The sequence below is a fragment of the Hyperolius riggenbachi genome, chromosome 8 (assembly GCF_040937935.1).
Source record: "Hyperolius riggenbachi isolate aHypRig1 chromosome 8, aHypRig1.pri, whole genome shotgun sequence".
In the NCBI taxonomy this organism is placed as follows: Eukaryota; Metazoa; Chordata; class Amphibia; order Anura; family Hyperoliidae; genus Hyperolius; species Hyperolius riggenbachi.
The window spans coordinates 28,856,438-28,928,526 of NC_090653.1; the positions used below are offsets into that span (position 1 = coordinate 28,856,438).

At 44.4% G+C, this 72,089-nt stretch overlaps 2 protein-coding genes across 5 annotated transcripts; one reads left to right on the plus strand and one right to left on the minus strand.

Annotated features, from left to right (window-relative positions):
* The first annotated feature begins 1,389 nt into the window (after positions 1–1,389).
* On the plus strand, positions 1,390–39,172 carry TAF7 (TATA-box binding protein associated factor 7). Of its 4 annotated transcripts, none has more exons than XM_068250145.1 (13): positions 1,390–1,563; positions 6,205–6,246; positions 10,563–10,636; positions 14,735–14,813; positions 18,305–18,438; positions 21,330–21,450; positions 23,849–23,907; positions 25,821–25,893; positions 28,713–28,802; positions 31,754–31,906; positions 32,883–32,995; positions 35,770–35,829; positions 38,544–39,172. In XM_068250145.1, exons 2-13 carry the CDS (start codon positions 6,234–6,236, stop codon positions 38,586–38,588), a joined length of 1,014 nt encoding a protein of 337 aa, XP_068106246.1. In that variant the 5' UTR covers positions 1,390–1,563; positions 6,205–6,233; the 3' UTR covers positions 38,589–39,172. The 4 variants fall into 4 exon arrangements, with proteins under 4 accessions (XP_068106246.1, XP_068106243.1, XP_068106245.1 ...); XM_068250142.1 differs by having other exon boundaries at positions 1,390–1,531; XM_068250144.1 differs by having other exon boundaries at positions 1,390–1,522.
* A 28,804-nt stretch (positions 39,173–67,976) lies between these two features.
* Positions 67,977–68,942, minus strand: LOC137527233 (olfactory receptor 6C74-like). The gene has a single exon (XM_068247739.1). The coding sequence runs from the start codon at positions 68,940–68,942 to the stop codon at positions 67,977–67,979; it is 966 nt and encodes a 321-aa protein (XP_068103840.1).
* Between the last annotated feature and the right edge of the window lie 3,147 nt (positions 68,943–72,089).

Consider the following 72,089-nt stretch of genomic DNA (forward strand, 5'->3'; position numbering starts at 1 on the left):
ATGTAAAGTGCTCCATAAGATGTCAGTGCTATAAAGATACACAATAGGGTAGTACATTAGACTGTGACTATGGTGGGATTAGACTGTGAGCTTCTCTGAGGACAGTCGGTGATATGACTATGTACTCTGTAAAGTGCTGCAGAAGATGTCACTGTTATATAAATAGATCATAACAATATGGTAGGACATTATACTATGACTATGATAGGAATTAGATTGTGAGCTCCTCTGGAGACAGTCAGTGACATGACTGTGTACTATAAAGGGCTGCAGAAGATGTCAGTGCTATATAAAAACACAATCATATGGTAGGATATTAGACTATGACTATAGTAGGATTAGATTGTGAGCCCCTCTGAGAGCAGTCAGTAACATGAGTATGTACTCTGTAACGTGAGGCAGAAGATGTCACTGTTATGTAAATACATAATAATAATATGGTAGGACATTACACTAGGTCTATGGAAGGATTAAATTGTGAGCTTCTCTGAGGGCAGCCAGTGACATGACTATGTACTCTGTAAAGTGCTGCAGAAGAGATCAGTGCTATATAAATACATAATAATAATGTGGTAGGACATTAGGCTGTGACTATGGTAGGATTAGATTGTGAGCTCCTCTGAGGACAGTCAGTGACATGACTATGTACTCTGTAAAGTGCTGCAGAAGAGATCAGTGCTATATAAATACATAATAATAATATGGTAGGACATTAGACTATAGTAGTATTAGATAGTGAGCTCCTCTGAAGACACTCAGCGACATCCCCATGTACTCTGTAAGGCGCTGTGGAAGATGTCGACATTATATACATACTAAATAAATGTATTGGTGTGGCATGTTGGATTGGTATCTGTAACATCATTAGTGGCTTGTTACAAGAGCTTAATCTAGCAGAAGGGGCTCTTATGAATTTTAACGTTGGCTGTCCCTCTGCTTGCATTTTTAGGTCGTAGTCCTCCATACATCACATATACTACTAATATTTACACTGCTCAGAGCGTCCTCTATTGTGTATATTATGTGCTAGCTCACACCAGGGACAGCTGCCCTGTACCACTGACAGTCTAACAGTGACGCTATAACAGTTCCCATGCTGCGGCAGGAGCACATCTCTCCCCTGTGACGTGTGATAATGACACGGTACAGCCGCAGCCCCTCGCATTGCCCGTCACTGAGGCTGGACTGAGCCCTGCCTGGCTGATAACGCAGGCTGCTTATATCCCCCCACCGCCATGAGAACCCCCCTCATCACAGCAGCACCATCTCCCGCTCCCAACCACCCTCTGCCTGCTCTGCCTCCCGCGTATGACGTAAGCTCGTCTGCGACGACGGCAGTACGGCTTGTTGCCGAGCGACTGACGTCATCTCTGCGCGCCCTATCCAGCTCTGGTTGCCTGACGTCATCCTTGCGCGCCGTTTCCTCTGTGTTTATGCGTTTCAAGGAGCTGCGGTACTGGACCGTGTACCCAGCGAGGCTGCTGTGATCAGGCGACAACTGCCCCTTCCTCCAGTACCGTCTGTGAGTCCGGTGTGTATGCGGAGCTGCCCAGTGACTGCCCTGTGTGTATACAGCTCCTACAGTGTGTGTATATACTGTCTGCATATACTGTGTGCTTGTGCTGCTCTCCCCATTGCATAGCTCCCAACTGTCCCTCTTTGGGAGCCTGTTCCTTTTTCCTCCTCATTTGTCCCTCTTTCAGGACTTTGTCCTTCTTTCTATGTAAATATATATATTTCTCTACTAAAATATGTGTTTGGTTGACTCTAAACTTCATTCCCATTCTTTTTAATTGATATATTACAAATTTTTGAAATGTTAGTGGGAAGGAAAATAAACCAGGATAGAAAGAACCAGTGTGGGTTGAATGAGAAAACAACATATTTTTCTTTACGCTATGCGTGACTAATAGTGTGATGGGGCGTTATTAGGGTTGTGGATTAAGTGTCCCTCTTTCTCATCTCAAAAAGTTAGGAGGTATGCCACTGTTTGTGCACTGCTGGCTGTGTGTGGGGATCCACCACTCATGTATGTGTATAACTGCATTCCACCACCTATATGTACAGTGTGCTGCTCTCCCCACTGTCTGTATAATGCTGACTGTATGCGGGGATCCACCACTCATGTATGTGTATAACTGTGTATAACTGCATTCCACCACCTATATGTACAGTGTGCTGCTCTCCCCACTGTCTGTATAATGCTGACTGTATGCGGGGATCCACCACTCATGTATGTGTATAACTGTATTCCACCACCTGTATGTACAGTGTGCTGCTCTCCCCACTGCCTGTCTGTACGCTGCTGGCTGTATGTGGGGATCCACCCCTCATGTATGTGTATGGCTGTATTACACCACCTGTGTGTACAGTGTGTCTGTGCTGCTCTCCCCACTCACTGTCAGTACACTGCTGGCTGTATGCAAGGATCCACCCCTCATGTATGTGTATGGCTGTATTCCACCACCTGTGTGTACAATGTGCTGCTCTCCCCACTGCCTGTACACTGCAGGCTGTGTGTGGGGATCTACCACTCATGTATGTGTATGGCTGTATTCCACCACCTGTGTGTACAGTGCGCTGCTCTCCCCACTGCCTGTCTGTACGCTGATGGCTGTATGTGGGGATCTACCCCTCATGTATGTGTATGGCTGTATTACACCACCTGTGTGTACAGTGTGTCTGTGCTGCTCTCCCCACTCACTGTCAGTACACTGCTGGCTGTATGCAAGGATCCACCCCTCATGTATGTGTATGGCTGTATTCCACCACCTGTGTGTACAGTGTGCTGCTCTCCCCACTGCCTGTACACTGCAGGCTGTGTGTGGGGATCCACCCCTCATGTATGTGTATGGCTGTATTCCACCACCTGTGTGTACAGTGCTGCTCTCCCTCACTGACTGTGTGTTTGTGTCTCCACCATTCTGTCGATATATATACAGCTTGTATGGGCTTTCTTTATCATCTGTATATGTGTGGGCATTCTCTACTGACTGTATGTGTATGTATATGTATTGCATTTGTGCATGTGCAGCGCTCCTGTGTGCTATGTCTAGTACACTGTCGTGTGTACATATGGGGCTCTTCTTCGTCATCAGTGTTTATAATCTTATTAGTAGCAGTAAACAGGCAGCGTCTGTGGTGCTCGTCTAATTTAGGGGACCCGGCAGGAAACCTCATAAGGAAAATACGCTAATGTTGTTGGATGGACAGCACCGTCTTGAACTGCTATGCTTCAGATAGGTTATTGTAAAATACCCCCACACTATTCAGCCACTCACAACCCTTTGGGCTGTAGAGGGGTGATGTGATTCGAGAACTGCTCTTTAAAGAGAACCCGAGGTGTGTTTAAAGAATGTTATCTGCATACAGAGGCTGGATCTGCCTATACAGCCCAGCCTCTGTTGCTATCCCAAACCCCACTAAGGTCCCCCTGCACTCTGCAATCCCTCATAAATCACAGCTGTGCTGTGAGGCTCTGTTTACATCTGTAGTGTCAGTCTCAGCTGCTCCCCCGCCTCCTGCATAGCCCTGGTCCCTGCCCCCGTCCCTTCCCTCCAATCAGCAGGGAGGGAAGGGATGCAGGCGGGGACTGGAGTTCTGCAGGAGGCGGGGAGAGCAGCAGACTGACACTACAGAGATAAACACAGCCAGCTCTGACAAGCTGTTTGTCAGCAGCATGGCTGTGATTTATGAGGGATTGCAGAGTGCAGGGGGACCTTAGGGGGGTTTGGGATAGCAACAGAGGCTGGGCTGTATAGGCAGATCCAGCCTCTGTATGCAGATAATATTCTTCAAACCCACCTCGGGTTCTCTTTAAAAGGTTTCCTCCTCAGTGTTCTCCCCAGAATTTTTTTTTCCAGCCGGGTGGCATGAAAAAGTAGCCGGGTGGGGCAAGATGAGAGAATGCAGGGCCGGTGCTTCTGTGCACAACTCTGCTTACAGTATAGTAGGAGGTGAGCTGATGGCAGCCGGGTGCTCACCAAAACTAGCCAGGTGGAGCAGCCGGCTAAAAGAGCCTGGGGAAAATACTGCTCCTGGGTCCCCTAAAGTAGACTACTCCATATTTCTCCCATTCTGTTCTCCGTTTATACTACAGAATTGTGGAGTTTTCAGTGTTAAATACCTGATACTGACGTACTTGGGACACGCTTACCTGATCTGACATACTTGGGACACAGGTGACGCTCCACCCCCTCCTCAGGGACACAGTCATGGCCATGTTTCTGAAATTCGGCCTAAGCTCTTCTGCAGCTCGGCATCCACCAATTAGGCTGTGAGTGCCGAGCTGGGGGAGAGCCACAGCAATGCAGTCTGGGGTTGCCAGAGCCTCGACAGAAGTTAGGAGAAGAAATAAAAACTGCCATGGCCGCAATTCTGAACGTGGTGTAGTGATCAGCTACCTGAAGGATTTACGACTGATCGGTTAAAGGGGCACTACAGCGAAAAACTGGAAAATTTAAAATATGTGCAAACATATACAAATAAGAAGTATTTTTTTTTCCAGAGTAAAATGAGCCATGCATTACTTTTCTCCTATGTTGCTGTCACTTACAGTAGGTAGTAGAAATCTGACAGAAGTGACAGGATTTGGACTAGTCCATCTCTTTATAGGGGATTCTCAGGGATATATTTATTTTCAAAAGCACTTAGTGAATGGCAGTTGCTCTGTCCAACTGCCAAGCTGTGTAGGGAGCAGGGAAGCTGGCCAGCATCATTGTTTAATTCCTTTTTTCAGGAATATCTTTATAAAGAATAAAAGCCTTGCTGAGAATCCCCTATGAAGACATGGACTAGTCCAAATCCTGTCACTTCTGTCAGATTTCTACTACCTACTGTAAGTGACAGCAACATAGGAGAAAAGTAATTTATGGCTCATTTTACTCTGGAAAAAAATGAACTTTTTATTTGTATATGTTTGCACATATTTTAAATTTTACAGTTTTTCGCTGTAGTGCCCCTTTAGGTATTTCACCCTGAGATCCTGAAACCCCTGCACCCCACCTCCTGTATCATAAAACAGAGCCTGGCATGGCAGTCTCTGTCTTTTTTACTTTAGCTAAGATTATGTTCAGGATTATTACTGACAAACTGCATATTTGCTGGATTTTAGTTTGGGTCAGATAATGTTATGCACTTGAATTCATTAGTTTGCATAAGATGAATTTGTAAAAGGGAAACCTATGCTGGGTCCTTTTTAGAAGTAACGATCTATTTTACAGTTACTTGCTTTACACCGCAAAGCGGTATAGCAGAGTTTTACTTAAAGAGAGTCTGAAGCGAGAATAGATCTCGCTTCAGACCTCATAGCTAGCAGGGGCATGTGTGCCCCTGCTAAAACGCCGCTATAGCGCGGCTTAACGGGGGTCCCTGTCCCCCCAAACCCCCTCCGAGCAGCGGGGGAGCGCTTCCTGGTTGGGGCAGGGCTAACCGCCGCAGCCCTGCCCCATGCGCGTCTGTCAGACGCGTACCTCCGCCTCTCCCCCGCCCCTCTCAGTCTTCCTTCACTGAAAGGGGCGGGGGAGAGGCGGCGATGCGCGTCTGATAGACGCGACTGGAGGCAGGGCTGCAGCCGTTAGCCCTGCCCCAACCAGGAAGATCAGCTCCAGTGACCTTTTTCCGACCCAGGTTTGCGGGGGGTGGGTTGGGGGTGAAGGGACCGCCGTTAAGCCGCGGGATAGCGGCGTTTTAGCAGGGGCACACGTGCCCCTGCTATATATAAGACCTGAAGCGAGATTTAGTCTCGCTTCAGTGTCTCTTTAAATGCAGGGGCGTAGCAATAGGGGGTGCAGCGGTAGCGACCGCATCGGGGCCCTTGGGCCAGAGGGGCCCCGAATGGCCCTCCCTCAACTACAGTATTAGCTCTATATTGGTCCTGTGCTCATAATAATCATTTATATATATACTTTGAATAGTGGTAATCATTAACAAACTATTCCCCATCCCCTTCTTGCACCTCTGACATTGTAGTTGCCATTGGCAGCTTTTAGTGCGCCGTTTCAATTGCTATGTATAGAGTGCATGGGGGGCCCCATTGTAAAACTTGCATCGGGGCCCACAGCTCCTTAGCTACGCCACTGCTTAAATGATAAACGTGCATAACCTTCTACGTTGTTTTGCAAGAACAAACCATTCCTTAGTAAATGTGATAAGCATTGATATATAACATTATACATTATTAACTTCATTTACTATTTTTTACAGAAATAAGACAAATCAACGCGGGACCCTAAATGACGTCAACAAGTAATGCATTTACATTCTTAAAGACCTTTTTTTACATGAGTAGACCTAGCATAAGAAATGCAGATACAAAAACGTCAGACAAGTCTTAGGTTCTCTCGATTGCTTGTTCTAGGGCCTGAACACCCTAAACTGCATCCTCTACCAACCCCCCAAATCTTGACGTGAACTTTGACTTTTACTTGACTAGGACCACTGGCTGCTCCTGTTCCCTTCCTTTGTTAGAAGGATAATTAAGTTCAATGGAAACCACAGAGAATTTGTTCCAGCCCCCCCAAAAAATGTTTAACTTTTATTACAGAAATATTCAAAAAGTTTTAGTAATATTTAATCATTAATAGGTCTTCACGAACACATATTGTAAACTTTTTATGCTGGTACATCAATCATTTAGCAAATTAGGTAATTTATAATAATAATAATAATAATAATAATAATAATAATAATAATAATAATAATCCGAACATTTATATAGCGCTTTTCTCCTGTCGGACTCAAAGCGCTCAAGAGCTGCAGCCACTGGGACGCGCTCAGGAGGCCACCCTGCAGTGTTAGGGAGTCTTGCCTTGAACTCCCTACTGAATAGGTACTTGACCTAGCCAGGATTCGAACCCTGGTCTCCCATGTCAAAGGCAGAGCCCTTAACCAGTACTCTATTCAGCCACGCCAATTTAAATAGTATTCACTTAAATTCCTTCAAGCCATCTTTGTATTGCATGGGATATTTATGTAAGCCTAACGTGCTAAATGGTATAAGATTACAATACGTGTTATCTTCATGAACATACATTGATGAACACAATTTTCTGATAGTTTTTGTATTATGATGTTAAAACAGTTTTTTGGGACTGAAACAAATTCTCTGTGGTTTTTATTGAACTTTATTGTCCTAACAAAAACAATTGTTCAATTTGGGTGTGACCGATTACCTTATTAACCCTTTAGCAGCCAATTTATTTGAAGGCTTGCTAGTGCTTTAGGCCAATTTTATTTTAGCACATTTTATTTCTTGTTACATTTCCCTGCTTCTAATTAGTACTGCTGTAATGTGCATTCATGGCCACTTGTCAATAGGGGGCAGTTTGAGACAATAACGGAGAACTTATGCTTTCAGTTTCTATTTTTTTCTGCTAGTAAAGAGAGATCAAATCATTCCAAGAATTTACAGCACGAGTTCTGCTGGCTGAGGTCAAAAGCACTCCACTTATCTCAAACAAGATAACACTCTATTGAGGCTGCTATTGGGTTAAGGATATGTTTCTTTCTCATTTGTTGAAAAAGAATCTCCCAAATACGCTATACCTCGTTCCTTTCCTGGCATGTTCACCATGCTGGAGCAAAGCTGATGTCTCCACCCCTGGAGCATAGTGAGCTGGATGGATAGGTTTTACGGGGCTCTTGAACAGCATCATTGGCAGGTGGTCATGCATTCATACCACTTGCAGTCTCCATTCATTGCACTGAATGAGTCGGCATGCAGGATTGGGCAGAGATTCATACAGCAGCACATTTAGGGAACGGACTGCAAAGCACAAGCAATGCTTACTACATAATGTCCGACACATTTATCAAACGCATGCGATGCAGACCCGTACTGGAGAGCGCTGGTGAGAGTGAGACCTAAGCTATGCAAATATTACAAACTACTCTGGTTTGAAATTCCTTATATATATATATATATATATATATATATATATATATATATATATATATATATATATATATATATATATATATATATATATATATATATATATATATATATATATGATTTTATTTATTTATTTTTTGTCTTGAAAGGAATACTGGGGAAAAAAAAAAAAAAAAAAAGAGCCCTTGGGAGGGTGAAGCCTCTGGATCCTAATGAGGCGTCCCCTGTTGTCCTAAGTCTCGGGACCCAGTGCTGGCAGCCCCCGAAAACTTGTCATCTGTGGCGCTTGTACAGAAGCAGCTGCAATATTTACCTTCTGTGCTCCTGCACAGGCGCTGTAGCCCGGTTCACATTAGCGTTTTGGTTTTTTTTGCGAATCGGAACCGGAACGTATACTGTACAAACGGAACGGATGTGAAAGGATCCAATGTTAACCTATGGATCCATTCACATGCATCTGTTGGTACGGATACGTTGCCCAGCGGAACGGATTTGGACAAAAAATACTGCAGCATTGGAGCAATGGGAAACACTAGTGAAGAAACAGACCATTCCACTGGGGATGGGGGCATGTGCCGATGTGAATCTAGCGACGGGAGGGTGGGGAAGGGTGCAGCAGCCGGGCGGGTGGGCTAGGAAGGGTTTATACGTACCTAATTTTCAGTAGTAGCCAGCGGTAGAGGCTTCCGTCTTCTTCTGTGACTAGTCACATGATGCGCTGTGTAGTCACAGCGGAGGAAGAGGAAGCCTCTACCGCCGGCTACTACAGAAGATTAGGGATGTATTTACTGAGCGAAAACTGATCCGATCAATGATTGATCAGATCCGTTTTCATTATGTGAACCGGGCCACAGACTGAGCCATCCAGATCCGGTGAAGCGGAGACCAGCTCTGCTCACCGGATCCTTTTGGCTAAGAACGCTAATGTGAACCGGACCTTTCCGATGGGCTCCGATGGAAATAGCTGAATTGGGTTCGGTCTACTGCATAGGGACGAGTCTGCTGCCCGCGCAGTAAAGCACACCTAATCAGGCTCGGCTACTTCCGCCGGAGCCCATCGGAAAGCCGCTATTGCGTCTGCACAGGAGCAGAAAAGGTAGATAGTGACATGTCTTCTATTCGAGGGCTGCCGGCACTGGATCTCCAAGGCTGAAGAGGATGGGGGGGGTCTCATTAGGATCCAGGGCTTCCCCTCCCAATATAAGTACCACCCCAGGGGAAGCTTTCTTTATTGCAGATTAACTTGACATTCTATAAAGATATGTACAGCACATGGATGTGGAAACTGCAAACACAAAACACTCAGGGCCTGTTTCCACTACACGCAGATTGGATGCAGAAAAACCGACTCCAACGAATGCCTATGGACCTGTTTCCACTAAACGCGATTTTCCTGATGCAGATTTTCCCATAGGCATTCAATGGAGTCAGTTTTTCTGCATCCAATCTGCGTGTAGTGGAAACAGGCCCTAATAGTATTGACAATGCCTGTTAATTTACATCTAGAGAGGGTTAATGAGGTGCAAATCTGAGTTGATGCTGAATTATGTCACTTCTGTAGGCGGAGTTTATGCAGCCTGAAAATGGATCATTTGAATTCCACCTTGGAGGGATTTGATTGGTGTATTTTCAGGCAGCATCCATGCCTATATACTTATACATCCTATATCGATAGCAAAACTTTGAGCTTCTTGGGGGATTGTCAGTACTAGGGATGGTCAAAGAGATGCAAATAACTTTGAGTTGATGCAGGATTATGCAAATTTGTATGCAAACATGTGCAGCGTGAAACTAAGGGTGCGTACAGACATGCGACTATAGTCGTTTAAAACGATCGTTACCGACTGCATTGCCCGACGATCGTTCGTAAAAAGTGCACGAACGATCATTAAAACGACCGACCAACGAGATATGTCGTTGGTAAAGAACGATCCATTCTGCCAGATCTTTTCCAACGACCATCGTTCAAAAAGTAAGGTCTGTACAACGATCGGTCGTTGATCGTTCGTTCTCAAAGCTTTGCACATGCTCAAACAGTTCTTTTTGACACTTGTGTTTGAAATCAGTTTATACATCATGTTGCGCACGCAACGCTCGTTCCAAGATCGTTCGTACACGAACGATGTTCAAAGTAGCTTTTCTTCAAACGATCATCGGCCGATACCTCCTTTAACATCGTTCGTCGTTCAGAACGAACGATCGTTATCGTATGTCTGTACGTACCCTAAGTCAATCAAATCCAACATTATTTTGCATCTCATTGACCATCCCTATTAGGAACAGCTTTGTAGAACACTGTGTAGTGCATTTATAGAGCACAAGGGTGCTGATTTTTGCGTATTTCAACATCAATGTTGAATACTGCTCCCGGCCGCGCTCCCCTCCATGTATTAGCACAGCCACGCTGTGCAGTAACAAAGTAAGGCCTGCATAGTAGCTTGAAGGCGCTCTTTTCTCTCTGCATGAGTGACTACTGTGCTGGTGCGGGCCGTACTTGGTGCCTGCGAAGGGGAACCCGGCTGTGAAGATGGAGAGGGTCCCTGCAGTGGAGGACCCAGGTGCTTCCCTCTACAGTGGTATCTTTTTTTTTTTTTTTAAACCATTTTGTGTGTTTCACCCATTTATTTTAAAAATATGCCTGTAAGCTTCTGTATTTTTCTGCCTACAGAACAGAAGACATCGCGCAATAAAGAGGATGCGCCGCATGAATTGGAAAGCCAGTTTGTTTTGAGGCTTCCCCAGGTATAAGGACACTAAGAAGCAAAACATTGTGCTATTTATTAAAGAAAACCTGAAACTAAAAAAAGTTACAGGTTCTCACCTCAGATGGGGGAAGCCTCCAAATGCTATCGAGGCTTCCCCTGTCCTCCTGTGTCCCACGGCGGTCTCGCTGTGCCCCTCCAAACAGTGAGGGTGTAAATATTTACCTTCCCGGCTCCAGCGCAGGTGCAGTATCGGCTCTCCGCTCGGAGATAGGCGGAAATAGCCGGTCGCTGTTGGCCCGCTCTACTGCGCAGGCGCAAGTCTCCTGCACTTGCATAGTAGAGAGGACCCGACAGAGATCGGCTATTTCCACCTATCTCCGTGTGGAGAGCTGCAACAGCGCCCCCCCTGGAGCCAGGGAAGGTAAATATAGCACCCTTTGTCAGGCTTGTCAAGTGAGGATTGCGGGAGACTTTGGGGGGGCCAGCGCTGGACTGCCTGCAGCTACAGGGGTGAGGAAGCCTCATTGGGACCCTGGGGCTTCCCCCTCCTGCGGTAAGTACCCCCTAGGAGATATTTTTTTCAGTACACGGTCTCACTCTCTTTAAAGGAAAGCACTTGTTTATTTTAAAACGAACCTGTAGTGGGAAGGCTCTGGATCCCATAGAGACTCACAGTCCCCTCGCCGTCCTCTCATTCCATCGATGCCACCAGGGAAGTTACTCCGTCTTCGGGAACGCTCGTGTCCTGGATCGCTTCCGAAGACAGGCGGCTCTTTACTGCACATGAGTTAGTGTCTTAGACCCAGGACGGAATCATTTATCAGGCACCCTAGGCAGGTGCCTGGGGCCTAGTGGTAGGCAAGGGGCCCACCAGCCACCTTCTCTGACCTCTCTCCACTTCAGCTTACCGAAAAGACCACAAAGGGGGTGCCAAAGCTACTACCTTTTACCTTGCCTAGAGCCAGCATTGTCCCGCCCATGACGCCGGGTGATGCCACTTCCTCAGGCGGTGTCATGCATCAGGGAGGCATCCCGCCCACCCCTCCCTTCCCGGCCGCCACTAGATTGTTTACCTTATTTAAACCAGCCGGCTCCTGCAACAGGACAAACTCACCGGGTCCCCCTCGGCTCGCCTGCCTGCTTGAAGAACTCAGATCGCGTGACCCGCAAGGCCGCTAAAGAGAGAGGACAGGGGCGGCTCCCACTGCCAGTATATGCTGTCCTCTCTTCACAGCAGCTCTGCGGGTCACATGATCTGAGGTCTTTTAGCGAGCCGAGAGGGACCCGGCGAGTCTGTCCTGCTGCAGGAGTCGGCTGCCGCAGGTTTAAATAAGGTAAACAATCTAGCCGTGGCTGGGGAAGGAGGGGGGAGCAGGCTGGCTACCTACTTGGGGGCAACTATACTAGCTATCTATACTGAGGCAACTAAGCTACTTATACAGGGGCAACTATACTACCATTACTGGGGGCAAATATACTACCTATCCAGGGTCAACTATACTACCTATCTATATTGGGGCAACTAAGCTACCTATACAGGAGCGACTATACTGTGGGCAACTAAGCTACCTCTGCTGGGGCAACTATACTATCTACTTTTACTGGGGGCAACTATACTACCTATACTGGGGGCAACTATACTACCTATACTGGGGGCAACTATAGCTAGCTACACTATACAGGTTGCACCTATACCTGGCTACCTACCTATATTGAGGGTGAACATTTTTGGGTGCTGTGCGATCATTCCAAATCCGGTGGAGGGGGCACATCCGCACAAGTTTACATCAGGCAGCAAGCAGTCTAGAACCTGCCCTGCATAGGGCTCTATTACATATTAAAGCGGTATAAAATCCTGACATAATAATCAATAAAAACATGTTTACCTACGTTTTATATGCCATACGGTTATCATATTTGCATTAGTGCATAAGTATTAGTATTCATTTAGAAATTACAAGTTCCTAAAAGTACAGTTTTTTTGCTTTAAGAGCTGCCTTTGCATTTTTACCGTTAACTTTAACTGTTTTTATTCACTATGTATTGAAGGCAGAAATGCTTTCAGTGTCTCTCTGTGTCCAGGAGCTTCTGCACAGTCAGAGAATGTGTCACATTCCTCACGTGATACAATTACGTAAACACAAGATATCCTCTCCACTTTCGGATGCCTCCACATTTCTCTGCACTGAACTTTCAAGTCCTGTGTGTAACCCTTTGAATGCTGTTCTAAAAAAAAAAAAGCGATGGTTGTATGTAATATGCTGTAAATAATTTTTTAGCGTAAAGAAGAAATGCTAGGTTATATTCCGCTTTAATCCACCTCTGCTCAAACCCCTCAACCATTGGTATAGAGGCACCCTAAGTACAGTATAAACTGATAACCATATCTAAAATGAATAGTGAGAGGTAATACGCCTTGCCTCTCTGTAGGAACAAAACAATCATTTGGGGAAAAATGTTTATTCAATTAGGCACACATAGAAAATGTGTTTAACCAGCCTGGCGTTCTATTAAGATCGCCAGGCTGGCGACCAGACGTTTTTTTTTAAATTAAAAAAAAACTATTGCATGCAGCCAACTGAAAGTTGGCTGCATGAAAGCCCACTAGAGGGCGCTCCTAATGCATACTTCTGATCGCCTCCGGCGATCAGAAGTAACAAGAAGGGCCGCGATGAGCGGCCCTTCTTGTTTTGCTTTCCTCGTCGCCATGGCGACGATCAGAGTGAAGTCATGGACGTCAGCCGCCTCCGATCCAGCCCTTAGCGCTGGCCGGAACTGTTTGGTCCGGCTGCGCTGGGCTCGGGCGGCTGGGGGGACCCTCTTTCGCCGCTGCACGCGGCGCATCGCTGCACTGCGGCGGCGATCAGGTAGCACACGCGGCTGGAAAAGTGCCGGCTGCATGTGCTCCTTTTTATTTGATGAGAATCGGCCCAGCAGGGCCTGAGCGGCAGTCTCCGGCGGTAATGGACGAGCTGAGCTCGTCCATACCGCCCAGCAGGTTAACTGGTACTGGCCCGTTCCCTCAGCTTTCCACGGACAGCTGCTTGGAGTCCGTCGAGGTTCAAAGTTAAGAAGTCCATTCTATTGGTGCACTAGACGACGCGTTTCACGGCCACAGCCGCTTCCTCAGGTCAATAAAAGTGCCTGATAGTGGGGAGGTCCCACAGTTTTAGCGTCCGGATACATGGATCTCCCCACTATCAGTCACTTTTAATGACCTGAGGAAGCGGCTGTGGCCGTGAAACGCGTTGTCTAGTTGCACCAATAAAATATACTTTTTAACTTTGAACCTATACTTGTGTATATACCCAGCTAAACATCTATAAGGTAGGACTACTTTACCTTCCTAGTATTGGATTCTACCATATAGAACTTTATATAGAATTTTTCCTAGCAATATAGCTGTACTCATAAACTTACCCCGGGCGCCTCCTACTTCTTCTAAATATAGTTGATACCCCTTATGTATTAGGGGTGTTTGAGTCGAGGTTTCTCGACTGACAAATCATTTTTTGGAGTAGCGACCACCCACGAACCAAAGGCCGAGTGGGGGCGGTTTCTCCCTACCTGCGATTACGAGTGGTTGCCTTTACTGCAATCCATCCTTGTGAGTATAATCTCAATTGTTTTATGACTACACCCTGATCCATTAACGATATTGCACCAGATTGGGCTCCCGGATCTCTCTGTGCTTTTTCCTCCCTTGCTACTCTACGCTCTATTAGATAACTCTCATTATATCACCACTGAACTTAACCCAGTGGACTGCCACCTGTTTGCACCTCCCCCATGTTTCTCCTCCACTCCCCGAAAAAATATAGAAAATGAATAGCTTATCACTACTAAGCTCAGTATTGCAAGAAGCAAAGCTACACCCGTTCATGTCTCAGATGGGGTCCGTGACAAAGAGGGTTCATTAACCTGTGGGACGTCCTTAGGGTGGTGCCCCATGCTGCACTCCATCCTCGCTACTTCTTGCTTCCCCGCCGGAACTTCTCATGTGGAGGAGGAAGTGTCGTGATGTGGATTGTCTGATGCTCTCTACAAAGTGCTGATGGCAACTGTTTAGCTGTATGTTAAATACGTATGCAGACCTACTAATAATAATTCACTTTGATGATATTGTGATTTCTAGGAGTATGCATCTACAGTGAGGCGTATGGTCCAATCTGGAAATGTCGGCACAAAAGACAGACTTTCAATTGAGTTGCATCGTAAGTAATGGAAGAAAATGGTATATATTTTATGCCTATATCTTAGTATTTAATGTAGTTAAAGAGACACTGAAGCGAAAAAAAAATTATGATATTATGATTTGTATGTGTAGTACAGCGAAGAAATAAAACATTAAGATCAGATACATCAGTCTAATTGTTTCCAGTACAGGAAGAGTTAAGAAACTCCAGTTGTTATCTCTATGCAAAAAAGCCATTAATCTCTGCGACTTTCAAAGTCGTGGAGAGGGCTGTTATCTGACTTTTATTATCTCAACTGTTACTAAACAAATTCCTTTTTCTCTGGCAGAGGAGAGGTCATTAGTTCACAGACTGCTCTGAAAGAATCACTTTGAATGCTGAGTGTTGTGTAATCTGCACATATTATAGAATGATGCAATGTTAGAAAAAAACACTATATGCCTGAAAATAAAAATATGAGAATATTTTCTTTGCTGCTAATCTTCTAGTAATTATTCATAGTACAAAACCAATTCATTATATCATGTTTTTTGTTCTCTTCAGTGTCTCTTTAAAGAGAATCTGTATTGTTAAAACCGCACAAAAGTAAACATACCAGTGCGTTAGGGGACATCTCCTATTACCCTCTGTCACAATTTCGCCGCTCCCCGCCGCATTAAAAGTGGTTAAAAACAGTTTTAAAAAGTTTGTTTATAAACAAACAAAATGGCCACCAAAACAGGAAGTAGGTTGATGTACAGCATGTCCACACATAGAAAATACATCCATACACAAGCAGGCTGTATACAGCCTTCCTTTTGTATCTCAAGAGATCATTGTGTGTTTCTTTCCCCCTTCTGCTCTCATGCACTGAAGTTTCAGGCTGCTCTTTTCTTCCTGCAAACAGCTTTGCCCTTGTCTGTAATTCCTCAGTATGTGAAAGCCCAGCCAGCTCAGAGGAAGATTTATCCATCTTGTAAAAGATAAGAGAGAAGAGAGAATCTGCCATAATCTAAATAACACACAGGCAGTGTGCAGAGAGGGGCCTGGAGGGGGGGGGGGGGGATTCATCACAGAACCACAACACTGAAGAACTTGGCAGTCTTCCAGAAACAGGCTGTCAAGTCTGACAAGAGAGAGATAAGTTGATTTATTACAGAGACTGTTATAGTAGAAAGTGCTGCAGTGAGCCAGAACACATTAGAATAGCTTTTGGAACTTGTAGGATGATAAAAAACAGGATGCAATTTTTGTTATGGAGTCTCTTTAAAGCGATATAAAACCCTGACATAATATTCAATAAAAACATGTTTTCCTACTTTTTATATGCCCTACGGTTATCATATTTGCATTTGTGCACAAGTATTAGTATTCATTTACAAATGATACAATCCCAAAGTACACTTTTGTTTTGCTCTGAAAGCTGACTTTGCATTTTATTTATAGCTGCTTTATTCATGTTCTAACAAGCAGAAATGCTTTCTAAATTGTCTGACTTTGTTCAGGGGACCCGGCAGTGTGAGGGAAGTGTTTATTTGCATTCCTCACTTGATGCAATTAAACACAAGATAACATTATCTACAACTTCAGATGTGGCCAGCTTTCCCTGTAGGGGAGCTCCTAAGTCCTGTGTGTAACCCTTTGAATGCTGTTCTAGTAAAAAAAAAAAATGCTGGTTGTATATAATATGCTGTAAATAATCTATTAGAGCAAAGAAGAAATGCTGGGTTTCATTCCGCTTTAATACAAGTGAATCTTAATTACCTTCCCAAGGTACTTACCTTGGGAAGGGGATGGATTCTAAAGAGGTTTCCCTCATCCTCTGCAGGCCCCTGCAATAGAGCCTGTTGACAGCTCACGCAGGAGCACAAGCACTATCCTGCTTGACTTTCTTCGTAAAAAGCCGGGAGGGATTGAATCCACTCTTCTGCATAGGCACTAGCCGGCTGTGTCTGCACAGAAACATGGCCACGGATCTGGCTCTATTATCACCAAAGCCTGAGCCGGATGGTGCTAGTGCGCATGCGCAGGGAGGCCTCTATTCAGGAGTTTCGGCAAAGGAACAGGCTAACGTATGAGACAGGGAAGCCTCTTTAGGATCCAGAAGCTTCCCTCTCCCAAGACAAGTATGTTTTTTTTCCTTTAATTTTAAGTAAACCTGTGACTTGATCAACCTTCCTGGCGGTAAGCCCGAGCTGAGCTCGGGCTATGCCGCGCAGGAGGATTTCTCAGGCCCTGCTGGGCCGATTCGCATAATTTTTTTTTTTGGTACACGCAGCTAGCACTTTGCTAGCTGCGTGTACTGCCCGATCGCACCCGCCGATTAGCCGCCGATCGCCGCACCACCCCCCCAGACCCCATGCGCTGCCTGGCCAATCAGTGCCAGGCAGCGCTGAGGGGTGGATCGGGACTCCCTTGGATGACGTCGGTGACGTCATCCCGCCCTGTCGCCATGGCGTTCTTTGAACGGGATTTCCTGATCAAAGATCGCCGGAGGCGATTGAAGCGGGCGGGGGGGGGGTGTAGCGAGCCCTAGGCTTTTTTAAAAACAGTGCTGCGCTGCCCCCTGGTGGTTTCTAATAGACCGCCAGGAGGGTTAAAGGACACCCGAGGTGAAAATAAAGTGATGAAATAAACAATTGAATCTGTCCTCCTCCTAAAAAATGACTTTTTAAGATATTCCAGTTTTATTTGATATTTAAATCTACTTTTTATGTTTTTACTATTTTATTGTCTTTGCTCAATGACACATTCATTGAAGTATGCCAGAGCTAAAATCTATGAACTATTGACCCTTGTTATCTCCTTTCGGCTCTCAGAAGCCATTTTCTGCTAGAAAAGTGTTTTATAGTTGTAATTTCTTATCATTGAGGATCACGCTGTAGTCTGACCCAATCCTGATTCAGACAGGAACTGCCACTTACTTACCTGATGTTTAACTCTTTCAGGCAGAGAAAGAAAAAAAGGAGCACAATCTAGTTATGTGTGCTAGGGCACTGTACCTACACATGTCTACTTCATCATGCCCAGGGCTGTGGAGTCGGTACAAAAATCTTCCGACTCCGACTCCTAAGTTTCTGAAACCACGACTCCAACTCCGACTCCGGGTACCCAAAATTGCTCAGACTCCGATTCCTCGACTCCGACTCCTTAGTCTAATACTTAACAGGGCTGTGGATTTTGTACAAAAATCATGCGACTCCGACTCCCGACTCCGACTCCTCAGTTTCTGAAACCACGACTCCGACTCCTCAGTTTCTGAAACCACGACTCTGACTCCGGGTGCCCAAAATTACTCAGACTCCTCGACTCTGACTCCACAGCCCTGATCATGTCACATGTCACCTCAGGTGACCTTTAACAGTTTGTGTCTTAGTCGTATTTTGATCACTTCTTTTAAATATTGTAATTCCTTTTTTTTTCTTTTTTTCTACTGTTTTTTCTTGTACCTTTTATGTTTGAAAGAAAATTATTGTGTAAGAAAAAGTTGTCTTTCAAGAATGTGTTTGAATTCTGATTTCTGTTTTAAGCGGATGGACGTCATGGAATTGTGCGTGTCGACAGGGTTCCGCTTGCGGCAAAGTTAGTGGATGCTCCGTGCGTCCTTGAGTGTATGAAAACCATCGACAAAAAAACTTTTTATAAAACTGCGGACATCTGCCAGGTGATTATACGAATGAATTTGGGCAGTTATTTATAATCCTCTGTTATCATTTAGCCATCTTGTTGCTGAGGGTTAGTGGCAGCTTTTCCAAGTATTTTTGGGGACAACATAGTCTTGTTAAAGCGGACCCCAACCAAACATTTTTTTTAATTAAAAAAAATTAAGTTGCACCACTCTGACACATACAAAGATAAATAAACACTCCTTCAAGCCTATGAGCATTTTAGTGCATGCTTTTCACCCTTCTCTTTTCATAACTAGTTATACAGGGGGCAGCCATTACTTCTGAGCTTAGTAGGAGGTTTTAGATCATGAGGTGTGTTTGTCATCAGCTACCCTCCCTCACAGGGGCGTCGTCTACGTGAAATCTCACACAAGCTGAGGTCACCTCCCCTGTGACATCATCAGTAGCAGCCTGTGTTTTGTTTATCTCCTCCACCAGTCTGCCGGATTCTATCCTGGCAATATGAAAGGAAGGGAGGGGTTCCTCCAATAAATGTAAACTATTTTGTAGTTGTCATTATGCAGCTGAAAAAAAGGATGCTATTTACTATTATAATTTAGAAAATGTTTTATTTATGAAAACTTGTATTATTAATTTGGGTCCACTTTAATTATTGAACACACGCGCACACACACACACTTTTGGCCTACATAAATAAGAACACACACACACACACTTTTGGCCTACATAAATAAGAACACACACACACACACACACACACACACACACACACACACACACACACACACACACACACTTTTGGCCTACAAAAATAAGAACACACACACACACACACACTTTTGGCCTACATAAATAAGAACACACACACACACACACACTTTTGGCCTACATAAATAAGAACACACACACACACACACACACACACACACACTTTTGGCCTACATAAATAAGAACACACACACACACACACACACACTTTTGGCCTACATAAATAAGAACACACACACACACTTTTGGCCTACATAAATAAGAACACACACACAGGCAGCCCCCCCCCCCCCATGGAGTGACATGTGAGCACTGCTCAGGCTCGTCATGTCGCATTCCTCCATTGCACAATAACACCACCGCGTGTTAACGCTTGACACGCATGGCATTACAACCGCTGCAATTCGACTGCATTTAAATGGCACCCGAATTGCACTGGCGGGCTGCAGATGAGAGGCTGAACTGCTCGGCAAATGCGCAGTTCTGTTGCCCGTCTAAATGGGGCCCAAGTTGCCCAGCAAACTCATGGTACACCACAACTCCTAGGGGTGTGTATCGGGCTGAAAGAGACCAATAAGCCTCCTTACTCAGATGCTATGCAAAACAGAAGCTTACCTCCTTAAAGGGAACCTAAACTGAGAGGGATATGGATGTTTCCTTAAACTTAAACTATACTAGTTGCCTGGCATCCTGCTGATCTCTTTGACTGCAGTAGTGGCTGAATCACACCAGAAACAAGCATGCAGCTAATCCAGTCTGACTTCAGTCACAGCACCTGATCTGCATGCTTGTTCAGGGGCTGTAGCTGAAGGTATTAGAGACACAGGATCAGTAGGACAGTCAGGCAACTGGTATTATTTTAAAAGGAAAAATCCATATACTTAGTTTAGATTCCCTTTAAAGAGACACTTAAGCAAAAAAAAGTTATATGATATAATGATTTGTATGTGTAGTACAGCTAAGAAATAAAACATTAGGAGCAGAGACATAAGTCTAATATTTTTTCCAGTACAGGAAGAGTTAAGAAACTCCAGTTGTTATCTATGCAAAAGAGCCACTGAGCTCCACGACTTTCAAAGTCGCAGAGAGCTCTGTTTTCTGAAGCTTATTATCTCAAGTGTCTCTGTCTGTATTGTTTGTTTTCCTGCAGAGGACAGTTCAAACGTTCACTGGCCTGCTCTGTAAAATCATTTAGAATGCTGAATAGTGTGTAAACTAGAGAATGATGCAATGTTATAGAACCAAAATATCTAACTGGAAATAAAAATGAGGATATTTCCTTTGCTACTAATGTTCTAGTAATTATCCGTACTACACAACCAATTCATTATATCATACTTTTTTTTTTTCCCGCTTCAGTGTCTCTTTAAAACAGAAGGTATTTGCAGTAATTCAGGTTGGAGTGAGAATATCATGTCTCCCACAATGCATCAATGAATATGCTAATCATCTCTTTGCTGTACCTGGTTTACACTAAAGGTAGCCATACACTGGTCGATTTGCCATCAGATTCGACCAACAGACAGATCCCTATCTGATCGAATCTGATCAGAGAGGGATCGTATGGCTACCTTTACTGCAAACAGATTGTGAACCGATTTCAGCCTGAAACCGATCACAATCTGTGGTGGTGGTGGTGGTGGTGGTGCTGCCGCCGCTTCCCCCCGCCGCATACATTACCTGCTCAGCCGGCGCGACTCCCGGGTCTCCGCTCTTCTTCTCCGCTCTGGTCTGGTCTCCGGCATGCTTCCCTTCTTCCTGTCTGAGGGAAGTTTAAACAGTAGAGCGCCCTCTACTGTTTAAACTTCCTGCCGGGACAGCAAGAAGGGAAGCATGCCGGAGACCAGACCAGAGCGGAGAAGAAGAGCGGAGACCCGGGAGTCGCGCCGGCGGAGCAGGTAATGTATTGCAGCTCTATTGCGTCGGTCGTCGGGCACTCGAACGCCGCTAGCGATGCGCTCTTTACCCGCGGGCGATCGACGGGATCGGACGGAATAGATCGAAATTCGGCGTGTAGCGCGAACGATTGGCAGCAGATTCGATCCCAGTGATCGAATCTGCTGTCGAAACGGCCGCAAATCGGGCCAGTGTATGGCCAGCTTAATTGTATCGGGTTGCTTGATCATAATATGCATCTTGCTTTCTTTTTTTGTTACAGATGCTGGTGTGCACCCTGGATGGTGATCTTTATCCTCCCCTTGAGGAGGCACCAGCAGCAAATGATCCAAAGACAAACAAAAAGAAAGAGAGAGAAAAGAAGTTTGTATGGAATCATGGCAGTAAGTTGTTCAATATCTGAGCTATAAACAAAAAGTACCAGGCAAATTTCAATGACTAAAGAAAAAAAAGCACTCTCCATCTCTGCTGGCAACGTCAGCAAAATTTGAGCCCCTCTCTACAGCCTCACACCCCTTCCCAGCCTTTTCCTAGGCACATTACCAGCTACCGCCACTCACATGCATTGCCATTTGCATTTTGGCAACGCATGTGATATGCGACACACAAGAACATCAGAAGTGCATAGATCGTCTGACGGTCCCACTTTATGCATTGTGCAGCAGTGAGATGCCACATTGCATTGCAGGACACATGATATCGTACTGCTGCACGCATTATTTGCAATACGCAACCAGTGTTTTCCTTGGGCCCTTTTAGCCGGGTGCTCCACCCGGTTAGTTTTGGTGAGCGCCCGGCTGTCATTGGCTCACCTCCTATACAGTAAGCAGAATTGTGCAGAGAAGCACCAGCCCTGTATTCTCTCATCTCGCCCCACCCGGCTACGTCTTCATGCCACCCGGCTGCAAAAAATTTCTGTGGAGAACTCTGCGCAACGCTTACCCATTTACTGCAGTAACATGGGATCAGCAGTGCAACTTGCAGAAACACAGATGGCGTGCCATCGTTCCCTAGGGTTAATGAGGTCTAAAGATGCGATCGATCAAGAGTCAGATCTCTCCCTGATTGAAACCGAACAGAGAGAGATCTGTTGGGTGCCCATACACCGCAGGTCGATTCCTCATCGATTTCGGCATGAAATCTCTCGGGAATCGCTCTTGTGATGCTGCCTCCACAGATGTCCCCTCCCCTCATGCTGTGTAAAAATGTTCACATGTCCCACTGGCACTGCCTGTATCACATGCCGCGCATACCATGTGACGTGCGCCCGATACCTCGTGATGCAGGCAGGTAACCGTGCTGATAGCGGAAGATGACGGAAGTCGCAATAGCGGGACAGATGAGCATTTTTACACAGCGCGGGCAATGGAATGGGAGGGGGACATTTTACAATGGGTGGGTGCGCCAGCGACCAGGGTTGGTCAGTCAACTTTTGGAGCACCTGATCCCTTAGTAATCATCTTTTAGGGCTCAAACCCACTAGCAGCCTTTTCTAATCGCTTGTGATTTGAAAAAGCTCTTGCTAATGCAATGCTATGGGGGCATTTTTATAAAATCAAATCGCTCCAGTGGGGTCACACCCATAGCATTACATTAGCAAGAGCTTTTCAAATCGCAAGGCTCTCCTAGTGGGTTTCAGGCCTAACTGTACTCATTGTTTAACAGTCCCTTATGGATACATGGCTATCTCCATCTGACAAAGTCTTACATGCTGCACTTTTTTATGGTGAACTACATTTTAGCCATTCCCCTAGAATGGTAACAGACATCGGGGAGGGGGTCTCTGAACACAGCTCTTTTTAGCCACTCATTCCTATACTCTCTCACCCTCCTTTAATGTGAGGGTCACTCTGTCCGCACATACTCTTCTTCCCGCCTACAAGCTGTAGTTATGCAATGACCTCCTGGTCCAGCTAATGTTTTCCTTGACCGCGTCTCCCCCTGGCTGCTCCAGTTGATATCGTAACACTGGCTCAGTTAAATGATTTGTTTTTCCCCACAATTTCTCAGTTTAGGCTTCCTTTAATGTCTCAGGTACACTTCTAAGTATTTGAAATAATCAGTAAAGACAAATCACAGAAAATGCAGATTACCTATACAGTGTTCTCCCCAGGCTCTTTTAGCTGGGTACTTCACACACACACGGCTAATTTTGGTGACCACCCGGCTATCATCGGCTCACCTCCTCATCTTCCGCCAATGCTGTAAGCATAATTGCGCCAGCCCAGCATTCCCCTTTCACACCCCACCCAGCAGGAAAAAAATTCTGGGGAAAACACTCTGCTATACTGTAGCCTCTAATAATCCTCTAGAATAATCTCCCTGTAGTACGGACAGCTGGACAGGACCAGGGAGGGGGGCAAACGAGGTGGGTGCACGTGCATGCATGCGCACTGGCGGTGGCGGTAGAAGAAAGGCCTAGAGCCCCTTTTTAAACGGGCTTTGGTCTACTAGTACATACATAACTGCAGTGTAGTGTTGGTGAACAGGGATGAGTGAGATCAATTTAGTGAAATGCTAAATTGTCTCAGGGTGTGTGTGGGGCGCAGGCTGTGGCAGAAGGGGTGCCTCTGATGAAGTGACGGGTTGGGCCGTGAAACGCGCGTCGGGCTATGTTTTTATGATTGTGTTTATGGCATAAGAGTCCATGGTGGACTGGAGTGGAGCATATCTGACAACAGGTGGATAGTACTGTAGTTAGCATTTTATAAGCCATTTTGAACCATAGTCCTGTGTTTCCTGAATGGTACCTTCCTTTACAGGCTGCTCTCTTTCTTTCAGTAACGCTACCTCTAAAGAATGTACGTAAAAGGCGTTTCAGGAAGACTGCAAAGAAGAAGGTAATACATTGTTTCACTTGCAGCCTATACGGTTGTAGCAAATATGTTCCTGTTAAGCTTGGCTCACAGATTATAAGGCGTGGGGAGGGGGAGGATTGCAGTGGAAAAGGCAGCAAGCTATATACGTTTTGGGAAACCTAAGATTTTGGCGAAGTGCAGAGCAAAAAGGCAATATGTAATGATCGTGTATCTTCAGAGGAGACAAGCTTGAGGGGGGATCAGTAGACACCAGGGAATGCTATGTGGGGGAGGGGCATCACAAGACAGCAGGGAATGCTATGTGGGGGGGGGGGGGCATCACTAGGCTACAGGGATTGCTATAAGGGGTAGGGCATCACAAGACAGCAGGGAATGCTATATGGAGGAGGGAAGGGGCAACTTGACCACCCGAGAAGCAACATGGGGATATTAAAAGTAGCCGCTTGTGTTTCTACCTTAGGTTTGTATGTGATCTCTGGCGTTTATTTGAGGACCGCGGTGTTAAACCTCCCTAGTGACCAGGCCATTTTTTACTAATAGGGCCACTGCAGCTTTAAGGGCTCGCAGCGGGGCCGTACAACACAGCACACAAGTGATTCCCCCCCCCCCCCCCACTTACTGCCCACCAACAGAGCTTTCTGTTGGTGGGCTGTGATCGCTCCCCCAATGTGTGTGTGTGTGTATATATATATGTGTATGTATATATACATATATATATATATATATATATATATATATATATATATATATATATAAATATTTCTATTTTTTTTTGCCTCCCTCTTTCCCCCCCCCCCCCCACCAGCCAGCAGATCGCTGTAGTGCCTCCCAGGGGGACAGCCGTGTCGCACGGCTGTCCCCAGTACAGCGCTGCCACAGATCGCAGTGCTGTACATTGTAAATAGACTGTGGTTTCGCTGTCTAACAGTCTCCTAGCGGTGATCGCCACTGAGAGACTGATGGCGGAGCTCCGTCATTCATGCGGAGATGCTTCAAAGTCCCGCCCCAGGACTTCACACCAATTGGCGTGGAGTGGTCCTGGCGCTGCCGCACTGCTCTCGCCAATCGGCGTTGAACAGTAGTTTAACAGTTAACCACTTCAAGACCATGGCTTACACCCACCTAGTGACCAGGCTGTTTTTTACAATTCAGGCCACTGCAGCTTTAGGGCTCGCTGCAGTGTAGTACAACTCAGCACACAAGTGATTTCCCTCCCCCTTTTCTTCCCACCAACAGAGTTTTCTGTTGGTGGGCTCTGATCGCTTCTGCGATTTTTTTTTTTTTATTTGTTTTTGTTTTATTTTATTTTTTTATTTTTTTTTTATAAAATTCCCTATTTTTTTTTCCCCTCGCCCTCCCTCACTCCCCCTCGTCAGCCAATGACAGCAATCGGCTGTCATAGGCTAATGCCTATGACAGCCGATCGCTTCTGAGCCTCTCTAGGGGGGACAGCCGAGTGACATGGCTGGCCCCAGTACAGCGCTGCCAAAGATCGCAGCGCTGTACAATGTAAATAGCCTAAAAGTCTCCTAGCGGCAATGGCTGCTGGGAGACTGATGACGGAGCGGAGCACGCGATCTCCTGCAAAACCCCGCCCCCTTGACTTCACAGCAATTGGCTGTTATGCGGTCCTGAGGCTGACACCCTCCCGTCGCCGATCGGCATTAGCCAGTTAGGAGGGGGTTCAAGGCAAGATTTCTTATTCTGCAAAATTGTATTGACTTCACAGCCTGGCTTTGACCAAAACACAATTGAAGCGCAAAATAGGTTATTGAAATGCTATTCCAATGGCAACAAAACAATGTCCACAAGCACATTTAACGTGTCCAATTGCGCACACTGTATTTCACAAAGCTTTATGCTCTGCACAGTGTTTTTGTGGTTCTGCCTCTTCTGTCTGTTTATACTTACCCTGGCTGTTTTTTTGTATTCAGTACATTGAGTCCCCCGATGTGGAAAAAGAAGTGAAGCGTCTTCTGAGCACAGACGCGGAGGCGGTCAGCGTGCGTATCCTTTTACATCAGGGATGTCAAACCTGTCCTTCGAGGGTCGGGGTCCTAACAAATTGTTGACACAGCTCAAATTAATGGGTGTGAATCAGGAAAGATGTGGTCCATCAGGTAGGACACATTCCTCTCTTTCTCAGTCCGTCTTAAACGCTAGCATGGAACTGGCCCTCCAGGCCTGGAGTGCGACACCTGTGTTTTACATGAAATGGAAGTTCATAGTTGTTGGAAGCGGTGGGGTTCATGTTAGTCCTCCACAAAAAGGGATGTAATTCAAGTCGGATATAAAAAATAGGATCTGCTTCCACGTGGTTTAAAACTGATCTGTTCACTGCACTGCAGGAAAAAAAAACGCAAAATCTCAACCTGCAGCAGTTTTCCCGGACAAGGGGATGTTCTTCCAAGAGCTGTGGAGTCGGTACAAAAATCATCAGACTCCTCCGTTTATTAAACCTCCAACGCCAGGTAACTAAAAATTGTTCCAAACAGCCATTCCAGACCGGAGGAGGAAATGGAGCGGACACTGAACTGTTCACTCTGAAATGATCGGACCCATCGCAAGTGGGAACCAAACCTAACACACTGAGAGTAGGATCTTTTCAATTAACTTATACTCCTATTAATAGGTGGACAGCAAAGTTTGTTGCCCATATGCAAGTCACCTTTTTCTCCTGAGTTTTCTCCTACCGTAGGAGATAATTTTTCATCTTCCGTTTAAAATAACTTTTCAGCACTTAGAAATTCAAAATTCTTGTTTGAAACAAACCTTAAAGGGACTCCGAGCTCACCCAAAAAAAGAAAGTTGTACTCACCAGGGGTTTTCTCCAGCCCAGTGCTGGTCGGGAGGTCCCACGCCGGCGTCCTGGCTCCTCTCCTTCTCCCCGCTCCGGAATGGCTGACAGGCCTCAGCCCGGGCGACACTCGGCAGAGTGTCGGGCTGCTCCTTCCGCGTATGACGCGGCTGACGTCACACGCCGGCCGCCTCGCGTCATCACGGCGGCCGGCGTGAAAGTACTGCGCATGCGCGCTTTAATTGCGCATGCGCAGTACTTTCACGCCGGCCGCCGTGATGACGCGAGGCGGCCGGCGTGTGACGTCAGCCGCGTCATACGCGGAAGGAGCAGCCCGACACTCTGCCGAGTGTCGCCCGGGCTGCGGCCTGTCAGCCATTCCGGAGCCAGGACGCCGGCGTGGGACCTCCCGACCAGCACTGGGCTGGAGAAAGCTCCTGGTGAGTACAACTTTCTTTTTTGGGGTGAGCTCGGAGTCCCTTTAAGTGAAAAATAAAACCTTATGAGATAATGAATTGTATGTGTAGTAAAGCTAAGATATAGAACATTAAAAGGAAAGGAGATTGTTTCATATTTTTATTTTCAGTTATGTTTGTTTTTTTAATAACATTGCATCATGCTGTCACGGTAACCACACTTATTATTTTAAGCTATAAAACAAAGCAGAAATAATGATCCTTTGAACTCTCCTTCAGTAAAACTTTATCTCAAGCTGTCTCTCACTGTTTCTTGGCTGTTTAGGTGCTTTAGAAAACAGGTCTGTATTCTTGAGAGAATACAAAAGAAGCTCTTGTATGGATGACTGAAGTTTTTTTTAACTCTTCCTGTACAGGATAACAATATGAGACTATTTTCTTTGCTACTAATGTTCTATATCTTAGCTGTACTACACATACAATTCATTATTGCATAATATCACAGAGGCGCTCACTTCTGCATCTAGACCCATTGAGTTATACTCCTGTTTGCTTGATGAAGCAGGACCACACCTGCGAAACGCGTTGCACTAAGTGGAGTTCAATAAAATATTTTTGTATTGATATATTGTGACTCAATTGAGTTTTATATTTTTGAGGGAGGTAAGTCCACCTGAACATCCACCTCTTTTAGACGGTTTTTATTCTACTCTGGCGCCTCTGTACACCAAGCCTTGCTGAAATCTTGATTCCACCCTTGGTGGAGGGATGCTACCCCCGTTTCCTATCTACAGAGAGCGACATCTTAAAAACCTGAGTGGGGTCAGGTTCTAATACTCCCCACCTGCACTTGAAATGGTTGCCTATGTTTGTGAGTATATCTAAATATTTTGCTTTTAACCACAACCAACTTAACAATACTACACCATATCGGGCTCTCGATTTCTCTTTGTTCTTCCAAGCATTATCACATAAGTTTATTTCCGCTTCAGGTTTGCTTTAAACCCCCCCCCCCCCCCGGCAGTCTGATACTTTCCGCATTTTAGGGTCTAAAAGCGGTGCAATTTTTTAGCAGGCTTTTAGACCCTAAAACCAGGAAAAAAATCACACCGCAGAGAGATCTGCTGCAGCCCCTGCACTTACCTCCCTAGATCCAGCACTGCAGATCTTCCTCCATCCTCCGGGTGGCGCTGTCACCATGTAGTGAGATTGGCGTCTATCGTCATGACAACAAACGACAATCTCACCCGAGGGATGCAGAGACTCAGAGGACAGGAAGGAGAGTGGCTGCCGGCGTCTGGAATCCCTGGGAGGTGAGTGAAAACGCCCACTGCACATAAGGCTCTGCATAGTCCTGCCAGCGGCTACCACGAGTCACGCTCGGGGTTACCGCTCCTGGCTTGTTTTTTCCATCCCGAGCCTGACTCGTCATAACCACCAAGGAGGTTAAAAGGCATTTTTATTGACAAGGTTTGAAAGTATCACCTAGGAGAAAAAAATGTATTGCCTAAGAGCCTTTGTGTCACTCTTGAGAATATATGGAAATAACAATGATTGTGAACATTCTGCGTAGGACATGGATATTTGGCATTTTCCTTAATTGCGGTATTCAGGGTGGGAAGTAATAGCTGAAGATGAATCCAAGGAAGCTGAAAACCTGACTGGCCTGGATCACTCTCCTGGAACATCTGGATTAAAACAAGGTTGTAAAGTCGTGTTGTGCATTTTTATATTACGCAGATTTAAAGCCAAAGTAAGGTTCTAAAGCAAAATAATCCACAACCTAGTCGTTCTTCCGAGACCCCTCTTTCCACTTTCCCTTTAACGGGCTTCTGCTCTTAAAGGGTAGCTAAAACGACACTCTGGGCCCAGTTTAACTTATCTGGTGACACTGTGCGACAAGTGACGTCACTGTCAGCTCCCAATCACCCTGTTTAGCTTATGTGCTTTACAAATTGTTGTTGGTAGAATTTTACAGTATAACCTTAGTTAATGGTGCTCCCTATCAGTCTCTTAAAGGGGAACGTCAGCCTAAACAAACATACTGTCATTAAGTTACATTAGTTATGTTAATTAGAATAGATAGGTAATATAATCTCTTACCCACCCTGTTTTAAAAGATCAGGCAAATGTTTGTGATTCATGGGGGCTGCCATCTTTGTCATGGGGGCAGCCATCTTTTTGGTTGAAAGGAGGTGACAAGGAGCAGGAGACACAGTTCCAACTGTCCTGTGTCCTGATTACCCCCCCCCCCCCCCCCCCCCCCCCAGCTGCACACGGTAGGCTTCAAATGTCAAATTCAAAATGTAAAAAAAAAAATTGCACCAAAACAGCAGAACGAGAGCAACAAAATCAGAAATCCCATCAAGCTTTGCACAGCATCAGGGGAAAAAAGCCCGGGCAGTTTTCTTCTGTGCAACTAAAAATGAGGCTTGTATAAGAGAAAAAAAGTTCTGATGCTGTGAAACTGTTAAAGAAAACACCAAGCCTTTTCAGTGCTGCTGAGTCGATTTTTAGTCCGGAGGTTCACTTTAAGCTTATATGTTCTACAAGGTCTAATTTTTTAGAAGTATAGTACATGTAAAAATGTGGTCACACTATAACATATGTGTGTAGACGGCAGTTTTAGAAGATTGTGAGTGGGCACACCAATCATCAAGAGCCGAGTGCTTGATATTGTGGCATAGGCTATGCCCCAATCAAAGTCAACAAACCAGCATATCTGCACACCGTTTTGCCAAAAAGATCATGCCCTTTATTGAGCCATTATATCCACAGAAGTAGCTGACAATTGTTTCGGGTGTGGTTACCACACTCCTTGATAAAGGGGGACCCTGCGCGGCCCCCAAAACAATTGTTGGCTCAATAAAGAGCGTAATCTTTTTGAAAAAACGGTGTGCTGATATACTGGATTGTCCACAGCCCTGGTAGACGCTCCTTTTCGAATTTGTTGGCCTAAGGGTTTGTTAGAATCCGGCAAGGCAAGCCCCAGCATCCAATGAAAACACCCCACCGCACACACTTAAAAAGGGGAGTGGAGGGAGGGGTTTATCACTCCATTTTGCATTGTCTGTGCAATAGGAGTTAGAGAGACAGGGAGAGAAGTGTATGTTACAAGAAGAGATGTCTCTAGTTGGGTCTAATTTATAGGGTGTTTTGTTTGCTGTGCAGAACTGTTATAGATTTACATAGGTTAGGACTGTGCCTGCTTAGTTGCAAATTACAGCAAAGTACTTGTACTCCTCCAGCTTGTTTGCTAGCTGTACACTGCACCTAGTAATGTGAGAAGAACAGCTATAGCAATCCTTTTACCTGGGTAGACGTGTGTGTACAAATTGGTTAGGCACTGCATAACTAACTGCAGGGTCACAGTGTCCCTTAACTATCTGTATTGTACTACTAAAATAGAGAACTGGCATTTCATGGAGTTATTATGTGCTGCTTTAGTACGTACTGTATTTACTTAAAGAGACTCTGTAACAAATTTTTCAGCCTTAGTTCTTCTATCCTATAAGTTCCTATGCCTGTTCTAATCTGCTCTGGCTTACTGCAGTCTTTCCTAACTGCACTGTCTCTGTAATAAATCAATGTATCTTTCCTCTGTCCTGTTTGTCAGGCTAAAGCTTGATTGTGTGGAATGTGCAGGGCTGCTTGTGATTGGTAGAAGCGATACACACCCTCTGCAGGCCCCCTGCATACTCTGAATGACTCATACACTATGCTTAGCTGAGCCTATTAGAAGCTGGTTAGTTTGTTTGTAAACACTGCCTAAAACTGTTAATTAAGTCCACAAAAAAAAGTTGCGATCACAATCCAGAGCTCTGAGCGTGGCCTAGGATTTCCCTGTAAAAGATATCCAATATAGTGCAATATTGCTTTCAATGAACACACCCGGTGACCAGGAAATCCTAGGCCACGCTCAGAGCTCTGGATTGTGATCGCAACTTTTTTTTGTGGACTTATCGGGAGTGGAGAGTGTGTGTACTCTGACAAAGTCTGCGGATCCCCTACATTGGTGCTACAGTGGTATTTTATATTAACAGTCTTGTGTCTAGTGCTGTGGAGCGCAGTTCTTTTTATGCTCTCTGGGGCATTGGTTACTAAAACTGTTAATTACAAGCCAGGATTGCAGCAGAGAGTGGCAGAAACAGCACAGAGGGGCACAGGAGAAAATAATGAATAGAATGGTATGCTTTTTATTGTAAGAATATTAGAGTACAGATTCTCTTTAAGCTGGCTAAAAAACAGAGATCGATTTACCTGGGGCTTCTACCAGCTCCTTGCAGCCGTATTGTGCCCGCGCAGCCACTCACTGACGCTTTGGTCTCCCGCGGTGGGTTAGTTTCCATTTTGCCAACTGGGAGTCGTCAGACCACTGCGCCTGCACAGCTCTGGCCACCTGTATCCTTCCCATCCGCAAGGATACGCTTGGTCAGAGCTGCTCAGGCGCAGTGGCCTGCCGACTTGCCAAAGGTGTTCTTCCTCATCCCTGTTAGCCAGTACTCCCAAGTGTAGATGTGTGATTTTAGACTAAAGAACTAAGGATTTAAGTATGAATATGCCAACACTTTGATCCAAACAAATTTAATTGACTGTTTCCAATTGTTTCTAAAGTCTTACATACTTGACGTGTAGTTGTTTGTGTTTTTCCCAGTGGAAAGGGATGAATTGCGTGAGATCTTCAATGACATTAGCAGCAGCAGTGATGGAGATGAAGAAAGGCAGGAAGAGGAAGAGCTGAACATCATGGAGACAGAAGAAGACCGAAGAGGTCAAGATAAACAAGAAGGCAGCACTAACCAGATGGGTATGTTACAACACAGGGAACACTGCTTCACCTATGGGTTTATGTCAGACAGGTCTTAACCCCTTCCCGACCGCCTAACGCCAATAGGTGTCAGGAAGGTGGCTCCCCCAGGACCGACTAACGCTGAAAGGCGTCAAATCCTGAGGGGGGGGGGGGGGATTAGCGAGGATCACGTATCCCTGCTTGAGTGATGGAGCTCCACACACTAAAATTTACTGGAAAAAAAAATTGCCTGAAGCAGCGATCAGAGCCCACCAACAGAAATCCCTGTTGGTGGGCAGAAAAGAAGCCAAGATTCATTTGCCTGCTAAGTTGTATGGTCCTGCAGAGAGCTGTTAAAGCTGCAGAGCACTGAATTGTAAAAAAAATAGCCTGGTCACTAGGGGAGTGTAAGCCTGTGGTCCTTAACTGGTTAAAGCAAAACTGTGAGGTTTGCATTCCACAAATGTAGATACGTCTGTAGGGAGAAGCTTTTGGGTCCTTCAGAGGCTTCACCTGTCCTCCTCCGTTAGGCTATTTCCATGCTGAGACCGCCAAAGATCGCTGCACTGCACCTATGCAATAGCACGTACCCCGCTCGGGCTTCGTTGGAAAAAGCCACGCCTGATTGGATCATGGTACTGCACAGATGAAGATTGCTCGTGCAAGCGCAGTAGCCTGGACCTTATAGGGCTCAGCTTTTTCTGCAGAATCCCATTCAGGTCCATGCTACTGCGCGATCTGCCGACAAACCCTGGTGGTGGTCTTTTGGGAGACGCAGTTCTGAGAAGCCCCGGGGGAGGAGGATGGGGAGGCCAATGGAGGTCACCCAGAGGCTTCACTCTCACAAAGTGAGTACTCCTTCGGGTAACTTTTTTCCCTTCAGGGTCAATTTAGAGACAGGAGTGACTGCTTTTAGAGCACTTTTATTTCTAGTATTAAATTAAAACTACTGGAGATTCCCCACAGTTTACATTTTTTTTTTCTTTATTTCCAGCTCTGGAATTGCAAAAGCAGGTTGAAAACCTCCAGAAGAAACTGCGTGAAACACAAGAGAGAAGAAAACGCCAAGAGGAGCTGATCATGAAAGTGGAAAATGTGGCTCTTAAGGTCAGTGCCAAGTTCTGTTTGGAATCTGGGTTGGTGGCTGGCTTCATGTCACTCGAGATATTCATTGTTTTGTACAGCTTGGGGTCTGATCCTATAACATACTGAGTAGGCATTCCAAAATAGTGTTGAATAAGCATGGTGGTGTAGTGGTTAGCGATCTCGCCTTGCAGCACCGGGTCCCCAGTTCGTATTCCAGCCAGGACACTCCTCTGCAAGGAGATTGTATGTTCTCCCCATGTCTGTGTGGGTTTCCTCCGGGCACTTCGGTTTCCTCCAACATCCTAAAACATACAGATAATTTCCCCCAGCATTGGCCCTAGACTATGATACATCCACTACACAATACAGGTAGTCCTCGGTTAACGGACGAGATAAGGACTGAAGGTTCGTTCTTAACCTGAATCTGTTCTTAAGTCGGAACAATGCACTATCTCTGTCCCCTGTACCACCTCTGTGCCTCCAGTGTCCCCCTCTGTGTCACCTCTGCACCTGCTTTTAGAGTTTTAAAAGCCATTTTTTCTTTGAATTTTTTAAAATCGATTTTCTCAAAAACTACAAGTCCAATTTGAAAAGAAAAATTATTTGGGCTTGTTCCCATGGAAACACTGAATCCATCTTCTGCAGCGCTGTACAGAGTATATTATCTTGTCCCTTAACTGTCCCTCAGAGAGGCTCACAATCCAATCCCTACCATAGTCATATGTCTATGTATGTACAGGTAGTCCCCGACTTACGAACGACATGGATTCAGTGTTTCCATGGGAACAAGCCCAAATATTATTTTTTTTTTTCAAATTGGACTTTGAATTTTTTAAAATGAATTTTCTCAAAAACTACAAGAAAAAATGGCTTTTAAACCTCTATAAGCAGGTGCAGAGGTGACACAGAGGGGGACACTGGAGGCACAGGGGGACAGAGGTGGTACAGGGGACAGAGAGAGCGCATTTTTCTGACTTAAGGACAGATTTAGGTTGACAAGTTACGAACGAGATAGGGACTGTAGGTTCGTTCTTAACCACCTCTGTGCCTCCTGTGTCACCTCTGCACCTGCTTATACAGGTTTAAAAGCCATTTTTTCTTTGAATTTTTTAAAATCGATTTTCTCAAAAACTACAAGTCCAATTTGAAAAAAAATAATAATTTGGGCTTGTTCCCATGGAAACACTGAATCCATGTCGTTCGTATCGGCGGGTCGTTCGTAAGTCGGGGACTACCTGTACATACATAGACATATGACTACAGAAAGGGACTAAATTGTGAGCCTTTCTGAGGAACAGTTAAAGGGATACTGTAGGGGGGTCGGGGGAAAATGAGTTGAACTTACCCGGGGCTTCTAATGGTCCCCCGCAGACATCCTGTGTTGGCGCAGCCACTCACCGATGCTCCGGCCCCGCCTCCAGTTCACTTCTGGAATTTCTGACTTTAAAGTCAGAAAACCACTGCGCCTGCGTTGCCATGTCCTCACTCCCGCTGATGTCACCAGGAGTGTACTGCGCAGACACAGACCATACTGGGCCTGCGCTGTGCGCTCTTGGTGACATCAGCGGGATCGAGGACACGGCAATGCAGGCGCAGTGGTTTTCTGACTTTAAAGTCAGAAATTCCAGAAGTGAACTGGAGGCGGGGCCGGAGCATTGGTGAGTGGCTGCGCCAACACAGGATGTCTGCAGGGGACCATTAGAAGCCCCGGGTAAGTTCAACTCATTTTCCCCCGACCCCCCCTACAGTATCCCTTTAAGTGACAAGATAATATACTCTGCACAGCGCTGCAGAAGATGTCAGCACTACATAAATACTAAATGTTGATCATAGTTAAAATTTCACAGGTAATTTTGATATTGCATATTATGTAGAATTACATTCACGAAATCTACGGTTTATTTTAAACACATTTTTACATAAATGAGTATATGTGCAAAAATGTATGGGCAAGCATGCGAAAATGCATTTCACCACGTCAATGGGCGTGAGAAGACACAATTTTGCATGGATTAATATTTATTGAAATTATGTTAATTATTAATGTTTTGCAATAGTTTGAAATTTTGCGCACTGTGATATTTAAGGGGAGCTGTCAGCCATACTATTTCAGAAAAAAACACATATATAAGTAGATAAATACTTGCTCTAGTTACATAAGATATGTATAGCACTGTCCACGTTTTTGATTTTTTGTGATTTTTCTACAATAAAAATAAAGGAAATCCTTCTTGGCAATTCCCATTTTATCTGTGGCTATTTTAAAGCCAATCATGATGTCATTTCCTCCCTTACTCTCCTCTGCCTGATTTGCCCGCCCTTCACTATAGAAAGTGCATTGTCTCAGCATGAGAAATATTGGCCAATCAGAGAGGAACAGAGGTGTGGAAGGGGAAAACAGGAGGGAAAGAGGCTTCAGCCAATCAGGCTGCATTGGTTAAATCTGAGGGGAAGTAGAGAAGCAAAAAAGGACAACCCAGCATGCCCTGCAACTTCCTTTTTGTGTACCAAATTGTGTGTACCAAATAAGAGTCAGGGAAACTGGGGAATGATCATTTATCAACAAGAAAAGCAATAGTGATTTTAACTTTTGAATTGCCTGATTAGCATCCTTATTACTTGTTTACCAGATAAAAATAAATGATTTTTTTATTTTATGCCCGACAGTTACACTTTAAGTCCTATTCGCGGATTTCCCTGTGAGACTCGAGCTCAGCAGTAATTGCACGCAATGTAACAGCTTTTGGTGAAAGCAGGAAGAGTTGTGTGTCTCACTTATTGTCTTTCTTCTTCAGACACGTTTACAAGCTGTGCTAGATGAGTTCAGACAACAGGAGGAGCGCGAAAAGCAACAGGTGAGACGCTCTATCATAGTCACTCAGCCCAAATACACAAACGTTTACCCTTGTAGGAGCTCATTGGCAGAAGGTTTTCTTATTTGTGCATCTCGATTATCTGATAGTGTTGCTTTTTGAATCCTGGTTTCTAAAAGCAGGAAGGAGGAAGCGCAACATGGAACGCAGCTCTGTGACTCCGAATATAAAGGTGCTGGAGTGCTGTGGACAGCGTTATCCACGTTTCCGAAACCTGGATTCAAACAGCAACACTATCTGATTTTTTTTTTCTTTTTCCCTCCCTTAGGGGACCTGAACTCAGAACATCTCTGCTCTAGAAAAACATTTTTGTTACAGCTGATAAAAATCCTGAAAAAAATCTGCAGTGTGTCTACTTCCTACTTTCATGGAAGCAGACACAGGATTAACATCCTGTGTTTACAAATTAGCTGTTCTGTCGAGACAGCCAGCTGACACAGCTAATCAAATTACAGTTGTGATTAGTCACACATGAGGGGGAATTAGACAGGCTAAACTATCTAAATACATACAGGGCGCATTTCTCTGCTTTCCTTCTGTCCTGTGCAAGAGTTCAGGTCCACTTTAAAAAAACACTTCGAGAAGTCAGAAAACCCATTAAACAGCAATTTCCTGTAACACAGATTTTCGGACTTGTTGATCAGTCTTCTGAGCGGCGTACATGTGAAAAAGGCACTGTGGTAATTTGGGTGCCGGTAGTAGTATATCTGTGAAACTACATATAGTCTAGTGTTGGGCAAAATGGGTAATATGAAAGTAGAATATGGGTTATATTTGCCAATCTTACTATCGCTAAAACCTAACCCTTTTTTCAATTGAACCCTCCCTTTATTGATGCCCCTAACCCCGATCTATGATGTATGGCCAAAACTATTAAAGGCAGAGGATCAGCAGGACAAGTACATTCAAAAACGGCATGGGTTAAATTTGAGGACAGGGTGAAAGACTGTTGTATAATCTGTTCCACTACTGACTACCTAATTTTTTTATGTACCTGCGTAATTTGTGCATCGGGTATTGCCAGCTCCCGAATTACCCCACTTTTGGTGAAATTTGGCCTCCGACTATTGCCGGTGCCCAAATTAGTGAATAACTTGTCAATAAGCACAACTATAGCTGTAATTCAAATTACAGCACTTAACCTCCCTGCCGTTTTTTGCATAATTTTTTTTTTCTATCATGTAGCTAGCTACATGTTGCTCCCTCCCTGCGGCATTCCTCCCACCCCTCCGATCGCCGCCGGCGTGTATGCCCATAAGGAAATCCCGTTCTGAATAGGATTTCCTTTAGGGCTTCCCCCATCGCCATGGCGACGATCGTGATTACTTCATCGACGTCGTGACGTCAACGGGAGTCCCGATCCAACCCTCAGCGCTGCCTGGCACTGATTGGCCAGGCAGCGCACGGTGTCTCGGCGGGGGCCCTCTAACACGGCGGCGAGCGGTGGCGATTGCGTGATACACGCATCTAGCGAAGTGCTAGCTGGCTGCAAAAAAAACTTTATGTAAATCGGCCCACCAGGGCCTGAGAAATCCTCTGCGGCGGGTTACCCCGATTTCAACTCGGGATAACCGGCAAGGAGGTTAAAAGACCTCTGTCGCAAACATTTTAAATGCATGTTAACTTATACAAATAAGAAATATGTTTCTTCCGGAGTTAAATGAGTCATAAATGACTTTTCTCCTATGTTGCTGTCACTTACAGTAGGTAATAGAAATCTGACATTACCGACAGATTTTGGACTAGCCCATCTTCTCGTAGGAGATTCTTAGGGTTTTCTTCATTTTTAAAAGCACTTAGTGACTAGCAGTTGCTCCATCCAACTGCCAGAAAGTGTACGGTGAGCAGGGAGGCTGGCCAGCATCATTGTATAAATCTTTTTCAGGGAATGTCTTTATAAAGAATAAAGGCCATGCTGTGAATCCCCCATGAAGAGATGGACTAACCCAAAACCTGTCGGTAATGACAGATTTCTACTACTTACTGTAAGTGACAGGAACATAGGAGAAAAGTAATTTATGGCTCATTTTACTCTGGGAAAAATGTACTTCTTTTTTTGTATGTGTTTTACATTTTAAAGGGACTCCGAGCTCTGAAAAAAAAGGAAAGTTGTACTCACCAGGGGCTTTTTCCAGCCCAGTGCTGGTCGGGAGGTCCCACGCCGGCGTCCTGGCTCCTCTCCTTCTCCCCGCTCCGGAATGGCTGGCAGGCCGCAGCCCGGGTGACACTCTCCCGAGTGTCGGGCTGCTTCTTCTGCATATGACGCGGATTACGTCACACGCCGGCCGCCTCGCGTCATCACGGCGGCCGGCGTGAAAGTACTGCGCATGCGCGCTTTGTTCGCGCATGCGCAGTACTTTCACGCCGGCCGCTGTGATGCCGCGAGGCGGCCGGCGTGTGACGTAATCCGCGTCATATGCAGAAGAAGCAGCCCGACACTCGGGAGAGTGTCGCCCGGGCTGCGGCCCGCCAGCCATTCCGGAGCGGGGAGAAGGAGAGGAGCCAGGACGCCGGCGTGGGACCTCCCGACCAGCACTGGGCTGGAAAAAGCCCCTGGTGAGTACAACTTTCCTTTTTTTTCAGAGCTCGGAGTCCCTTTAAGATTTTTTTTTGACACTTCTCTTTAAATGCCAGCAGCTGAACTTAGATGTGCAGTCGGGTGTCAGTAAACTTAAACATGTTTTTTCCTCTTTCAGGTGACATCTTTCCAGGAACAACTTGAAGCCCTCATAGAGAAGTGATAAATTCCTGCCTGCAGAATTTCATCTCACCTTATACTACATTTTATCATGCTGAAACCAACTAACTCGACAACAAAACATTTGTTAAGCTCTTTACTCCCCTACGACCAAAATGTGGTGCTGGCCACTGGAGTTGGACTGGTGATGCTTACTGAAGCTAGCTACGCGCTATACTGTACAAAGTGTCAGTTCGACACTAGGTTGTTGTTTTTTTTGTTTGTTTGTTTGTTTGTTTTTTATACAATTAATTCTTATGCTGCGTACACACTGGCGACTATGGTCGTTTGAAACAGCTCATTAACGATCGTTCCGCCGACAATCGGGGAAAGAACTTTACCCAACGATCATTAACACGAACGACAAAAGAACGACATCTGGAAGATGGAAATATCCAACCTGACGGATCGTATCTACCGACAATCGTTACAAAACTATAGTGTGTACAGACATCGGCCAAGAACGATCGTTGCAAGGGCCAATGCGCCTGCGTTGAATTCTGCCCAGCTTCAGTACTTCCTTTGTAGCGCGGCCGTAAAGATTGTTACATTGCTCGTTTCAATTAAACTTTGTGTTTAAGTTAACAATCATATATTTGTATCTATTGTAACTCCATGTCAGTGGGGTTTTTTTTTATTATTTTATATAAATATGTACGCAACATTTCCTTCTGATCGTTCTTTTCTGCGAGAACGATCGTTAAAATGTGTATGATGATCGCTGCATCCCATCGTTGCATTCCAATCTTTCCAATATCGTTCATCTGGTAACTATCGTTTTTGCAAACGATAGTTATCGCAAGTGTGTACGAAGCATTAGTTATCCGGCACCGATGCTGGATAAGTGTTCTTTCTGGATGCTTAAACCTCAATGTGAAGAAGAGGCCTAACTTATGCAGTACTATACCCCCTTCTATATACATACAATGAACTCTGTAATAAATAATACAATCCAGTAATTGAATGTATAGTAACCTTGGGGGAGCCACAGAACCCAGTCTTTAACTCTTTAGCAGCCAGATTATTTAGCGACTTGCAAGTGCTCCAGGCCAATTTATTTTAGCACCTTTTTTTTTTTATTTCTTATTTGCTACATTTACTTGCTACTTAATAGTACTGCTGTAATGTGTATTCATGGCCACTTGTCACTAGGGGGCAGTGTGAGACAATAACAGAGGACTTCTGCTTTCAGTTTCTGTATTTTCTGCTAGCAGAGAGAGAGCTGAAAGCATTCCAAGAATTTACAGCAGGAGTTCTCCCGACCTGAGGTCAAAAAGCAGTGCTCTTACCTCAAACGAGATAACTCTGTTGAAGCTGCTAAAGGGTTAAGCACAGCAGATCCCACAAACAGCCAAAGAACGTGACCTTCATCACTGTCAGTACTGCTGGCAATTTGTGCTGGTTTGCTGAGACTGCTGGGTAGTTTTAGTTCTAAATAACTGGGAGTCTACTTTATTTAGAATTCGATTAAAAATACAAATTGGAGCATCAAACTGAACAATGTGAGCGAGACAGGCAAAAACAGCGCAAGAAATGTGGTTGCACCAGACACCGCCATAATCCGTAATGTGAATTATGGCTATACCGGTGATCAGTCAGTAATTTGGGTGCCGTCAAAAGACTGAACCAAAATTTCTACAAAAACAGTACAATTCGGCCACCAGCAACAGCTGGAAGCCAAATTACGTATTTCCCCAGAGTCCACAGCAGCCTGGAGGGGGAATAGCTCTCAGACATTGATAGACTGTGTCATTCAGCTGAGAGAAAAAAAAATGAAACCTCCTGTTTAGCTTTTAAATATGAAATAAATCTGTGGAATTCTTCTAAAAAATGTTTTGTTTTTGTTTGGTTTTTTAACCTCCATGGCATTCAATTTCTGCCGGATTTAAATTAATTTCCATGACATTTTTGCCTCTAACTTACCAAAACGTTTCAAGCAATGGCCTTGTACAGGGGTCCCCAAATGTTTTGGGTCGAGGGCCATTTCAACATACTTCAGACTGCTGGGGGGCCGGCGTATACATAAAATGATGTAGAAGTCTTTGCGGGCCAGACAGTGAAGCATACACAGGGGACAACCTGAAGTCCAATTGGACAGCAGTGTCACCTGATGTGGAATTTGATTGGAAACCAGCGAATTACTGCTTTCTGGCTTCCATGTGGATGAGTGGTGCCAGCACACTGCGATTCTATATGCGGAACACCAATCTTTAAAGATGTAGCTGACCGCATCTATAAGTAATACATTTTGTGTGTGGGGGGGGGCAGTAAAAAAGCCTCAGGGGCCGTATTCGGCTCGCGGGCCTTAGTTTGAGGACAACTGTCCTGGTATCATTTTTGAGTATAATAAGTTTCAAACACAGAATCATGTAAAAAAAAAAAAAAGAATACATGTAATTTAATTTTCTGTCAGGCAACAAATTCCCAACTCCTTACCTTTTTTTTTTTTTTTTCTTTTGGTCAGAAAATGTGCAGTTTTTCAAATGCATTTTTTGAGGGGGGGGGGGGGGGGGGGGGTGAGGGGGGTTGCATTTAAATTTGCGTTTGAATACCACTTTTTCTTATATCAATGGTGGAAGAAAGTATGTAAAAATGCATTCCTCTGCTTCTCCATTGAGGTACATTATGTGCATTTTTCATGCGTTTTTGAAAAATGCACATTGTAAAACGCACATATACAGTATGCATTTTTTTATGCAGCTCTATCGACTTTCATTATGGCTAAAAAATTGTAAGCATTTTCCACAATCGCTACGTTAGAGGAAAACGTTAGCGATTCTGCCTAGTGTGCCTTAAAGAGACTCCGTAGCAAAAATTGCATCCTGTTTTTTATCATCCTACAACTTCCAAAAGCTATTCTAATGTGTTCTGGCTTACTGCAGCACGTTCTACTATCACCATCTCTGTAATAAATCAACTTATCTCTCTCTTGTCAGACTTGTCAGCCTGTGTCTGGAAGGCTGCCAAGTTCTTCAGTGTTGTGGTTCTGTGATGCATCTCCCCCCTCCTGGCCCCTCTCTGCACACTGCCTGTGGGTTATTTAGATTAGAGCAGCTTCTCTCTTCTCTCTTATCTTTTACAAGCTGGATAAATACTCCTCTGAGCTGGCTGGGCTTTCACATACTGAGGAATTACATACAGGCAGAGCTGTCTGCACTCTGCAGGAAGAAACAGCCTGACACTTCAGTGGAAGATAGCTGCAGGGGGAAAGAAACACACAAATGATCTCTTGAGATTCAAAAGGAAGGGTGTATACAGCCTGCTTGTGTATGAATGTATTTTCTATGTGTGGACATACTGTACATCAACCTACTTCCTGTTTTGGTGGCCATTTTGTTTGTTTATAAACAAACTTTTTAAAACTGTTTTAACCACTTTTAATGCGACAAGGAGCTGCGATATTGTGTCAGAGGGTAATAGGAGATGTCCCCTAACGCACTGGTATGTTTACCTTTGTGCGATTTTAACAATACAGATTCTCTTTAAGGTGGCCATACACGATACAATATTTCTCAGCATACCTAGCCCTGAGCGAGGTACAACTTTCTCCTCCTTCCAAAACATCCCATTCATACAGCAGTTGTGTACAGAGCCGATCCCACACTCTCGCAATGTTTTAGATTTATACATACCTGGGGCTTCCTCCAGCTCCATAAGCCTGGATCGCTCCCACGCCGCCATCCTCCGCTGCCCCTGTCCGCCGGTACCGGGTCCCGTAATTTCTGCCAGTCGACACAAGCGCAGTCCACTCCCTCCGTACTGAGCAGGCGCATGCGTACAAAGCCGGAGGGAGCCCCTGCACATGCGTACCAACTGATCGCGTCTAGCGGAAGTGACGGGACCCAGTACCGGCGATAGAGGCAGCGGAGGATGGCGGCGTGGGAGCGATCCAGGCTTATGGGGCTGGAGGAAGCCCCAGGTATGTGTAACATTTTTTTCCATTTTTTATTTATGCTTCGTCTCTGGTTCCCTTTAAAGGAACACTGTAGGGGGGTCGGGGGAAAATTAGTTGAATTTACCCGGGGCTTCTAATGGTCCCCCGCAGACATCCTGTGCCCGCGCAGCCACTCACCGATGCTCCGGCCCCGCCTCCGGTTCACTTGTGGAATTTCAGATTTTAAAGTCTGAAAACTGCTGCGCCTTCGTTGCCGTGTCCTCGTTCCCGCTGATGTCACCAGGAGCATACTGCGCAGGCCCAGTATTGTCTGTGTCTGAGCAGTACGCTCCTGGTGACATCAGCGGGATTGAGGACACGGCATTGCAGGAGCAGTGGTTTTTAGACTTTAAAGTCTGAAATTCCACAAGTGAACCGGAGGCGGGGCCGGAGCATCGGTGAGTGGCTGCGCGGGCACAGGATGTTTGCGGGGGACCATTAGAAGCCCCGGGTAAGTTCAACTCATTTTCCCCCGACCCCCCTACAGTGTCCCTTTAAACTTAGTCTCTTCAACTAGACTTTATACGTTAATACTGCAATCGTAATAAATGTATACGTTTATACTGCAATTGTCATACTCGCACCTCCTAGGTGTCGATTCGGGCACCCGGCATCGCAGTACATCTCGGTCTGCGACCCAACGATGCTCCCCCGATTTGCCACGTCACTTAACGGATTCCTCCTCTATGGGATCTGCTGGCCCACTACAAGGAGTGCTCTTAGAAATCCTTTAGCAAGAACTGTTTGTACGGAACAGTCTTAGGGCTGGTTCAGACGGATGCTTGCGGAGCGTTTACCGCAAGCGTTCGGAACATTTGCGGTAAACGCTCCCATTCAAGTGAATGGGAGCGTTTACACCGAACTTTTGCGCGCTTTTACCCGAATGCGGTGTTCGGGTCCCGATTTTCGTTAGCGTTCGAGCTGCCCCTTGAAGCGACATGTAGCTTCCAGGGAGCTGCCAACCGCGACGGCTAATGTTTCCCTAGGGGAAGTAAAAACCACGACCGAAGGCGACTGAAAGCCTGACCGCGCAGCCGCCGCAATGCCCCAGACGCGACGCCACGCAGACGTCCGTCTGAACCAGCCCTTAGACACGATCCAGCTTCTGCCGCTGTTCGAACTTTCCCTCTGCAGTGCTGGGTTACGCACTTATCTCTTCTTGATAACAGACAATTCTGCTTTCACAGGCTAGTCACCGGTTCTCTTCGTTCACTGTAGAACACGAGTTAATCGGCACCACTGTAAGAATCTAATATTTAGTCCCTTGGTGTGACTACCTTTCAGCAACAACGGTTGTCCTTATCACCTTTGGAAAGTATACAGCCGTTAGCAGTTTTCCACGGAATTGGAACGCCAGAGCAGTTAAGAGTTTTTATTGTATCCAACAGGGATACTCAGTGCAATCTTGGTTACAAAACTTATCTTGAAAATGGCATTACATTAGCCCAAAACACATGAAGCAAAACAAACATCAGCATGTAACAATACAGATACTTAGCAAAGCTGAGATTAATATGAGCGCGCTTCCACAGACATTTAGGGATCGACCTTATATATGGAAAAACCTCCATATCCACAAGTGTTAACTAACCACACGCCCCCGAAGGTGGGATATGGGTGGGTTCCAGGTGTCACCCCTATTAAACACTTGCTATTGGCTTATATCACTCTGTGATTGACAGACGGTTCTGCGCAAGCGCAAAACCTCTCTCCATATTAGGAACATCTTATGACCTGTACTCTAAATACATAGAAATACATGTTTAGGAACAGGCCGTTGTTTATAATTCTCAACTCTAAGCTGAGACAGTCAGTCTGCACATATGCTAGATAACAATGCAATTTGACTTTACTCACTGAGCAAACTGTTCACTGTTCTCCTTCAGAATTATACTCTAAATATATATTAACCACCCTGGCGTTCTATTAAGATCGCCATTGCAGCTGCGGGAGGGTTTTTTCTTAATTAAAAAAAAAACGATTTCATGCAGCCAACTGAAAGTTGGCTGCATGAAAGCCCACTAGAGGGCGCTCCGGATGCGTTCTTCTGATCGCCTCCGGCGACCAGAAGTAACAAGGAAGGCTGCAATGAGCAGCCTTTCTTGTTTCGCTCACCTCGTCGCCATGGCGACGAGCGGAGTGACTTCAGCCGCCTCCGATCCAGCCCTTAGCGCTGGCCGGAACTGTTTGTTCCGGCTACGCTGGGCTCAGGCGGCTGGGGATACCCTCTTTCGCCGCTGCACGCGGCAGATCGCCGCGCTGCGGCGGCGATCAGGTAGCACACACGGCTGGCAAAGTGCCGGCTGCGTGTGCTGCTTTTTATTTCATGCAAATTGGCCCAACAGGGCCTGAGCGGCAGCCTCCGGCAGTAATGGACGAGCTGAGCTCGTTGATACCGCCCGGCTGGTTCAACCAGACCTCTGCAGCTCAGTCTTTTCGGGAAACAATGGTTCATGTAGAATACGGGCAATACCTGGCAAGAACCTCTCAGGATTTTCCACTACTGTGGCCAAAGAGATCAGCAGGACGGCCAGGCAACTGGTATTGTTTAAAAGGAAACATCCATATCCCTCTAAGTTAAGGTTCCCTTTAAAACAAGACTGCAGAGGATAGGACAAATTCCCTGAAGATTAGTTTTTAACCTCCTTGCCGGTTATCCCGAGCTGAGTTCGGGGTAAGCCGCCACGGAGGATTCCTCAGGCCCTGGTGGGCCGATTTGCATATTTTTTTTTCCAAACACGCGTTTGTTCTGATCGCCGCCGCGAAAGAGGCCACCCCCCCCCCCCCCGCAGACCCCTTGCGCAGCCTGGCGAATCAACGCCAGGCTGCGCTATGGGGTGGATCGGGACTCCCTCTGACGTCAATGACATCAGTCCGATCGTCGCCATGGTGACGGGGGAAGCCCATACAGGAAATCCCGTTCAGAACGGGATTTCCTGTTGGGTATTTGCGCCGGCAGGGATCGGAGGGGTGGGCGGGATAGCAAAGGAGGCGGGATAGCAAATGAGGGGGGAAGCTACATGCTGCAAAAAAAAAAACCCTCCCGCGGCCGTGCGACGCAAATAATCAGAACGTCAGGGAGGTTAATCATTTGTAAATCTAACATCTCAATAGACATTATTTATACTGTTTATACTCAAAGGTACAACTGCTCTCAATGTAACATGGTGTATAGAGGGTTGAGGTGACATGCTGAAAAAGATGGTCATGAAGTATTGTCCTCATGTAGGCTTACAATACTAAAGTACAGAGGAAAACTCCAGGAGGTGTCACAAATGAAATAATAGGGGTGCGATGTGTAGTATGTGCCTGCACAATATGGCTGTAATAAGTTATAAACACACTGTAAACTTCTCTATTGCTGCTATGCTAGCTGATGAGAAGTAGACTTTGTCTAGCTGCCCAAAATACAACCAGTGCCTCGTATTTTGGGAAATGGCAATTACTATTTAGGCTCATCTTCCAAGATGGCTGACCACTACTAGTGCAAAAAGTCGAAGTGTTACAAAGTACTCAGTGATGCCACAGAGAACCAAAATCACTATGGGCCCTATTCAATTAACTTTTTTTCACAACTTGTCAATATAATTTATTTTAGGCCACTAGGAAGCAAAAAAAAAAAAAAAAATACTCAGAATTTAATATTACTTTTCCACCTTATTTTCAGTACTTTTTTCAGTTTTAAATGGTGAAAAATTATCTCCTAGGAGAAAACTCAGGAGACAAAGTTACTTTTCAGTACTTTTTCAGTCTTAAATAGAAGGTGAAAAATGATATGGGCCTATGGAGCCATGCCTTTAGGCTTTCATACTAGCATGTTGCATTGCGGTACTCTCTCCCGCCACTTCCACATCGCAGTGGCCATTAATGTCAGTGAGGCCGGCCACAGTCCCCGTGGTGAGACGGAAGTGGTTCGAGCAAGGCTGCAGCATGTTGCCGAGAAGTATGAGCCGTACCACATGGCACACATTTGCATTGAGGTCAATGGTACTGCAACAGTTTTTATAGTGGTGCGGCACGCATGCACATACCGTCAGAATCGCGTGACGCACTTCATGTCTGGAAGCGTGCACGTGACTTAGATGCCAGACATCTATAACATCTGACATCACTTGCGTCCACTTTTGGGGGCATGCAGATTTCCCTTTGTTATCTGCCGCAGGGACAAATCTGCATGCACTGTGCTGCAGTAGACCCTTCTGCCGCATGCAAATTTCACCGCACCATGGGCCATATGCAGGTCACTTTATTTCCAAAGTCTCTCAATAGATCATTTTTCATCCTCTGTTTTAACTAACTTTTCAGCTATCTGCAGTTGAAAAAGTACAGTGAAAATTATTTTGAGTATTTTCTAGTTTGCTGGTGGCTTGAAAACCATTTTATAACTAAGGTGTGAAAATCTCACCTAGGAGAGAACTCAAGATAATGTTAATTGCATATGGGCCCATGTGGGCAACCAGCCTTAGAGTCACAAAGAAAAAGGGGGTTACATTGAAAGTGGAACGAAAGTTAGTTTATTGCTGTATTTTTTTAAATATAAGACTCACTTTTTCTCACCAAAAGTTGTGGAAAAAAGTCACTGGGAGATAATTTTTCATTTTCTATTTAAAATACATTTTCAGCACTTTTCTACTGAAAAAGTACCAAAAGGTTGGTGAAAATTCATTATTAAAAGTTATTTCCAGTATTTTATTGACAATTTTGAAAATATCACCTTGGAGAAAAAGCAGGTGATAAAATTAATTGCATATGGGCCACTGGGCCATATGCAATTTTCTTTTTCTCATGAGTTTTCTCCTAGGTGATATTTTCAAACTTGCCAATAAAATGCCTTTTAAACCACCAGCAAGCAAGAAAATGTTCAAAAATAATTTCGATAGTACATTTTCACCTACTTTTTGGTAGTTTTTTTTATTGCAAAGTGTTACAAAAGTTATTATAAATCGTAAATGAAAGAATTTCTCCCAGGAGAAAACTCAGGAGAAAAAGTAAATTGCATATGGGCCCCTTGTCATAAAATGAGTTTTAAACCACCAACAAGCAAGAGCATACTCAAAATAACTTTGATAATACGTTTTCACCTACTTTTAGGTAACTTTTCAATTGTAAAATGCTACATAGTTACATAGTTATTTTGGTTGAAAAAAGACATACGTCCATCGAGTTCAACCAGTATAAAGTACAACACCAGCCTGCTCCCTCACATATCCCTGTTGATCCAGAGGAAGGCGAAAAAACCCTTACAAGGCATGGTCCAATTAGCCCCTAAAGGGAAAAATTCCTTCCCGACTCCAGATGGCAATCAGATAAAATCCCTGGATCAACATCATTAGGCATTACCTAGTAATTGTAGCCATGGATGTCTTTCAACGCAAGGAAAGCATCTAAGCCCCCTTTAAATGCAGGTATAGAGTTTGCCATAACGACTTCCTGTGGCAATGCATTCCACATCTTAATCACTCTTACTGTAAAGAACCCTTTCCTAAATAAATGGCTAAAACGTTTTTCCTCCATGCGCAGATCATGTCCTCTAGTCCTTTGAGAAGGCCTAGGGACAAAAAGCTCATCCGCCAAGGTATTATATTGCCCTCTGATGTATTTATACATGTTAATTAGATCCCCTCTAAGGCGTCTTTTCTCTAGACTAAATAAACCCAGTTTATCTAACCTTTCTCGATAAGTGAGACCTTCCATCCCACGCATCAATTTTGTTGCTCGTCTCTGCACCTGCTCTAAAACTGCAATATCTTTTTTGTAATGTGGTGCCCAGAACTGAATTCCATATTCCAGATGTGGCCTTACTAGAGAGTTAAACAGGGGCAATATTATGCTAGTATCTCGAGTTTTTATTTCCCTTTTAATGCATCCCAAAATTTTGTTAGCTTTAGCTGCAGCTGCTTGGCATTGAGTACGATTATTTAACTTGTTGTCAATGAGTACTCCTAAGTCCTTCTCCAAGTTTGATGTCCCCAACTGTATCCCATTTATTTTGTATGGTGCTAGACCATTAGTACGTCCAAAATGCATGACCTTACATTTGTCAACATTGAATTTCATCTGCCATGTATGTGCCCATATAGCCATCCTATCCAGATCCTGTTGCAATATGACACTGTAACCGACCAATCGATTACTATCACAAGGAGAGAGTTCCCTTATTACTCTTAAAGCGGAAGGACAGCGACTGACCAGGAGGATAAATTGGTGAAAAATAACAATTGATTTTATTTGGCAAACAAAGAAATAATGTCCACTAACATGCAGAACAAGAATACAAACCCCCAATTGAAATCCTCAATATCAAGACCACCCTTGAAATACACTAAATTAATGAGGTAAAATAAGCAACAAATTCAGAGTTAACACTTCTTGCTTGAAGATCTAGCACCTGAAAAGAAAAAGGTTACTTCCTGAAATATCATTAGAGGCTACTGCACTTGGACCTTGCTTGAAGTTCCTGCACCTGTAGGAAAAACAAAGAACAAAACACAGCAAATACACATTTCACAAATCTTCATCAGACCTTTTTCTTCATCTCACTCTCAATACGTCTATAGCGATACAGTTTTCTCTTTCCTATCTAAAAATATGTATGCATACATGTATGTGAACAAATACACCTGAGAGAAACCAAATAGGAAATGGACTAATGCTTCTGGTTGGGTAGATAAGTAGTGACTGACTCGAAGTAGTCCTTACTGTATGGTAATGACCATAACAGTCTTCAGTTCCTTGCAAAAGTCTTATCTAACCATACAGTGGCTATGAATTCATATTCACACTTAAACCTGTATATGATCATGGAGTAGGGGTACCCCTTTAAAAGAACTGATGATAAGTTGCTGATGAAAGATCTTTTCCTGAAGCAGATGATAGCTTATAATAACCTTACTTTACTTTACATGCAGCACACTCCAAGATGCCAGTTCAATAATTCTGAAGTAAGTTTCTTCCCTTTATTGTTATCAAAGTTTTTCTTTTTCCTGTATGTCACATATGTAAGTATCAATTCTCTCCTTTTATTACTTCTCACTGCAGGTTGGTTTAAGCTCTAAATGCAATCACTTCACTTGCAGAACACACAGAACACAGCAACAGATCTGTTCACGGGTAAGTTCCTATTTTTCTCCCATGAATTGATAAATTTCTTTACTAATGTGTTATTCTCTTTTCTCCACACAGAGAGATTAACACTCCAAAAATATCGTCAGGTAAGTGTCTTTTCCACTCATATCAGGCAGAGCCACACTGGGGATTATTCTTGAGGCATATGCACAGTCAATGTACAGAGCAAATGCATTCAAACACAGGCTGACTGGCTTTACTGTGGAGAGACAGATGAATAATCAGTACCAGTGAGTGCACACACAGATTCTCTCACTGATCAGCTCTGTGGTGACAGGTAGGGAAGCACAGTCATTGATTCACATTATACAGTACTCTGGTGTTGCTATGACAACATTTCTTCTCCTCACACACACTGTATATATATTATCTAACTGTAGAGAATCAGACGAAGAATATTTAGCTGATTTGATTTGACAGTCTGATTTTTGTGTCATTACTATTAGGAAAACTCCTGTCATTTTCTTTCTGTGTTTCTGTGTGGTGAAATTTCACTTATCTGTCAATTTTTCCTGAAGTGGTCTCCTTGGCCTTGCTGAGCTATCTCTCACTCCTCTGTGGATGAGGTGTCTCCCTGTTGTGACTCAGGGAGCTGTCTCTCATGGTCCCCTTTCTGTGTGTCATCAGTGAGCTAAATTCCTCTGCTACTGAATGCCATTTCTCTCTCTGTCAGCTCAGTTTCTCCCCCTCTGGTCTCTGTCATCTCTCCTCACGCTGCCTGTGTCACCTTCTGAGGTAAAAATCAGAGAGGGCTTGCCTCTTCAGCTGGAGGGGCGTTCCCAACCTGTGTAACTGACACCCGCCCCCTGACTGAGAGCAGAACAGCCATCTTGAGTGCTGGCTGCTTGCTCTGTGTAAATACAGCCTGTGCCAGCACTAATTCTCATAGCTGATGCTGGCCAGAAATAAAAATACATGTTTTTTTTTTTTTTTTTTAATTAAAGAAGCTGCACTATTTGTAGCAGGGCTACAACACTATCTTCCTGAGAGTTAATGATTCTGCACAATTTTGTATCATCTGCAAAAATAGCAACATTGCTCACTACTGCATCTACTAGGTCATTAATAAATAAATTGAAGAGCACTGGACCCAGAACAGACCCCTGTGGGACCCCACTGCTAACAGTCTCCCATTTTGAGTATGATCCATTGACCACAACTCTTTGCTTTCTGTCCATTAGCCAGTTCCCTATCCATGAACACAGACTCTTCCCCAGTCCTTGCATCCTCAACTTTTGCACCAGACTTTTGTGGGGAACAGTGTTGAAGGCCTTTGCAAAGTCCAAGTATATCACATCTACAGCATTCCCAATATCCATATTAGCATTCACTACCTCATAAAAGCTGAGCATGTTAGTCAAACAGGACCTGTCTTTAGTAAACCCATGTTGATGCTGAGAAATAAGATTATTTTCTACTATGAAGTCATGTATAGTATCTCTTAGTAACCCCTCAAATAGTTTGCATACAACTGATGTTAAACTTACAGGTCTATAATTTCCTGGATCAGATTTTTTGCCCTTCTTAAATAATGGGAAAACGTGGGCTGTACGCCAATCCACTGGGACTCTGCCAGTTGCAAGAGAGTCACAAAAGATAAGATAAAGGGGTTTATCTATAACTGAACTTAATTCCCTTAGGACCCGAGGATGCATGCCATCCGGGCCAGGTGCCTTGTCTATTTTTAATTTATTTAGTCTTGCCTTCACTTCTTCCTGCCTTAAGTATTTAATATTACAGTTAGAAGATTGAGACTCTTCCGCCTCTGTAGTTTGCAACAGTGCTGTTTCTTTTGTGAAGACAGAAGCAAAGAAAGCATTTAATAACTCTGCCTTACCTTGGTCATCCACCATTGAGTTCCCATCCTCATCCTTTAGGAGTCCTATACAGTCAACCTTTCTTTTTTTAGAGTTAATGTACTTGTAAAACTTTTTTGGGTTAGATTTGATATCCTTAGCGATTTGTTTTTCAGCTTCAATCTTTGCCTGCCTAATTTCTTTTTTACAATTTTTATTGCACTCCTTATAATTGCTTAGTGCAGCCTCTGTCCCCTCCTGTTTTAAGACCTTATAGGCATTCTTTTTCCTCTTCATTTTATCTTTAACCTTTCTATTCATCCATAGAGGCCTTTTTTTATTCCTAGACATTTTGTTTCCATATGGGATATACGTACTACAGTATTGATTGAGTATAAGTTTAAAAGCTTGCCATTTCCCTTCAGTGTCTTCCCCTTGTAGTACATTATCCCAGTTCACCAAACTTAGTGCCTGCCTAATTTGAGTGAACTTTGCTTTTCTAAAGTTCATAGTTTTAGTGGTCCCGCTGCCCCGTGGCCTATCAGTCACCAGCTCAAACGTTATCATGTTGTGATCACTATTTCCCAAATGTTCTTGAACCTGCACATTTGATACATTATCTGGTCTATTAGAAATGATCAGATCCAGTAACGCATTCCCCCTAGTTGGTTCAGTTACCATTTGAGTCAAGTAATTGTCCTGTAGTGCTGCCAGAAATCTGCTGCTTTTACCAGAATGGGTAGCCTCAATACTCCAGTCAATGTCTGGAAAGTTGAAGTCGCCCATAATTATGACCTCATTTTTACCTGCAGCTTTTTCAATCTGCTGTAGTAATCGCAGTTCTGCAGCTTCATTAATAAGAGGTGGCCTGTAGCATACCCCAATAAGCAATTGGCAACACTTATTTCCACCATGAATATTTACCCAAACGGACTCCACATCTTCGCAATCTTCCTCCATCTCATCGTTGAGGACAGCTGTAAGAGAATTCTTAACAAAGAGACAAACCCCTCCACCTTTTTTCCCTGTTCTATCCCTCCTAAACACATTGTATCCTTTTAAATTAGCTATCCAGTCATGGCTTTCATCCATCCATGTCTCGGTTATTCCCACAATGTCATAGCCTTTGTCATTCAGAATGAACTCTAGTTCGTCTATTTTATTTGCAAGGCTCCGAGCATTGGTTACCATGCACTTTATATTTTTACCACCACATTTACCAATTTTGTTTACATGAAATTGGCTACTTGAATTTTTACCAACCTCCTTAATCTTTACACTGTCCCCACCCCCCTCTCCACCCTCCATAATGATAGGTTCCCACTGTCTTTTTACCTCATCTTGTCTATGTATTGAGACTTTATCCTCTTTTAAAGAGGATATGATAATGATCTCCTAGGAGATAACCTAGGAGAACAAGTTAATTGCATATAGGCCACTGTGTCTTATAGTCCAAATGCAGGGAGTTCCTGACTTGTGAACGCTGCCAATACCAACCTCCAACCCGCCGCAATGTCAGGGACTCCCTCCCTGTACTGTGCCCATGCAGAGGAACACACAGAAAGACACAAAGGGACATAGAGGAGGACACAAGGAGGATAGAGGCGGACACATGGGGGACACAAGGGGGCATGAGGTACCAAGGGGGCATAATCCACAACATGCCCCTTCACCATGGATGCACCTGGTTTAGTATACCGTATTTTTCAGAATATAAGACGCTCCGGCATATAAGACGCACCTAGGTTTAGAGGATACAAATCCGTCCTGTTACTTCCTGGTCTGCCGCTCTGCGTGACCTCGGCGGCTCACGTGTGTCAGGGTCACGCAGTGAGAGAGCAGCAGCCCAGGAAGAAACAGGACGGGGATCAGCGCGCCGGTATTGAAGGTACAGAAGCAGATGGAGGACTCGTCGGCTGGATCCCGGAACGGTAACAATGCCTTCCGCTGCGCTCTGCATGATTAGCATGCCTCTTACTTTACAGCCAAGCAGACTGATCTCCGGCTCTCTCCCCGACATCCATACTGATTACGGCCACAGTATGCTGGCATATCTGCCGCTGTGCACTGAAGCCGCATCTGACCAGCAGCTCTCAACTCCAGGGCTGCGCATAAGAGGGGGACAAATGGCTGCACATACTGCCTTGGCTGAGGCCAATATACCAAATTGTTAACATTCGGGATATAAGACGTACTGACTTTTTCTCCCCACTTTTGGGGGAGACAAAGTGCGTCTTATATTCCGAAAAATACGGTATATTTTTTTCCCGTTTCCCGTTTTTTGTCCTCTAAACCTAGGTGCGTCTTTTGGTCAGGAGCGTCTTATAGTCTGAAAAACACTGTACTTCATTTCGTATGAGTTCTCAGATCATGCCATACAAAAAAATTCAGTAATGTTTGTTTACTAGTAAACATTTATTTACACATTTGGTCCTGCCCCCTTTATTTTCTCAGCTGCTGAGAAATATATTACTGTTACGGTGATTAACCTTTTCGGGACCACGTGCATTAGATTCTACGCCGCACTTGTGGCTGTTCTAGCCTGATGCGGCGTAGAAACTACGCCGGCCCGCAATTTCCGCTCCCGACGCGATCGTGCACACCCGGAGGGGGAGATTAAGCTGTCATATGACAGCCGACATCTCCCCCGAGTGATCAGCAGCCATCGCGTATGGCTGCTGATCACGTGATCACTACGATCGCCGTCGGATCGTAGTGATCCCTTTGACAGCTGCGGCAGGGGGGAAAAGAAGAGGATCCACTCACCTCCCTGCCGTTCCAGCGACGATCGGCGCCCCCCTCTGCTCTGCCCGGCATCTCCGCTTCATCTGACGTCAGCGCCGGGTCCCGGCTTGATGACGTCATCAAGCCGCGACCCGGAACTGATCTTCAGACAGAACGGAGATGCCGGCCGGAGAAGAGGGTCCCGTGTGGCTCATCGCTGGAGCCTGGAAGGTAAGTGAAGACTGATGGCAGAAGGGGGGGCCCAGGCCACCATGGGGGGAAACAAAAGCAGCCAGCCACAGACGGGATCCGGCCGCCTGACCCCCCCAAACGCACGCACCCCCTTCCCGCGCAAAATGCCTGGTCCTTAAGGGGGGGTAGGTGGCCGGTCCCGAAAAGGTTAAAGATGTAAGGAAAATAAACAGTTACATTTGTAAGCAACAAGCACCACTTTGTGCTAAGCTTGAAAATAGCATATGCTAACAGTTTTAACTGAAGAATGATTTTGTTATAGTAATAAATGTGGGTTCCAAGACACATTTTAATAGGAATAGGCAAAAATTCCAGAACTGGTCCTCTCTTTCTCTTCATAAAACACACTCGCAGAGCATGAAATCTGTTTCCCTATGCAGAGGACGCTGAGCAAATCTTGACCATCGAGGGGATAAAATTCCTTGCAAATCAGAACAATAGATTTAACCAATTTGGTTAGTATCTACATGTGATTATTAAAATATGTCAAAGCCAACATGATGTCAAGCTTATGTCTTTCCAACCCAAAAAATAACCTCTTTTCCAGTAATGATTGTGAAGGACTTAAGTCTTCTCTGTACAGCTAATTTCACGTCTTTATTCTTCAAACTATAAATGAAGGGGTTTAGCATGGGAACCACAGCTGTGCCAAACAAAGAGAAGAATTTCATGGTATTTACTGTTCCGCTTGGTATCACATACAGACAAGCAATAGATAGGTAGTGAAAACTGACAATGGTTAGGTGTGAGGAACATGTGTAGAAGGCTTTAGATCTACCTGTAGAAGACTTAATTCTTATTATGGTGGTAATGATGAAGAGGTAGGAGAGGACGATGAGCACTAATGGGGTGAAGGTTGAAATTAAAGCTCCAACGAACAGTAATAGTTCCAGTTTAGAAGTGTCACTGCAGGAAATATCCATCAGATGTACGGCATCACAGAGAAAGTGGTTAATTATGTTGGACATGTAGCAAGAGAACTGCCATAATATGACCATTGCAGGAAGCCTCAGTAGAAAGCTTAATGACCAACAGAATATGGCTAAAGCAGCACAGACCCCACTGTTCATTAAAGCAGAATAATGTAGGGGTCTGCAGATTGCAACATAACGGTCATAGCTCATGGCAGTTAGTAATAAGAACTCATTGCTGGTGAGCCATAGATACAGATAGACCTGTGCCATGCAGTTGGTATACGATACTACATTATCTCCTGTTACAAACATAACAAAGACCTTATGTAGGGCAACTGTGGTAGAACATATGTTAAGAATGGACAGGTTACACAGGAAGAAGTACATGGGAGTGTGGAGATGGGAGTCCAGGCAAACCAGTAGTAGAATGGTCACATTGCCACCAAGAGTGATGATATAGGTGAGAAGAACCAGGAGGAAGAAGAAAACCTGCAGTTCTGGGATATCCAGAATCCCTTGCAGTATGAAATAAGTCACCGTCGTAATATTGTTTGTAGTCATGTTCTACTCTATAAATCCGCCTTACATTTTGAAAAAGCTAGGGCTACTTGTAATAGGGATGACAGTAGTCAAAATATATATATCACGTTGAGCAGAGCACACATCTGATCTGAGGCAGCAATGTGTTTTTGTGAAAAATTATTTTTTGAAGTTTTAAACTCATCTGAACATTGGCGTAACAGAAATGTCCTTAAAGGAGAACCATAGTGACACATTTTAGAACCTACTAAATTATTCAGGATACAAATCTTTACCTTAATTTTCCTGGTTTCAGTGTCAGAAATTCTTCTTATAATTGCATTTAGCTATGTATTGGTATCAGGGCCGGCGCTACCATAGAGGCAATGGGGGCAATTGCCTCAGGGCCCCAGAGCCTGCAGGGGCCCCCAAGGTGTCTCCCCAATCTTAACTGGGCCTCTGCAGCGTTTTTGGCAGAGTAGCGTCTCACCTGTGCTGGCGGGCTGGTGAGACACTACACTGCCAAAGACTCTGCAGGGGCCCCAGGGAGCAACAGTTAAGTAGGGGGGGGATTGGGAAGGAGTATCAGCAGCCAGCTCAGGGGCCAGGAGGGAAATTTAGCAGCAACAAAAGGGACCCTAATGCCGATTTTTGGTTGGGGTTGTCTGTTGGAGGAGCCCCTGGGTTTATTTTGCCCTGGGGCCCTATTGGTACTAGAACCGGCGTTGGTTGGTATATACTCCCCTGCTTGATGTTTAGACTTAAGGCCCATACACACGTCGGATTTGCGCGAACGACGGGTCGTTTGAACGTTCCGTCGTTCGCACGTTTCCGCATGAAATCCGGCGTGTGTACAGACTATCGTTCGGGAGATAAGACTGGTTACCAACGATCCGCAGGGCGGATCGCTGGTAACCAGTCTTATCTCCCGAACGATAGTCTGTACACACGCCGGATTTCATGCGGAAACGTGCGAACGACGGAACGTTCAAACGACCCGTCGTCCGCGCAAATCCGACGTGTGTATGGGCCTTAAGTCATGTTGTCATGCAACCTTTTCCCCTAAAGCACTTAAGGAGATCATGTTATATCTCTGATGACTTGACAGAGGGTGAGATAAGAAACATCCCGCAGTGATTCACCTTGTCAGCAGAAAAGGTGCCAGCATAAATTTAAGAATGTAAATCAGAGCAAGGTAAGATTTTACAATGGGCAAACATGGCCAAAATAATTTATAAACAAATACTGTAAAAATAAACAATGGTATTCATTAAGTTATATTCAAAAAGTTCCTCTTTGCTTCCTGGATACCCTACTAACAGATGAAAGAATCAGTATAATAATATGAACAAATAAACAATTTATTAGTGCCAAGGGGGCCAAACAATTGTTTGCTGCTGAGAATAGACATTGCCCGAAGTCCACAGGATAACAATAAAAGAAATCAGTGCAGATCACTAAGCAGGTCTTATAATATACAGTCTGTAGAATTTCACCACAGTGGTCCTTCAGTATCAAATAATCTTGCGGCTGACATCACCCAAAAGCGTAAGAGGGGCTTACCAGCTAACACCAACCCACATTATAAGTTTGTATATCTCGTATACAGTAGCAGAAAGGTCGGACCACGATCACTCAGGGTTCCAAACGACCACCACTCCTTGTCTTCAAGCGAGTATAGCTTCAAGTAAACTTCAGATTAGAGATGGCCCGAGCCTCCGACTTTCAGTTCACGAACCGGGTTCGCGAACGTCCGCAAAGATTCGCAAACTTCCGAACTTTTGCAAACCGCAATAGACTTCAATGGGGAGGCCAACTTTGAAAACAAAAGTGATGGAAAAGATGTTTCAAGGGGTCTAACACCTGGAGGGGGGGCATGGCGGAGTGGAATACATGCCAAAAGTCCACAGGAAAAATCAGGATTTGACGCACAGCAGTGTTTTAAGGGCAGAAATCACATTGCATGCTAAATTGGAGGCCTAAAGTGCTTTAAAACATCTTGCATGTGTATACATCAAGCAGGTAGTGTAATTAGTGTACTGCTTCACACCGACAGACTAAACTCACTGTGTAACGCACCGCAAACAGCTGTTTGTGTAGTGGCGGCCGTGCTGGACTGGTGCGCACCATGGCCAGAGTGCATGCAATAGCAGTTTTCAAGCCCATATGGTTGCCGGGCTGAGGTATCTCAATGACAGAACAACAGTACAGTGAAGTACAGTGACTGTTGGTATTGAATATCACACTGCGTGCGCTCCCGTAGGTGGGTGGGTGCACTGAACAACAGGTAGGTATATGCAGTGCTGCTGGGTATTACAAATGTGCACCTGTCACAAACACACACACGTACCGTAAACAGGTGCAATGACTGGTGGTATTAACAATGTGTGCGCTTATGTAGGTAGGTAGGTAGGTATGTAGGTGCACTGAACAGTGAACAGGTGCAGTGATTGGGATTACAAATGTGCAGCTGCCTGTCACACACACAGGTAGTCACTCACTGAATGTGCTGGGCCTGGCAGTGACACAGTAGGAATTACCACCAAGGGGCTAAAGGCCAGCTGCCACTGACTGACAGGGCTGTATATGCAAGTGGGCCACACACAAAAAAAAAAATTAGATCACAAGAACAAGTTTAGCTCTCAAAAGAGCTGTTGCGGGGTGCTTTTTTAGCAATAAGAATCAGCAATGAGCAAGCTAAGAAGCCTACAAGAGCCTAACTAAGCTTTCCCTATGAGAGTCTGCAGCATCAGCAGCACCTGTCCCTTCACTAATTACTGCAGGCACACGAGTGAGTGAAAAGCCTGACTCTGCCTGCCTTTTATAAGGGGGGAGTGGCTCCAGGAGGGAGTGTAGCCTGATTGGCTACAATGTGCCTGCTGACTGTGATGTAGTGGGTCAAAGTTGACCCTAATGATGCACAATGGGGGCGAATCGAACTTCCGGTAAAGTTTGCGGTTCGCCGCGATCACGAACCACTGAAGTTCGCCAGGAACTGTTTGCCAGCGAACCCTTCGGGCCATCTCTACTTCAGATTAGTTCTTTAGGACTAGGATTAGGACGTTTTTCTTTTCCTCATAGCTTGGGAGCATTTGTGACAATGCAGAGTATGGATAATGTCACACAGCTTCCGCTACAGTAAACTAGCTCCACAACCTCATCTGATTGACAATAGAGATGTCCCAAACAGAGAATTTTCCATTCCACAAATGTTCGCGAACAGGCGAATTTGGTGAACCGCCATAGACTTCAATGGGCAGGCGAATTTTAAAACCTACAAAGACTGTTTCTGGCCACAAAAGAGATGAAAAAGTTGTTCCAAGGGGTCTAACACCTGGGCAGGGGCATGCCGGAGGAGGATCCATGCCAAAAGTTCCACCAAAAATTACGGAGTTGACGCAAAGTCAGGTTTGAACCCCTAAAGGGCAGAAATCACATTATGCACAGCTCTGGGTGTCAGTGGGCTGTGGAGTGTCACACACAAAAAAACCACAGGAGACCGATGTACTAGCCCTCAAAAGGGATGTTTGGGGTGCTTTCACAACAAGTGAGGAACAAGAACACAGGCCTAGCTAATGCTTTCCCTACCTATCTGCAGCAAGTCTGACCCTGCTCTCACTAACAGTCAGCAGCCAGCAGAGAATTAATCCAATATGGCCACCGCAACTGCTTTTTGGTAGGGGGGTGCTAGCTGATTGGCTGCCATGTGTCTGCTGACTGTGAGTTAAGGGATCAATGTATAGGGGCAAATCGAACACACCAAATGTTCTCTGCTCGCCACAAATGCGAACAGCGGATGTTCGCAGAATACTGCTCGCCGGTGAACAGTTCGGGCCATCTCTACTTGACAAGTGACAGATTTGATTTGAAGGGGCTTTGCATAAGTCTGACAGACTGATGCATCAAAAGAGATGGTTCTTTTTCAAGATTTTAAAACACAGAGTGCACACACAAAGCTGAGTGTTCAGTCTGTGTTTCGAAATCTTGAAAAAGAACCATCTCTTTTGATGCATCAGGCTGTCAGACTTACGCATAGTCCCTTCAAATCAAATCTGGCACTTGTCAATCAGATGAGGTTGTGGAGCTTGATTACTGTAGTGGAAGCTGTGTGACATCATCCATACTCTGCACTTTCACAAAGGCTCCCAAGTTATATGGAGAAGAAAAGCGTCCTTTGCAGGAAGTTGAACAGGATTAATCTGAAGTTTACTGGATACTATACCTGCTTGAAGAGAAGGAGTGGTGGTCGTTTGGAATCCTGAGTGAACGTGTTCCAGCCTTTCTGCTACTACATGCGAGATATACAACCTTATACTGTGGGTTGGTGTTAGCTGCTAAGGACCCCTCTTACGCTTTTGGGTGATGTCAGCCGCAAGATTATTTGATACTGAAGGACCACCGTGATGAAATTCTACAGACTGTATATTATAAGACCTGCTTATTATAATAATATGAACAGTTAGGAGTTTAAGAATTAGGAAATCCCAGAATCATTCAAAGTTGTCAGTAATACGCAAGGCTAGTGCAGGCAAAGAACAAAAACGTTGTCTATCCTTCGAAGTTGATAAAATAATTTTTTTCTAATGAGTTTAGCATGTCAGGAAAATGCATTCTAGTGTGTTGTAAATGGAAAATATGAGACCAGAAAGGGAAATATGTTTTTGACAATGTAGTTTAACATGAAGTTTTTAAATAAAAAGAATAAAAAAAAAACTAAGACCTTAATTTTAATTACCTTCTAAAGTTCAAGTAACACTTTGAACATCATCTGTCAGTGGTGTAATAATAGATTGTAATCTTTGTCATTGCTGCGATCTGTAGAATACATAGATTGTAATGCCGGCCATTGCTCCCATCTGTAGAGCACCTCCATTCAATAATGGAACGGTGTCAGTTTGAGTCTTGCCGTAGAAGAGTCTTTTATGTCATCTTGACAGCATCAGTCAGTGTTTCATATTCTCTTGACAATACTGATAACAAGACCTCAAGGGACCGGTTTCCCCCAAGAGAGAACCTTCATTGTTTGTCCTTATTAAGACCCTAATATACCTAAGGTATCGACAGCAATTATTTTGTGCGTATTGGTAAACATGTTACATGTCAAGTGAAGCTGAGAATATTATATTATTGTTTAATTTCTACAGTTAATTAACCAAAGTCCTGTACAGAGTGTAATGCAGTCTATAGTGGGTAACGAATACATACATAGTTCATGTATATTGCAGAAATAACATCTAACCATAGAAGTACACTCTGATTTGCTAATGCCAGTAGGATAAATTATACAGTAGGGGCCTTGTCTTGCCCTAGTTGTCTTGAAATCTAAAGGAAAGAGGAATGGATATAATATGTAAGGGGAAATCAAAACTTTATTTAAAGGAATACTGTAGGGGGTCGGGGGAAAATGAGTTGAACTTACCTGGGGCTTCTAATGGTCCCCCACAGACATCCTGTGCCCGTGCAGCCAGTCACTGATGCTCCGGCCCCGCCTATGATTCACTTCTGGAATTTCAGACTTTAAAGTCTGAAAACCACTTCGCCTGCGTTGCTGAGTCCTCGCTCCCGCTGATGTCACCAGGAGCATACTGCGCAGACCCAGTATGGTCTGGGCCTGCGTAGTACACTCCTGGTGACATCAGCGGGAGCGAGGACATGGCAACGCAGGTGCAGTGGTTTTCAGACTTTAAAGTCTGAAATTCCAGAATGGAACCGGAGGCGGGGCCGGAGCATCAAAGTGCGGCTGTGCGGGCACAGGATGTCTTCTGGGGAACATTAGAAGCCCCAGGTAAGTTCAACTCATTTTCCCCCGACCCCCCTACAGTATTCCTTTAAGAAGGCAATTAATCATTTGACAGCTGGTGTTGGAGAAAGAAGAGTGGCTAGAACAACTATTTAAAAAAGTAAATTTCAAAGGAATTTTTGAAGATTTTCAGGCTCAGAGCATGACAAACTTGGCATGGAAAAGAGTTCAAAGGGAGGGGTAAAGAGTATGAAAAGTCTTGAATGCAAGATTGTGAGGAGACTGTAATGATATACACAATGTGACATATACAGGATCGGGTAGCCCTCTTAACTTGTAGATCTAATGTGGAATCCATCTTGTCCATATTCTGTCTGCTGTATATGTGAAGTACCATCTTATGTAAACTGTATGCATTTGCATCTCCTTTGAAGACTGCTGTAATTACATCTGAATATCACCAAACAGCCACCCATTCATTAGCCCACTAGAAATGAGGAAGATGGCCACTAGTTAGTGTTAAGCTATTGTGATATGCAAACACCTAGACAATATGTAGAATAGGAATCTGTATAAGTACATGAATAGACTGTATGATGTATCAGAGACAGCTGATAACATGGGCTTCCCCCGTCACCATGGCAATGATTGCGATGACATCATCGACGTCATTGACGTCGTGACGTCAGGTGGAGTCCCGATCCACCCCACAGCGCAGCCTGGCGGTGATTGGCAAGGCTGCGCAAGGGGTCTGCGGGGGGGCTCTCTTTCGCGGTGGGTAGCAGCGGATCGGTGGCAAGCGGCGGCGATCGGAACAAACATGCAGCTAGCAAAGTGCTAGCTGCGTGTTTGAAAAAAAACAATTGTGCAAATCGGCCCACCAGGGCCTGAGCAATCTTCCGCGGCGGCATAGCCCAAGCTCAGCTCGGGATTACCGCCAAGGAGGTTAAGGGTTAGAAGATTGGTCCTCTGGGTTCTTAAGAATTATAATTGATTTTTCTGGTTGATTGTAAATTTTGGAACATCTGAACACACCACACACGCGCGTTAGATTTTCTCCATTTCTGGAAAAAGATTATTGAAAACTGTGAAATAAAATTGCTTAAATGTATAAATCGAGGAATTGATAGTCTATCCTACACCATTTAACTTATCGTAGAATTTATCAGAATTTTCCCTTACTCTATGCTCCTGACTGGAAAATTAAAAATTAAATCTTTTTATTTTATTATGTGTGTCCAACTTAACTCTGATATCTCCTTATCCACCACAGGTTAGGTGGGCAGGATGGTGAACTAACTCCAAATGAATATCAACCTACATCTTGTCAAGGGGAATGGAAAATCCTTCAGTCCTCAAAGCACATTTGCCCCAGTATTAGGGACAATGGGCTCTTCAGCAATTTCTATATGCCTCAAGAGGGACATGGTGACAGTAGTTATCTTTTCTTCTTCCACAGAGCATGACTAGTGGTCCTTATCAACAGATAATTATGAGTGTTCAGCAGAGAAATTCAAATAACCCCAATTGGAGCCTTTTTATATAGCACAACAATTTGAGGGTGTTCATGTGCCTGAAACTGCCTTCTCCTGAGAACCCAGATGCCATGGGTCAGCTAAAACAACTGTGTCTTTCCCTCCTTTGTCCAACATAAACTTGTGTCAGCCTGGGTTTGGAGAGATGTCAATAGCACAGCATATTACTACAGCAAAGTCCTTGTTATCCGAAACTCCAGCAACCATAGGTCTCAACTAACTGGCATGTCTGAGGGACTGTTTTTTTTTTGGGGGTGGGGGCAGATTTGGAGGCATTAAAATGCTTACCGAGCCTCCATCAACTTCTTGTAGCCTTCCTGCAGCTCCTGGTGGGCTCCTAGGGGCTTTCTGGCATCTGTGCAGGGAAGTCGGCGTGTCACCTGACCCTATGAAGGTCAGGTGACATGCCGGCTTCCGTGCACAGAGGGTGCCAGAAAGCTGCTAGGAGCTGCAGGAAGTCTACAAGATGTCACTGAACTCTTGGTGAGTATTGGGGGGGGGGGGGGGAGGGAGGGGAAGGTTTGTGCTTTTTCGGCCCTGTTACTCAAGCAATCGGCAAGCACATGTACCCGACAACAGGCGATCCTCAGGGATGCCAAATCCTGGGGCCTCTGCTGTATTTTGCTTGGGCAGCTCTGTATGCTTTGTGACGTGGGGATGTTGAAAATATGAATTTATGATCTGATTCGTACCACACAACAATTTTTCCTCTTGGTTTACCTGCCATGACTTTATATTAATTTTGGTGCAGCATTGATTATTGTTCCTATAAGTCCATTTTTAGGACCACCGACTTTCCCTTTTATCCTTCCCCTTTTAGATGTTTTAAAATGTCCCATTGATTAATTGATTATAATAAAAAACTAAGAATTATTGCAACTTTTTTAGGATCATTTGAGAACACCACAAGGTCGCAGATACCTCCCCTATTGATTTTGGCGGCTGTACAGAAATCTTGGCGCACACAGTATTAAACTGGCACCCGCTATAATAGCAGCTAGAATTTTTAGCTGCTATTTGTAGCTGCTCACCGGGGATGGGCCGTTAAGGGTTAGGCCCCACCAGGGGAGGGTTCTGTGTGAGAGCTGGAAGGAGTTAGGTCATAGTAAAATATCAGTACATATTACCAATATTTTACTATATGAATGTAGTAGAATATCGCTACAACTACAGATATTCTACTACCGTTATCCTGCGCCCTTTTAACTGCTTGCCAACTGCTCCACGCCAATTGGCGTGAACGCAGCGGCAGCCGCCGGACCACTGCATGCCAATTGGCGTGAAGTGCTGGAGGCGGAGATTGCAGGGGATTGCGCGTGCCGATGCACACACATCTCGCTTGAATCAAGGCACTCAGCTCCACCATCAGTCTCCAAGCGGCAATCGACGCTAGGAGACTGTTAGAAGGTAAAACCGCCATCTATTTACATAGGACAATGCTGCAATCTAAGGCAGTGCTGTACTGGGGACAGCCGTGTGACACGGCTGTCCGCCTGAGAGGCAGGAGAGCAATCGGCTCTCATAGGCTGATGTCTATGAGAGCCAATCGCTAGGATTGGCTGGCGGAGGGAGGGCGGAGTTGCAAAAAAATAAATAAATGGTCAAATGTATTAATAAAAAAAGAAAGAAATATTTATAAAAAAAATAAACATCCTTGGAGCAATCATAGCCCAACAACAGAGAGCTCTGTTAGTGGGCAGAAAAGGGGGAGGAATCACTTGTGTGCCCCAGTTGTACAGCCCTGCAGCGAGGCCTTAAAGCTGCAGTGGCCCAATTAGTAAAAAATGGCCTGGTCACTAGGAGGGGTTTAACACCGCGGTCCTCAAGTGGTTAAACATGCAGTTTTTTCAAATATATGCACTTTTTTGGCTTTTTTTCTTGTTGTTTAATCGGTAGCAATAACACATCATGACAAGCAAGACACATAACGGACGATAGACAATCTTTTTGCCTATGGCTTATGTGATAATAAATATACACACGGAAAGTAGAAAACGTATTTCATTATTTTTTGCCCATCAATAATACTAGCTAAATTAAAGTGGTATTAAACTCTGACATAATATTCAATAAAAATGTGTTTTCCTACTTTTTATAACCCATACAGTTATCCGATTTCCTTTTGTGCACAAGTAATATTATTCATTTAGAAATTACAAGTTCCCAAAGTTCAGTTTATTTGCTCTGAAAGCTGCCATTGCATTTTATTCATAACTGGTGTATTTATATTGTAATGTACCCAGTAAGGATTTCTGAGCTGCTGTGTGTGTTCTGGACACATTAGGAGTTTTAGCTCTGCCAGGGAATGTTTACATTCTTCACTTGCTACAGTTAAGTAAACACAAGATAATGTAATCACCAGTTTGGATGCAGCTCTCACTGCAGGCATCTTTCTATTGAAAAATAAACTTTTCCTCGCAGCTGCACTGGGTCTTGGAGTGGGGCTTTGGCCCTCTGACTGTAACTCCGCCTCCATCCTGCCGACTACGCCAAAAATATGTAACCAGCTTAATAGTTGTCAACTAAGAGAGATCCAACAGACACCAATGCAGTACCAATAAAAGCAAAAATTTTATTCAAGGGAAAAAAAATGTAAAAGTTACAATAACTACTTCTTGCAACCAATGAAAATTATGCAACATAAAATCTCTACTATAACAGTCTTCTTAATATCTTCTTTTCTTCTTCCTAGATGTGTTTACTATAGCTAGGAAGAAAAGCAGTTATATTCATTCACCAACCCTCCAATACGGTAAGTATCTAATAAGAGTAACCTCCCACTTTTTACTCTGAGTCATATAGATCAAAACTTGACCCTTTTTAACTTAAATAAAACTCTGGTACCAGATTTATGAAATGTAATTCCCGTCTAAGTCAATACTCTACACCAAGAAATATATATGTAAAAAAAAAAACTTCTAATTTTGCTGATACATACTCAATAGTAGATGGAGTACTCCCACTTTTTGTTATTGTCCTTGTATATAAATCTGGATATTCTTTTTTTTCCCATTCAGTATTTCATCCAGATTTGTTTATAAATAAGTTAATAAATGAATAAAGCAATTAAAATTAATTATTAATTAAAATAAATTAAAATACATTAATTAATTAATTCGTTAATACGTTAATAGAAATAAGTTACATAAATAAATTAATAGATGAGTTGATGAATTATTTAGTAAATTAATCGGGTTACTTAAATAAGTAAATAAATAAATAAACAAAAATAGGTGAATTATTGGCTGGAACCACAAAAAATTGAGCGAATGACTCCGTCACTTGTCTCTGAAGGTAAAACTACCCAGTAGGTTTATTCTAAAAATAATTTGGGAAATGAAAAAATTTAAAAAAAAATTAGTTCTTAGATCCAAGGTCTGTAGCTCCTGTATTCAACAACTTTTGTTCTCTTTCAGGATCATCCCAACATCAAGGAACAGTCTATTACAAGGTAATTATTCCAAATTATCCATTCCTGCTGGTAAGTAATCCATATTAATTATTTCTCTTTTTTCTTTCAGGAACCCAGCTGGACGGCTCTCCCTGAAGGTGAGTATTTCTTAAGTAGGACTTTCAACCATTGTATGCACAGCACTAAAAGGAAAATGCTTTATGCACTTTATATTATAAGCAAAACCGGCTCTGAGGGAAAATACAGGCCTTTAGCGGACAGGGCACTGGATTAGTTCATTAGGCGGATACATATTAATTCAAGGAAACAGTTCAGGACAACTCTCTCTTGACTTTTGCTGGCATGCACTCACACTTATTCCTCAAAATAATCATTCCATAGTCCCATACACAGTTCATATATTATATGCAGTTTTTGGACTTTCATACAAAAAAACCCTTTCTTTCACATTCCTGCACAATTTCAACAGAACTCGTGAAGGTAAAAATAAAAAAATAAAAAATTAGTGATAGTCAGGTTTAATCCAAAGCTTCCCCAAGAATAAACTTCAAAGATTAGGGACATCACTATAGTCACTCCACTGTAGTTATACTGTCCAAACACTTTCCTTGACACAGTCTGACTTATTACAATAATAACTATATTACATACGTGTCAGCTTTGATGAATCTTTTCCATAACTTATATCTCACCAGATACTTTCCATCCATCTTACTGTGTCCTATGCAGCTGCCAAAATCTCTCTCCGCTTCCTCCCTTCCTGTCAGCTCTGATTGACTGATGGCTGCATGTGGAGGATTGAAGAATCATCTCTGTGCGTCCATTTTTCTTCAATTTATAAGCTGCCTCACAGTGCCTGTCCTGCTCCCCTCACCGCCGAATCTCTACTGCGCAACTCTGAGGATAAAACTGGTTAAAACCAGTTTCTCTAATGCTCCCCGCGCGCTGTCCCTCCTCACGCGTCTTGTCGCCTAGCAACCAGGAGGAGTGCACATGTAATACCTCACGCGTACACTCCCTGCTCGCGCATCCCCCTTCTTCCTCTCGCGCGAGCGGCTCTCGATTAAAGAGCCTTTTCCGCCACGTCTCGGTTGCCTAGCAACCTGGAGGAGTGCACGCGACAATAGTCACGCGTGCACTCGCTTCTTCTCCCCTCCGCAGCCATCAGTCCCTGCCTGCCCACATCCCCTGCCGCATCCTACTGCAGCGGCCATCACGAATGTGGGCAACACACCCTTCTCCACAAACCTGTGTCAGCAGCACCCCACACACCAGCTGCTGACCAGGCAATAATAAAACAAAATAATAAAAAAATATATATATATAAAAAATAATAATAATAAAATTAAAAAAATAGATTCCCCCAATCTCTATTCTACCTGCTACAATTTCTACATGTGATTATTAAAATATGTCATAGGCAACATTATGTAGCGCAAGCTTATGTCTTTCCAACCCAAAAAATAACCTCTTTTCCAGTAATGATTGTGAAGGACTTAAGTCTTCTCTGTACAGCTGACTTCACGTCTTTATTCTTCAAACTATAAATGAAGGGGTTTAGCATGGGAACCACAGCTGTGCTCAACAACGATAAGAATTTCATGGTCTTGACGGTACCGCTTGGTATCACGTACAGACAAGCAATAGATAGGTAGTGAAAACTGACAATGGTTAGGTGTGAGGAACATGTGTAGAAGGCTTTAGATCTTCCAGTAGAAGACTTGATTCTCATTATGGTGATAATGATGAAGAAGTAGGAGATAACGATGAGCACAAATGGAATGAAGGCTGAAAAAAAAGATCCGTAGAGCATCAGTAGTTCCAACGTAGAAGTGTCACTACAGGAAAGATCCATCAGAAGTACCGCATCACAGAGAAAGTGGTTAATTGTGTTGGACGTGTAGCAAGAGAACTGCCATAATATGACCATTGCAGGAAGCCTCAGTAGAAAGCTTAATGACCAACAGAATATGGCTAAAGCAGCACAGACCCCACTGTTCATTAAAGCAGAATAATGTAGCGGTCTGTAGATTGCAACATAACGGTCATAGCTCATGGCAGTTAGTAATAAGAACTCGTTGCTGGATAGCCATACGTACAGATAGACCTGTGCCATGCAGCTGGTATACGATACTTCATTATCTCCTGTTACAAACATAACAAAGACCTTATGTAGGGTAACTGTGGTAGAACATATGTTAAGAATAGACAGATTACACAGAAAGAAGTACATGGGAGTGTGGAGATGAGAGTCCAGGCAAACCAGTATTAGAATGATCACATTGCCACCAAGAGTGATGAGATAGGTGAGAAGAACCAGGAGGAAGAAGAAAACCTGCAGTTCTGGGATATCCAGAATCCCTTGCAGTATGAAATAAGTCACCGTCGTAATATTGTTTGTAGTCATGTTCTACTCTATAAATCCGCCTTACATTTTGAAAAAGCTAGGGTTACTTCTAATAGGGATAACAGTAGTCAAATGTAAAATATAAAATAATTTTTTGAAGATTTAAACTAAAAAAATCCTGCTCATCCGAACATCAGCATAATAGAAATGTCCTTAAAGGAGAACCATAGTGACACATTTTAGAACCTACTAAATTTTTCAGGATACAAATCTTAATTTTCCTGGTTTTAGAGTCAGAAATGCTTCTTATATTTGCATTTAGCTAAAATTTATTGGTATGTACTTCCCTGCTTGATGTTTAGCCTAGGTTATGAGGTCATGCAACCTTTTCCCCTAAAGCACTCTTGGAGATCATGTGATGTCCCTGGTGACTTTAGAGAGGGTGAGATAAAAAAAAAATAACATTCCACAGTAAGGCCCGGTTCACATTAGCGGTGGCTATCCGGAATAGCCGTGCCGGAGCCGCACCGCATGCTGGCCGGACGAAACGGACGCACGGCATAGCAATGTAAGTCTATGCCACGGTTCACATGCGTCCGTTTCGTCCGGAGCCGGACCGGATCCGGACTCCGGTGTCCGTTCCAACATGCGCTATTTTTGGGTCCGGCTCCTCTGGCAGCCGTATCCGGGGCGGAGCCGGACTGCACCATCCGGCCAATGGAAACCAATGAGAACCGGAGAGCGCACAACACACTGGCAAAAAATCCGGATGTTCTACCCCACTTCCTATGAGGATTGTTGCGGCGATATTGGATCGGGGACACATGGGCAAGCATTTTGGAGTGGAGCAGCACGAGCTGGAGATGTTGGCAGCATGTTGGAGGTGGAGGTGAGTGCTAAACAGCAGAGGGCCTGATTCCACAGGTCCCCCTTCTGCTGACCTCCCAGACCCCAACATTTTTTTTTTTTTTACGATACTTTTGCCAAACGGATCCGGATCGCATCCGGATGAACACCTGATGCAACCTGACCGGATCCGGATCGGATCCGGATCAGAACCGTACGGTTCCGATCCGGATCCGGTCCGGATCCGGTCAGGCCATCCGGTCCGTTTGGCTGACAACCGCAAGTGTGAACGGGGCCTAATTCACCTTGTCAGCAGAAAAGGTACCACCATAAATTTAAGAATGCAAATCAAGGTAAGATTTTACAATGGGCAAACATGGCCAAAATAATTATGAATGAATACTGTAAAAATAAACAATTGTATTCATTAAGTTATATTCAAAAAGTTCCTCTTTGATACCTGAATACCCTACTAACAGATAAAAGAATCAGTATAATAATATGAACAAATAAACAATTTATCAGTGCTAAGGGGGCCAAACAATTGATCGCTGCTGAGAATAGACAATGTCCGAAGTCCACAGGATAACAATAAAATAAATCAGTGCAGATCACTAAGCAGGTCTTATAAAGTACAGTTTGTAGAATTTCACCACGGTGGTCCTCCAGTATCAAATAATCTCGTGGCTGACCATCACCCAAAACAGTAAGAGGGGCTTACCAGCTAACACCAACCCACATTATAAGGTTGTATATCTTGCATACAGTAGCAGAAAGGCCGGACCACGATCACTCAGGGTTCCAGACGACCACCACTCCTTATAGCATCCAGTAAACTTCAGATTAGTCCTTTAAGACTAGGATTAGGACGTTTTTCTTTTACTCATAGCTTGGGAGCCTTTGTGGAACTGCATAGTATGGATAATGTCACACAGCTCCCACTACAGTAAGCGAGCTCCATAACCTCATCTGATTGACAATAGAGATGTCGCAAACATAGAATTTTCCATTCCACAAATGTTCGCGAACAGGTGAATTTGGTGAACCGCCATAGACTTCAATGGGCAGGCGAATTTTAAAACCTACAAAGACTGTTTCTGGCCACAAAAGAGATGAAAAAGTTGTTAAAGAGGTCTAACACCTGGGCAGGGGCATGCAGGAGGAGGATCTATGCCAAAAGTTGCACCAATAATTACGCAAAGTCGGGTTTTAATCCCTGAAGGGCAGAAATCACATTATGCACAGCTCTGGGTGTCGGTGGGCAGTGGAGTGTCACACACACAGAATGCAATAGTACTATCAGAATACAGTGAAATAATAATGCACTGGAGTGGTTCTGTGCCTGCAACTTAATGAGGCAACAGTAGTAGTGTGCACACAGCTCTGGGTGTCCGTGGGCTGTGGAGCGTCACACACATAAAAAACACAGGAGACCAATGTGCTAGTCCTCAAATGAGCTATTTGTGGTGCTTTCACAGCAAGTGAGGAACAAGAACACAGGCCTAGCCAATGCTTTCCCTACCTATCTCCAGCAAGTCTGTCCCTGCTCTCACTAACAGTCAGCAGCCAGCAGAGAATGAATCCAATCTGGCCACCGCAACTGCTTTTTGGTAGGGGGGTGGGGGGTCCAAGAGGGGGTGCTAGCTGATTGGCTGCCATGTGTCTGCTGACTGTGAGTTAAGGGATCAATGTATAGGGGCAAATCGAACACACCAAATGTTCGCTGCTCGCCACAAATGCGAACAGCGGATGTTCGCAGAATACTGCTCGCCGGGGAACAGTTCGGGCCATCTCTACTTGACAAGTGCCAGATTTGATTTGAAGGGGCTTTGCGTAAGTCTGACAGCCTGATGCATCAAAAGAGATGGTTCTTTTTCAAGATTTCAAAACACAGAGTGCACACACAAAGCTGAGTGTTCAGTCTGTGTTTTGAAATCTTGAAAAAGAACTATCTCTTTTGATGCATCAGGCTGTCAGACTTACGCACAGTCCCTTCAAATTAAATCTGGCCCTTGTCAATCAGATGAGGTTGTGGAGCTCGCTTACTGTAGTGGAAGCTGTGTGACATCATCCATACTCTGCACTTTCACAAAGGCTCCCAAGCTATGAGGAAAAGAACAGCGTCCATTGCAGGAAGTTGAACAGGATTGATCTGAAGATTACTGGATACTATACCTGCTTGAAGAGAAGGAGTGGCGGTCGTTTGGAATCCTGAGTGAACGTGGTCCAGCCTTTCTGCTACTACATGCGAGATATACAACCTTATAATGTGGGTTGTTGTTAGCTGTTAAGGACCCCTCTTACGCTTTTGGGTTACATAGTTACATAGTTATTTTGGTTGAAAAAAGACATACGTCCATC

What these genes read in the sequence shown, in the direction of transcription:
- LOC137527233 (XM_068247739.1), bottom strand. Translation starts at nt 68,942, where the DNA reads ATGACTACAAACAATATTACGACGGTGACTTATTTCATACTGCAAGGG.
- TAF7 (XM_068250145.1), top strand. An exon ending in AAACTGCGGACATCTGCCAG is followed by an intron (nt 18,439 to 21,329) that starts GTGATTATACGA and finishes TTTTTGTTACAG; the next exon opens with ATGCTGGTGTGCACCCTGGA. An exon ending in TGGAAAATGTGGCTCTTAAG is followed by an intron (nt 32,996 to 35,769) that starts GTCAGTGCCAAG and finishes TTTCTTCTTCAG; the next exon opens with ACACGTTTACAAGCTGTGCT.